Below are 72089 nucleotides of genomic sequence, written 5' to 3'. Positions count from 1 at the left end.
CGACATGATTCCTGAAAGGCGCTGCAGATATGCAAGTCCTTCTTTGCAAAAGTTCGATGCAATTTCAAAATATGCGAGCAATATCAGGGCTCCTCTGGGACCCCTCGTAAATTTCAATGAACAACTCCAAAGGGAAATCACAGCCCGAGACCAACGAGCCAACTGTTTGACAAACGTGAAGATAAGGTGTAACCATGATCAAAGCATTTTTTTGTGTGTCGCTATTCAGAACATAAGAACTTAAGAACTAGGAGCAGGAGTAGGCCATATGGCCCCTCGAGCCTGCTCCGCCATTTAATATGATCATGGCTGAACCGATCATGGACTCAAGTCCACATCCCTGCGTGTTCCCCATAAGCCTATTCCCTTATCTGTGAAGAAGCTATCTCTGTCTTAAATTTATTTAATGTCGTGGCTTTCTCAGCTCTCTGAGGCAGTGAGTTTGACAGATTTACAACCCTCTGAGAGAAGAAATTCCTCCTCATCACAGATTTAAATGGGCGGCCCCTTATTCTGAGATTATGCCCCCTAGTTCTCTTCTTCCCTATCAGTGGAACCATCCTCTCTGCATCCACCTTATCAAGCTCCATCATTACCTTATACGTTTCGATAAGATCACCTCTCATTCTTCTGAATTCCAATGAGTAGAGGCCCAACCTACTCAACCTTTTCTCATAAGTCGACCGCTCATCTCCAGAGTCAACCCAGTGAACCTTCTCTGAACTGCCTCCAAAGCAAGTATATCCTTTAGTAAATATTGTAAGTGTTTGTGATTCTCGCCCAATTGCCAGACGGACGGTTTGAATCGCCCCCACCTTACGAAAGTTCTAGATCTGGGAATTATTATTCAGAGTGTAAATTAAATGAGTCATGGAAAGGGATGCTTCAGTGATAAATCGTAGTATATTTATTTGGTCTAACATACACTGTCTAAAACATGCACTGCTAAACTAAATCACTGTCTCTGTGGAGAATAAAATCCCGGTTACAAACAACATACATACAGTACAGAAATGAACCTAGTAACACACAGTAATTCCCTGGTGGATTCTAACCCCACCCCTACCAATGAATTACCCTCCCCAGAATAGCCCTGAAAAGCTTCACTTCTGAGAAAACCCTGAGCCCTTACCCAGCTGGCCTGGGATATCTGGTTACTGGCTTGGGACACTCGCGACCATGTTCACCACCATACGCAGCCCGTTTTCTTGCTCAGCTCAGCTGTGGGAAGTCACTGCCTGGTCTACAGTCTCGGTGGCTTCTTCTGCAGTACTGCGGCCCCTTCCTCTGGTACATCGATCGGTGGAGCGAGAGCGAGAGGGAGAGGGGGCTCTCTCTAGACACAAGCTGCAAGCTGCAAGCTCCAAGCTTCACACCAAGCTCCAAGCTAAAAATAAAGTGGAAAGGACCCTGTCTTTCTGGGAGTCTTGCTACCCCTATCTTTCCCGCCAATCTTTAAAACCCCTTTGTTTCTAAGCACGGGTACTTAGTCAGTGATGGGCCATCCCACCCATGCATTGGGCTGATGGCCCTTAGTCTGGGCATCTCTCTGAGCCTTTGTGTTGGGAAAGCCCCAGCTCCTCCTTGGCTGGCCAGGCTGGTGGGTTCATTGTTCTGTGTCTCCTTCTGAGATGGAGGTGAGAAGTGCTTTTACAAATTAGAGTGGCTTTGTCAGTGGCCCCACTTCCTGGCTGACAGCTCATTTGTCAATGGATGACTGACAGCTCTTTTGTCCCAGCTAACTGCCATGCGGTCTCTGGAGTTTTAACAAAACCAGCTTTTTCACATATCTGCGCAGGGTGTCCCCAGCACAGGGAAAATAGTCTCAGAAAAATCAAATCCACAAAATATTCTCGACTGAGTCCATTCTTTAAACAGAAACTTTGTGATCTCTTCATTCTGCTCTGCTAATTATCGATCTTGCCACGTAAAAAGTGCGTTGGCATTGCAATGCATTAATGTAAAATTAATGAAAAGAAAATGCAACGTTTTGTCGAGTGCAAAACATGCAGTGCCTGCATTTCAAAAAGCATTGCTTTTATTCATTCTGCGGAATGCATATTGCACAGATAATCTCAGCACACATTGTGCAGGCAAAGGCAGCATTCGACAACAAAGTGATTTGTCCTCTGCTGATTTGTAGCAGATAACTGACGGTTGAGCACACAATTTGACAACTAGACTTGTAGATCAAGCATCAATGAAAAAGGCAACAAAACTGCCCACCAGCACCAGGTGTCTTTCACTTGTTTGTCCCAAATTTTCAGCAGTTGGGACAACAAGAATTTAGGTTACACTGAGATTTGAACTCAAATCACTAGATTTAAAGTCAAGAGGGCTCACCATTACACCATGGAACCAACTATTCCAAAACATTTGAAACATACTTCGTCACAGACAAGGCACTGGAAGGCTGGAAGGTAGATCACACCGGTTCTGGTAGAGCTGGTTGGTGGTGACATGGAAGTGTCTGCAGTGTGCGGGACCAGACTCTTCCACACATCCACAATGAATGTCCCACCCTTTATTTGGGAAAAGTACAACTGAGAGTGGATAAGTTCGATACCGGTCGGAGCAATCTGAAGCTTTAACTGACTGACACCCTGGTTTTGCATGTCTTTCAGTGTGTATCTGTGTTTCAATGGTTTAGCGCATTCGGCTGGAAACTGAAAGTTGGGTAATCCAAACCCATCTCCGGGCGAAGCCTTTTAATGTTTTTCCCCGAGGATTCGGTGCCGCACAGTTCCGAGTTGTCATTGTGCATTTTGGCTTCACGAATATATTCCGCAAACATTGCAAGCTTTGCTGTTATCCAGTGAGTTCCCACGCCAATACTTTTATGAACATTCAGCACAAGTAAAACGATAAAAAAAATTTACATGGATCATGTTCCTCCATCCAGTCCAATTAAAATAAATTGTGTTATTGGGTTTAAAGGAACTGGTGAAAATTGATTCTATTGATGCATATATCGAACTGGAACTTCGGTCTCAAGTGCTCCTCCTATCAAGAATAGACACACACACAATCAATGATTTTACAACTGAGTCATAAACACTTGCAATTTCTCATACAGCATGTAAATGAGATAGGGATAAAAATTCATCACATGTAAAGAGAAAATGAATGATTAAAGATACTACTGTCCCTCAGTAACTATATGATTATTTATTTCATCCTGAAAAAGGTTATCGTTTATTTAACGGTGATTAAATGAATTCTTATTTTTTCATATTAGCTGCATGTCGTCAATTTTATAAGGTTTTGAATTGAAAAAAGCTGTTACAGAAGTTACCGCCCTGACCTGGAATCGAAGCTGTTTTTCGGTGGCAGAAGGAGTGGTTTTACCTAATCATTTAATGGTGATTTCAAAGAATCACGTGACGTTAAATTCAGATCAAGGTTACGATGTGTTTCGGTGTGAAACAAGTGGATTGAAAAGGACAATAATGACACCAAGCATTACGATGCACCGATGCAGCAATGCAGCGTTCCCTGGTGGTCCAGTGATTAGGATTCGGCGCTCTCACCACCGCGGCCCTGGGTCGATTTCCGGCCAGGGAAATTGCATTTCCATCAAAATTAAAACCTTAGAAGTAACAGTTACATGCATCTCATGTGGAAAAAAATATTCATTGATTTAAACATCATTAATTAATCCATTGTAGAACTTCAATCATTTAATTTGCCCTGAGTATGTGAGGAACTTTTATCCCGACCTCATTGTATTTTAGGAGCATGGTCCAGCCCCGGTATCTCCACCTGTGAAAGTAGGAAACTGCTGGAAATACACAACAGGACGGGTAGCCTTTGACAAACAATTAAACCCAGGTTACAGACTCTCTTCTTTCCCGTGTCCTTTGCGGGACACTTGTTCCCCTTTAATTTTACAGACTGACTGAGTTCACTAACCGTGCGGAGAGAGTAGGTTCCTCCGCGGCCCCACTGTGCTAACATGGAAGATTACACGATGGGGATGTGGGATAGTGGGTGGGGATCAGTGACATGTTTGTGTAAAGGGCAGCGGAGGAGAAGGATTGACAGCTGTCAGTGAGGGACAGAAGTTGTTTAAGGTGAGCCAATACATTCCCGATCAGCACAGAAGGCATTCACTGGTCAGCTGCCCTCTGCTGTACATCTGGTCAGAGCGGTTTCCGCAGTGGAGCCGTTATCACGTTTGCTTTCCACGTGAAAGGATCCCGTGCAGGAAGATTATGTTTAAACTTGCTGTGGATGAACAGTCATGGGCGAGTTTATTCTCCTGTCAAAAGAGCTACAGTGGCTTCTCCCTTATTCTTTAATTGCTCTTTATTTCACTTCACTAAATAGATATATTTGAGTGAGAGAAATTGTTCCAGAGTGTCGCACACTTCATCTTTTGTTCCCTTTTAAACACATAAAATGAGGGCGGGGAATAAATACAGAAAACAAAGCAGAGGGATACAGACAAGAGGAAGAGAGAAGGGGAAATACTGTCCCCACCCAGAACTAATGCAGAAACTCCTCTGCTGCGCTCGGGGTGGCCACCCGCAGCCTGGATACACTCACGTCCCAACAGTTCATTGACTGTCGGAGTGGGACCGTTCGGCGCTTCAGAAGACAGGTCGAAAAAGCAAAGTCACTGATTCAGTCCCATGTGCTTCTCTGACTGACATCGGGGAAACGGTGAGACAGATTTTGGAGCATTGGTCTGGTTATTGTGAAACAGCAAAGAAAATATGAAGTCTGGAATTTAATTATTTAAGTTGTATCCTGCTCGTTTCGTGGTTAGGCATTCACAGAGGGAGCCCGAGTTCGGAAAGTAACTTTTTAATTCAAACTTTTTTCAAATAATTACATACAATTAATTAAACTCTGTGGGAGGTGGGGTGATTAAAACATCACCGATCGGAAAGGAATTGTCCGCAGGAAGCCTCCAACCGGAATTTGTGGGCTAATATTCCCACCCGGATTGTTTTGCAGACTTACAGTCAATACTTCAATAACTGAACTGTAATAATTTCAGGAGCTTTCATCATAGATTATATTTTACACCCTATCTGACTTAACACACTCTGAATTTTTGAAATAGGTTTAAAATGTTCATTGCTCAGAAGACAAGGAGCCTGGGGTACTTTTTTCAATTTATTTCACAGCAAATATATTCTAAAATGATGTTTCGGCCCGAGCTCAAACCGGGGCCGTTTCGTGCGTGAGACGAACGTGATAACCACTACACTACAGAAACCACTGCTGAACTTATTGCCCAGAGAGAAGTGTTAAGCCAGAAGGTGTAATTCTGAATCCCTTTCTGTGAAAAAATCTTTTCACAAACATTTCTCTGACCGAAGCTGCACAAGTCAAAAATGTTCCTTTCAAAGTCGTCAAACTCCCAAATTAACGCACCCCGCGAATCTTCTGGATCAGAAAGCTCGAGTTGTGCCGACTCAATCCATAAACTGACTTTACTCACCCTGTATTTTAGGAGATTGGTTTAAAAAGTGCATTGCTCATAAGACACGGAACCTGGGGCTACTTTTGTTCAATGTATTTCACAGCAAATATATTCTAAAATAAAGCACGCGCCCAGGCTCAAACCAGGGACATTTCATGTGGGAGGTAAACATCATAACGGCTATACTACGTAAACCTTTCCTTAACCCAGCCCCCGGTTCGTCATTTGTACCACAATTTAACCCAATGAGATCGGGATAAAAGTTCCTCACATGCTCATGGCAAAATAAATGGTAAAAGATTTACAAAATAAGTTATGTATTAATTAATGATGTTCAAGTCAATGATTCTTATTTTTTATACATGATTTGCATATAGATCTGTAAAATAAATGAACTCTTTTTTTTATAAGGTTTTGAATTAAAAGTACAACTTCCCAGGGTGGGAATTGAATCCAGGACACAACGTTGAGAGTATTGAATCCTTACCACTCGACAACCAGGGACCGACAGACCGTTTCACTGCTGCATCATTATAGTTCATGACATTATTGTCATTTTCAGTTCACTTGATTCACACCGAAAAAGATTGTAACTGTTGTGTATGCATGCCTGTTTACTGTGTGATGTCTGTAACACTGCTATGCAACACTGAATATACTCTTACACTCTACACACCTTACTGACACCAGAGGATGCTGCTGCTTGAGACTGAAAGGTTACCTGCAACCCAGTATATAAAGGAGCTCACAGCTTGGTGTCCTCACTCGAGGAGCTTCAAATAAATGACTACAGGTCTCCACAGTTTAAGTATCATACCCTGCCTCGTGGAGTCATTACTCAAGGTGCCTACATACACTACAGTAAACGCCACTTGAAATCACATTCAAATGATTCACTAAATCCACCCCTTGTACCACCGCAACACAGGTTCGATTCTTGGTCAGGGAGATAATATTTACAACACAGTTTTCAAACTAATAGCCCTATATAAATGTCAACATGCAGCTAATGTGAAAAAATTAATTCATTTAATCATGTTCAATGAACCGATAACTTTCTTTTGCAGAATTAAAGAAATGATAATATGGTTACTGAGGGATAGTGGTACATAAAAACATAAGAACATAAAAATTAGGAACAGGAGTCGGCCATCTCGCCCCTCGAGCCTGCTCCGCCATTCAACAAGATCATGGCTGATCTGGCCGTGGAATCAGCTCCACTTATCCGCCCGCTCCTCATAACCCTTAATTCTCTTATTGGTTCAAAATCTATCAATCTGTGACTTGAATACATTCAATGCGCGAGCCTCAACTGCTTCCTTGGGCAGAGAATTCCACAGATTCACAACCCTCTGCAAGAAGGAATTCCTTCTCAACTCGGTTTTAAATTGGCTCCCCCGTATTTTGAGGATGTGCCCCCTAGTTCTAGTCTCCCCGACCAGTGGAAACAACCTCTCTGCCTCTATCTTGTCTATCCCTTTCATTATTTTAAATGTTTCTATAAGATCAACCCTCATCCTTCTGAACTCCAACGAGTAAAGACCCAGTCTACTCAATCTATCATCATAAGGTAACCCCCTCATCTCCGGAATCAGCCTAGTGAATCGTCTCTGTACCCCCTCCAAAGTTAGTATATCCTTCCTGAAGTAAGGTGACCAAAATTGCATGCAGTACTCCAGGTGCGGCCTTACCAATACCCTCTACAGTTGCAGCAGGACCTCCCTGCTTTTGTACTCCATGCCTCTCGCAATGAAGGCCAACATTCCATTCGGCTTCCTGATTACCTGTTGCACCTGCAAACTAACTTTTTGGGATTCATGCACAAGGGCCCCCAGGTCCCTCTGCACCGCAGCATGTTGCAATTTCTCCCCATTCAAATAATATTCCCTTTTTCCTGTTTTTTTTCCCAAGGTGGATGACATCACACTTTCTGACATTGTATTCCATCTGCCAAACCTTAGCCCACTCATTTAACCTATCTAAATCTCTTTGCAGCCTCTCTGTGTCCTCTACACAACCTGCTTTCCCACTAATCTTTGTGTCATCTGCAAATTTTGTTGCACTACACTCTGTCCCCTCTTCCTAGGTCTTCAATGTATATTGTAAACAGTTGTGGTCCCAGCACCGATCCCAGTGGCACACCACTAACCACCGATTTCCAACCCGAAAAGGGCCCATTTATCCCGACTCTCTGCTTTCTGTTAGCCAGCCAATTCTCTATCCATGCCAATACATTTCCACTGACTTTGCGTACCTTTATCTTCTGCAGTAACCTTTTGTGTAATAACTTATCGAATGCCTTTTGAAAATCTAAATACACCACATCCATCGGTACACCTCTATCCACCATGCTCGTTATATCCTCAAAGAATTCCAGTAAATGAGTTAAACATGTTTTCCCCTTCATGAATCCATGCTGCGTCTGCTTGATTGCACTATTCCTACCTAGATGTCCCGCTATTTCTTCCTTCATGATAGTTTCAAGCATTTTCCCTACTACAGATGTTAAACTAACCAGCCTATAGTTACCTGCCTTTTGTCTGCCCCCTTTTTTAAACAGAGGCGTTACATTAGCTGCTTTCCAATCCGCTGGTACCTCCCCAGAGTCCAGAGAATTTTGGTAGATTATAACGAATGCATCTGCTATAACTTCCGCCATCTCTTTTAATACCCTGGCGTTTCATCAGGACCAGGGGACTTGTCTACCTTGAGACCCATTAGCCTGTCCAGCACTAACCCCCTAGTGATAGTGATTGTTTCAAGGTCCTCCCTTTCCACAATCCTGTGACCAGCAATTTCTGGCATGGTTTCTGTGTCTTCCATTGTGAAGACCGAAGCAAAATAATTGTTTAATATCTCAGCCATTTCCATATTTCCCATTATGAAAACCCCCTTTAGATCTTCTAAGGGACCAACATTTACTTTAGTCACTCTTTTCCGTTTTATATATCGGTAAAAGCTTTAACTATCCGTTTTTATGCTTTGCACAAGCTTCCCTTCGTAATCTATCTTTCCTTTCTTTATTGCTTTCTTAGTCATTCTTTGCTGTCGTTTAAAATTTTCCCACTCTTCTATTTTCCCACTAACCTTGGCCACCTTATACGCATTGGTTTTTAATTTGATATTCTCCTTTATTTCCTTGGTTATCCACGGCTGGTTATCCCTTCTCTTACCGCCCTTCTTTTTCACTGGAATATATTTTTAATGAGCACTATGAAAGAGCTCCTTAAAAGTCCTCCACTGTTCCTCAATTATGCCACCGTTTAGTATGTGTTTCCAGTCTACTTTAGCCAACTCTGCCCTCATCCCACTGTAGACCCCTTTGTTTAAGCATAGTATGCTCGTTTGAGACACTACTTGCTCACCCCCAATCTGTATTACAAATTCAACCATACTGTGATCACTTATTCCATGAGGATCTTTTACGAGCTTCAATCATTAATGTTAAGCGAGCAGGTGAACTGCTGAATCCCACTTTTAAGGAGTTGGTCGTGGTGCCGAACAAATGGGTTTTGCTTAATGACGATAATAAAGAAGTGGGACTCGAACCCACACTTCCAGAAAAAACTGCAAATTGAACACAGCACCTGAGACCGCTCGGCCATCCTGACTATTTAATGCTGTATGTGGCCACCTGCAGGTTGATTTTGAACTTTTGTATCCTGTCACATGAAATAAATGAGGGCAGCAGGCGGATCTCTGCCTGACACCGGGGAAACAGTGAGACAGACCTTGGAGCAAGGGTCTGGTTATTGTTAAACAGCAAAGAAAATATTAATTCTGGAACTATCCAAAAGCAATGTGACCCCGACGTAAAATAATCAGGGGCTCAGTTTTGCCAGTATTTTCACAACTTAATGTTGCTGTGTGAAACAATGCAGGAAATCAGTGGTGAAGATAAAATCCCACGGTGCTCATTTTCAAATTCAACACAGTACGATTTGAAATAAAGTGAAAGAATTTTACAGTGAAAAGATTTGGAAGTGTTACTTGTATTTGTGTCTTTAATTGAACTTTGTGGCGTCTGACTCCCGTTCATGCCTCTGCTGAATAAGAAAGGAGAGTTTGACGTTGACCAGACTGCACTGCCCCTGATATTTGTGAGCTCATCCTTTATATTCAGTGGTTTCTCGCCCTTTGATGGGCTGCAGTGTAGCGGATATCACCTTGGCCTCACACGCGAAAGGTCCCCGGTGGATCCGTTTTCTCTCACTGAAAGTTATCTATTTATTGAAGTGAAATAAAGAGCAATTAAGGAATAAGGGAGCCCTTTTGCCAGGAGAATAAATAGCAAATAAAAACAGCAAATGCTGGAAATCTCAGCAGGTCAGGCAGCATTTGCCAGGAGACTAAACTTGCCTCCGATTCTTCATCCACAGGAAGTTTAGGGAAATTCCAACGTCCTGGGCCCATACAAAGTTTCTACGGATTGCGGGATTTACGCATATCTTGCCCAGCAAATATCCTCAAAAACCTTGCAGCTAAAAAAGCAAGCGCATAGCGTAATATTGCAGGTGCAAGTGTTTAAAAACACTCATAACCACAATAAAATAAAATAAACACAAAAAAAAAACTCTGCCAACTAAGGTAAGTTTATTTTTATCCCGAATTACAAAGCTTAAAAAAAATTGGAACTATCTTGTTTTTTTCTAATGCGTTTATTAACTTTAATTTCAATTAATTTTAATTATGTGAGGTCTGTTTTTTATTATTTCTCAGTGTGTGTGTGTTTTTTGTTCTCATGAATAGCACTGAGAACCCGTAGGTACGCGAGTCTCATTGCTATTGATGGGAAAGCTGTGGAATACGTACCTGATTGGCTGAGCAGTCACACGTGGGATCCCTCCGGACGGGAGCGTGCTTCGCAGTGCGGGAAGAGAAGGCCTCCCCAGTGAAATCCACGGTGCCTCCAAGACCACCAGGTAGGTTCGTAAAACATCTCCGGTCGGAAGGGAATTGTCCGCGGGAAGCCTGCAACCGGAATTTTTGGGCCAATGTTCCCACCCGGATTGTTTTGCAGACTGACAGTCGAGACTTCAAAAACTGAACTGGAATAATTTCAGGAGCTTAAATCATAGATGACATTTTACACCCTATCTGACTTAACACACTCTGTATTTTATCAGATTGGTTTAAAATGTTCATTGCTCAAAAGACAAGGAACCTGGGGCACTTATGTTCAATTTATTTCACAGCAAATATATTCTAAAATGATATTTCTGCCTGGGCTTGAACTGGGGACCTTTTGTGTGTGAAAGACTAACATGATAACTGCTACACTACTGAAACCCCTGCTTAACTGCCTGCCCAGAGAGAAGTGTTAAACCAGAAGGTGTAATTCTGAATCCCTTTCTGTGAAAAAATCATGACACAAACATTTCTCTGACCGAAGCTGCACAAGTCAAAAATGTTCCTTTCAAAGTCGTTAAACTCCCAAATTTCCGTGCCCCCCGAATATTCTGAATCAGAAAGCTCTAGTTGTACCGACTCAATCCATAAATAACAAATAAAAACAGAATTGCTAGAAATCTCAGCTGGTCAGACAGCATCAGCGTTTTTACCAGGAGACTAAGCTCGCCTCCGATTGTTCATCCACAGCAAGTTTAAACATAATATAGAATCATGGAACGGTTACAGCACGGAAGTAGGCCGTTCGGCCTGTCGAGCCTGTGCCGACTCTCAGCTAGTCCCACTCCTCTGGCCTTTACCCGTACCCCTGAGATATTTTTCCTTCAGATACTTATCCAAATCCATTTTGAAAGATAAGATTAATTCTGCCTCTGCCACCCTTTCAGGCAGCACATTCCGGATCCTAACCACTCGCTGCCAAATGGCCTCCTCCTGTTCCTATGTTCCTGTGTATAAAGTCTGGGAAATACGAGATCAATTCCGGCCACTCTCACAGCCTTCCTAAATATAGCACCGTCATTCTATTCTCGTAAAACCAGCTCCTGAAGTATCGGCCAGCTGTGTTGGTTAGAGCTCTGGTTATGTTCCTAAGACAACATCTACCACCGTGTGTCTGTAGTGTAGCGGTTATCATGTTCCCCAAACACACCAAAGGTCCCCGGGTGAAATCACTTTGAAAACATTAAAATGGGCCGAATGGCCGACTCCTGTTCCTAATCCTTACGTTCTTATGATCTTATGTCCTTTAACTGGAGAACAATCTCTCCCCTGAACATTCATGAGGAGTAAGTTCCAACAAAATATTTCCACCCGGTGAGCTTTCCCGCGTGTGAGGCGAACGTGTTAAATGCTACATCTCTACTTGCAGCACCAGGTCAGACGGAAATGTTAAGCGAGCAGCTGAACTGCTGAATCCCACTGTTAAGGACTTTGTCGTGGTGTCAGAACAAATTCTGGGTGAGCCTCCATTTGCCGGCGAAGTTTGAACTTGCGGTTAGAACTTTTGCAAAGATGACTGCATTTTTACGTGGCCTTTCAACAACTCAGGATATCCCCAAGTGATTTAAAGTCAATGAAGTACCAATGGAGCCTTGTAATGTGGGGAAAGATGTGCACCAATCACCCCACACGCATCTGAACTCTTTCCGAAGCAGGAGAGTGTGTAACCTTGGGTCTATAACATAAAGTAATGGGCTCATCAACGATTAAAGCCCATTATTAATCCTCTCACACACTTCAATTATGTTTATGCAATGCATCGATGGAAACTTCAATTACTGAACTTTACTGAGTTAAGAAACTTTAATCATTGATGAAGTTTTATCCCCTATCTCATTTTACACACACTGTATTTTAGGATAGTGAGTTAAAATGCCCATCGCTCATGATACAAGGAACCTGGGGCGACTATTTAAAAGGTATCCCACAGAAAAATATTTGCTAAAATAATGTTTCTGTCTGTGCTCAAACCGAGGATATTTCACATGTGCGGCGAAGGTGATAACCGTTACACGACGGAAACCTCTGCTTGCACCTCGAAAAAAAGCATCCTGCAGCGCTGCCTCACTTCCCAGCAACAGATCAAAGCGACAAACAAACCCATCGATTATTCCCACTTCCCCACCTCCACAGATACTGCCCGACCTGCTGAGTGTTTCCAGCATTTTCTGTTTTTAATGAATACAGGTATTCGTTCAAAATCAAACTGGAGGTAGCCACACACTGATTGAACAGAGCCAGAGAGACAGACAGGATCGGGAAACACCGGGAAATGGGGCGAAACCAACAGGCGCCTGGCTGCAATCACCGACAAAGACATGTGATTTACATAATCCTGGCGAGCTCAGTCGATACAGCATGAGGCTCTTATTCTCAGGGTTGTGGGTTTGAGCCCCACGTTGGGTGAATCATTATCGTTAAATTTTATGTCGCTTTCTCGGGCAAACTTCATGAATTAACCGATCAGCTTCTTTTGCACAGTGAAAGTAATGTTAACTGAGGAGAGTCGATAATTGAACAATTGGTTCTGGGCGTTGCATGTTAACTGTTAAACCATATCCCATTTTACACGCTGTACTTGAGGCATCTGATTCAGAATGTTTATTGTAACATGAACGTGCCCCTGGGGAAACAGTGAGACAGGTTTTAGAGCAAGGGTCTGGTTATTGTGAAACAGCAAACACAATATCAATTCCGGAAGAACAACACTAAATTAACTGATTTGAACACGCAGCCTCCTGATCGGGAGTTAGACCCGTAACCGTTGCACCACGATTTCCAGATTCTACAACAGTCCCAGCGGATCGTAAGGTAGAAAATGTAACATCGCTATTCAAAAAAGGAGGGAGAGAGAAAACCGGGAACTACAGGACAGTTAGTCTGACATCAGTCATCGGGAAAATACTGTCATCCATTGTTAAGGAAGTGGTATCAGGGCACTTTGAAAATTACAACATGATTTGACAGAGTCAACATGTTTTATGTAAATGTCATGGGCAGGTACAGAAAATAATCAAATAAGACTAATGTTAAGCTGGCCTTCATATCTCGCGAACTCGATCACCAGCAAGTGAGCAGGTAGGCCAATGGAATCTTGGCCTTTAGTGCAAAGGGGATGGAGTATAAAAGCAGGGAAATCTTGCTCCAGTTATACAGGTATTGGTGAGGCAACACCTGGAATACTGCGTGCAGTTTTGTTTTCCATATTTACGAAAGGATATACTTGCTCTGGAGGCATTTCAGAGAAGGTTCACTGGTCGATTCCGGAGTTGAGGGGGTTGACTTATGAGGAAAGGTTGTTTCGATTGGGCCTCTACTCATTGGAATTCAGAAGAATGGGTGATGATCTTATCCAAATGTATAAGATTATGAGGGGGCTTGACAAGGTGGATGCAGAGAGGATGTTTCCACTGGTGGGGGAGACAAGAACGAGATCTTAGAATAAGGGGACGCCCATTTAAAACTGAGATGGGGAGAAATTTCTTCCCTCAGAGTGTTGTAAATCTGTGGAATTCGCTGCCTCAGAGAGCTGTGGAAGCTGGGATATTGAATATATTTATGTCAGAAATCGATAATTTCTTAAATGATAAGGGAATAAGGGGTTATGGGGAGCGGGCGGGGAAGTGGAGCTGAGTCAATGATCAGATCAGCCATGATCTTATTAAATGGTGGAGCAGGCTCGAGGGACGGTGTGGCCGACTCCTGCTCCTAATTCTTATGTTCGTATAACTGGAACACAAGGGGACAGATGTTGTGTGCAGCTATACAAAGTCCTGGTTAGACCTCACTTGGGGGACTGTGTTCAGTTCTGGTACCGCACAGGCAGCATCTGCTTTTTTGCCAGGAGACTAAACTCGCCTCCGATTGTTCATCCACAGCAAGTTTAAATATAATGTTCCCGCCTGGGAGAGAACCAGGAAATTTTCACATGGAAAGCAAACATGATAACCGCCACACGACAGAAACCTCTGTTACAGGAAGCACAACAGAGGGGAGCTGAACAGTGAGCTCCCTCGGTGCTGATCGGGACCGATGCTGATGTGGAAGCAAGTCATCCTCGACTCCGGGGGACTGCCTCAGAAGAAGAGAGGAGGATCAGAAATGTGTTGGCTCACCTTAAACAACTTCTGTCCCTCACTGAAAGCTCTCAATCCTTCTCCTCCGCTGCCCTTTACAGAAATGTCACGTAATTACCACCCACCATGTTCATTTCCACATCCTCACAGTGGGCCACAGAGATTCCTGCCGTCTCCCCGCAATCAGCGAACTCACCCAATTTGTAAAGTTACACCCGGAACAAGTGTCCCGCAAAGGGCAGGAGAAGCCAGAGAGTCTGTAAACTCAGTGTGTAACAGCATGTAACGGGGTTATTAACGGTGATTACAGCAATTCATCATCACCATAGGCAGTCCCTCGAAATCGAGGAAGACTTGCTTCCATTCAAAAAGTGAGTTCTCAGGTGACAGAAACGTCCAATACAGGAATTACAGTCTCTGTCACAGGTTGGACAGACCGTGGTTGAAGGAAATGTTGGGTGGGACTGGTTTGCCACACGCTACTTCCGCTGCCTGTGCATGTGTTATACATGCTCTCGACGATGAGACTCGAGGTGCTCAGCGCCCTCCAGATGCTCTTCCTCCACTGAGGGTGGTCTTTATCCAGGGACTCCCAGCTGTTGTTGGGGATGTTGCATTTTATGAAGTGGCTTTGAGGGTCCTTGAAACGTTTCCCCTGCTCACCTGGGGCTCGCTTGCCGTGTAGGAGTTCCGAGTAGAGCGCTTGCTTTTGGAGTCTTGTGTCAGGCATGCAAACAATGAGGCCCGACCAACGGAGCTGGTCGAGTGTGGTCAGTGCTTTGATGCTGGGGATGTTGGCCTGATCGAGGACGCTAACGTTGGTGCATCTGTTCTCCGAGGGGATTTGCTGGATTTTGCAGAAACATCATTGGTGGTATTTCTCCAGTGACTTGAGGTGCCCACTGTATAAGGTCCATGTCTCTGAACCATACAGGAGGACGGGTATCACTACAGCCCTGTAGACCATGAGCTGAGTGGCAGATTTGAGGGCCTGATCTTCGAACACTCTCTTCCTCAGGCGGCCGAAGGCTGCACTGGCGCACTGGAGGCAGTGTTGAACCTCGTCGTCGATGCCTGCCCTCGCTGATAATAGGCTCCCGAGGTATGCAATTATTCATCCTCTCACAGACCTCAATTATTTTCATGCGATAAACTGATTGAGAATAGAAAGAGGGTTAGTGCTCTGGGTCTTAACCACCCGACCACCAAGGAAAAATTACGATAATGGTATGTATTATATCTATATTAATAGAATCATAGAATCAGAAAGTTTCAGCACAGAGTGAGGCCATTTCAGCCCATCGTGTCCCCGCCGGCCGACCAAGAGCTATCCAGCCTAATCCCACTTTCCAGCTCTCGGTCCAGAGCTCTGTAGGATGTGGCAATTTAAGTGCACATCCATGTATCTTTTAAATGTAGTGAGGGTCCCGCCCTCTACCACCCTTTCAGGCATTGAGTTCCAGACCCCCACCACCCTCTGGGTGATGAAATGTCCCCTCATATCTCCTCTAAACCTCCCCAATTACTTTAATTCTTCGCCCCCTGGTTGTTGACCCCTCTGCCAAGGGAAACAGGATCTTCCGATCCATTCTATCCAGGCCCCTCAATTTTATACACCTCAATCAGGTCTCCGCTCAGATGCCTCTGTTACAAAGAAAACAGATTCAGCATCTCCAAACTATCCTCATTGACAAAATTCTCCAGACCAGGCAACATTCTGGTAAATCTCCTCTGCACCCTTTCCAGGGAAATCACATCTTTCCTGTAATGTGGTGACCAGAACTGCACGCAGTACTCCAGCTGTGGTGTAGCCAGTGTTTTGTAGAGTTCAAGCATAACCTCCTTGCTCTTGTATTCCATGCCTTGACTAACAAAGGCAAGTATTCCATATGCCTTCTTAACCACGTTAACTACCTGGCCTGCTACCTTCAGGGATCTGTGGACCTGCACTCCAAGGTCCCTTTGTTCCTCTAAATTTTTCATTGTCGTACCATTTAATGTATATTCCCTTGCCTTGTTAAACCTCCCCAAATGCATTACCTCACACTTATCCGGATTGAATTCCATTTGCCACAGTTCTGCCCAACTGACCAGTACATTGATCATCATCATCATAGGCGGTCCCTCGATCGAGGATGATTTGCTTCCATGAGTTCACAGGAGTTTCGATGAAGGACCCGATGTTCCAGTCCTGAATCCAATTGAGGGGATGGAAGATCCCTTTGTGTGGATTTTTTTAACGTGGGGTGACCGTTGCACACCTGCCACCGCATGGGCTTGACAGAGCTGGGTCTTGGTCCAGTGGAAAGGGTTAACCAAGACGACAGGAGACCAGCTCTGCTGCACCGACCCTGTGCCCACACATATCGCAGTGTGGGCTGGGCCCGTGCTGCCCCTGGGCCCTCGGCTCTTCTGGGCCCCGTCCCCTCATCTGGCGCACCTCCTCCACGATCTGTCGCCGCTCCTTCACCATATACATTCAACGCATCTCGCCACATACACTCACCGCTCATCCGTCCCGACCTTCCCACTCCTCTGTACCTGGGCCCTGCCGATGTTCCTGCTCACGCTCCAAAATGACGACGAGGGTTTTGATGATGTCACCCAGACGCCCATTTCAAAAACATCGGTATTTGTTTAAATACCTTAAAACTATTAATATATATGTAATAAAGCTTGAAGCACCTCCCGGAATTCCTTCTAAGATGTGATTATGGTTTGTTGATCCAGATTCCAGAATCCATGGAGAGATGTTACCCGTGGTATAAGGTGGTGTGGCTGGATTCCGATGGACTGCATGGATAGCTTACCAACTTCGCTTGTTGTTTTAGTATCATCGCGCTGGTCCCTCGGAGAACAGTGTGAAATGGTGGGAGGATCAATGTGGCCAGGATTCGTGTCCTGGTCAATATTTATCCCTCAATCAACATCACAAAGACAGATGATCTGGTCATCATCACACTGCTGCCTATAGGAGCCTGCCGTGTGCAAATTGGCGGCTGTGTCTCCCACACTACAAGAGTGACCGCACTTCAAAAAGTACTTCATTGGCTGCAAAGCGCCTTGAGACATCCATTGATATCTTCCTGTCGTCCGCCACTTTCTTCTTCATTATCAACCACTCAGCCTATTTTAGTGTCATCTTAAAACTTCTTACTCATACCCTCAACATTTCAGTCCAATTCATTGATGCATACCACAAAAAGCAAGGGACCCAGCACTGAGCCCTGCGGAACCCCACTGGATCACAAAATCAACCATTACGCTTTGATTCCTGCCTCTGAACAAATTTTGGACCCAACTTCCACTTTGCCCTTGAATCCCATGGGCTTTTACATTCGTAAGCAGTCTGCCAAGTGCGACCTTATCAAAAGCTTTGCTAAAGTGCATATACATTATATGATACCACTGCCCTCATCAACCCTCCTGGTTACCTCCTCGAAAAATGCAATGAACTTAGTCAGACACGACCTTTCCTTGACAAATTCATGTTGACTATTCTTGATTAATCCATTTCTTTCCAAATGAAGATTTATCCTGTCCCTCAGGATTTTTACAAATAATTGTAAAAGGTTCGGCTGGCCAGCCTGTATTTACTCAATCCCTTTCTCCCTTTTTAAACAAAGGTACAACGTTAGCAGTGCTCCAATCCTCTGGCCCCGCACCTGTAGCCAGTGAGGATTGGACAATGGTGGTCAGAGCCTCTGCTATTTCCTCTTTTGCTGCTCTTATCAGCCTGGGATACATTTCATCCGGGCCTGGGGATTTATCCACTTTCAAAGCTGCTAAGCCACCAATACTTCCTCTCTCACTATGTTTATTTCATCTAATATTTCACACTTCTCCACCCTCATTGCAAAGTCCACATTGCCCCTCTCTTTTGTGAAATCAGATGCAAAGTATTCATAAAGAATCCTACCCACGTCTTCCGCTTCCGCGTACAGATTCCCTTTATGGACTCTAATAGGCCCCACTCTTTATCTTGTTATCAGCGTACTCTTAATATATTTGTAAAACATCTTTGGGTTTTCCCAGATTTAATTGCCAACATTCTCTCATGCTCTCTCTTTGCTTTCCTGATATATTTTTAATTGCACCTCTGCACCTCTAGAGTTTCTGCAGTATTGAGTTATCCGTATCTGTCATAAGCTTTCCTTTTTTTCGTTAACTTTCCCTGTATGTCCCCTGACATCCCAGGAGCTCTAGATTTGTTAGTCCCACCTTTGTTTTAAGGGAACATACTTGCTCTCTACCCTCAGGATCTCCTCCTTGAATGCCTCCCACTGATCTGACACTGATTTACCAGCAAGTAGCGGTTCTCAGTCCACATTGGCCAAATTCCATCTCAGCTCAGCAAAATTGGCTTTACCCCAATTGAGAACTTTTATTCCTGGTCCCCTTTGTCCTTTTCTATAACTACCCTAAATCTTACTGAGTATGATCACTCGCACCAAAATGCTCTCCCACTGATACCCCTTCAACCTGCCCCTCTTCGATCACAAGACCCAGTCCAGAACCGCTCCTCCCTTGATGGGCTTGTTACATACTGGATAAAGAAGTTCTCCTGAATGCATTTTAGGAATTCTCCACCATCTGTACCATTCACACTATCATTTTCCCAGTTCATATTCGGGTAGTTAAAATCCTCCACTTTTACAGCTCGATAGGTTTTGCACTTCTCAACATTCTGCCCATATCCTTGTTCTTCTATCTCCCTCTAACTGCCTGGGGGTCTACAGTGCACTCCCAGTAGTGTGATCCCCCCATTTTTGTTCTTTAATGCAACCCACATGGCCTCGTTTGATGACCCCTCTCACACATCATTCCTTTTCACAGCTGCAGGATCCGTCAATAATCTCTCACAACTCAACTGAAAGCAGCTGGAATGTGCAGATTTGAGAGGGGCTTTCTGCACCGTCAGGGCTGGAAACTGTCGAGTTTGAATGTGTACCGAACTGCACAGAGTATTCAACAAATATAGCAGGACTGGGAGACATTGTGCTTTGTTAATACTGAACCAGAAATGCACATTATTCAATGCTTCTCATATTTAATTGAGCACGTTTTCAGCTGGTTTTGAAACAGGAACCTTTTGCGTGTTAAGCGAATGTGATGACCACGACACTACGGAACCCACACTTTCAAAGCAGACTGCAACCTGAAGCAGCAACTTAGACCGCTCGGCCATCCTGACTGCTCAATATTATGTGTGGCCACCTGCAGTTTGATTTTGAACTTTTGTGTCCTGTCACATGAAGTAAATGAGGACAGCAGGCGTATCTCTGCCTGACACCGGGGAAACGGTGAGACAGACCTTGGAGCAAGGGTCTGGTTATTGCGAAACAGCAAAGAAAATATTAATTCTGGAATTACCCAAAAGGACAGGGACCTCAACATGATTTAAACATGCAACTTTCTGATCAAGAGGCAGACACACCACCGCTGCACCACGAGGCCTAAACACTGAGTCTGAGATGTTCGTCAATATGAAAGTTCTGCAATAAAAGGTGCTTTAAAATCCCCTTTAAAATCCCCTGTCAGAAGCTGCGCTCACCTGCCAGTCACCATATGTTTATTTGTTAAACTTTTGTGTTGCTTTCACGGGATAGCATCATTAGTTAACCCATCACCTTCTTTTGCACAATGAAAGAAATGCTAACTGAGGGAGAGTTGATACTTTAATCAATAAATACAGCAAATGCTGGAAATCTCAGCAGGTCAGGCAGCATTTGCCAGGAGATTAACCTCGCCTCCCATTGTTCTTCCACAGCAAGTTTAAACATAATGCTCCCACTTGGGATCGAACCAGGGACCTTACACGTATAGAGCAAACGTGACAACCACTACACTACGGAAACCTCCGGCAACGCAGCCCCAACAGAGGGGAGCTGACCAGTGAGCTCCCTCTGTGCTGATCGGGAATGTGCTGGCTCACCTGAAACAACTTCTGTCCCACACTCAAAGCTCTCAATCCTTCTCCTCCGCTGCCTTCACAGAAATGTCATGGATCACCCAGCCGACGTGTTCACTTCCACATCCTCACAGTGGGGCCACAGAGGCTCCTACCGTCTCCCCGCGATTAGCGAACTCGCCCAGTTTGTAAAATTAAACCCGGAACACGTGCCCGGCAAAGGGTAGGAGAAGCGGGAGAGTGTGTAAGCTCGTTCTGTAACAGATAGTAGTGAGGTTATTAACGGCGATTACAGCAATCACTAATCCTCTCACACACCTTAATTATTTTTCTGCGATGAACTGATTGAGAATGGAAAGAAGTTTAACGCTCGAGATCTTAACCACTTGACCAGAGAACAGCTTCGATAATTTGTATAAATATAAAAATATATATTTATTTATGGACCTGAATATCAACGGCTCGCTGCCAAGACCTCATGGCGCGACGGTCGTGCATCTAACTTTGAGCGAGAGAAATTCTTCCACAGTGACACCCATTTCATCTTTTGTTCCCTTTTAAACACTAGAAACTGAGACAGGGAAATAAATAGAGAAACCAAAGCTCAACGATACAGACAAGAGGAAGAGAGAAGGGGAAATACTGTCCCCACCCAGAACTAATGCAGAAACCCCTCTGCTGCGCTCGGGGTGGCCACCCACAGACTGGATACACTAACGTCCCAACAGCTCATTTACTGTCGGAGTGGGACCGTGCGGCGCTTCAGAAGACAGGTCGAAAAAGCAAAGTCACTGAATCGATCTCATGTGCTCCTTCTGCCAAGAATAGCTACACACAAAAAATGCTTTTATAAAAGTTACACCTTATCTCCAAGTTTGTCAAAAAGTTAGCTTGTTGGTCAAGGGGTATGATTCTCGTTTCTGGCTTGTTAATTGAAATTTGCGAGAGATCCCGGCCGAACCCATTATTCTGCCGCGAATTTTGAAATTACATCGAACTTTTGCAAAGAAGGACTTGCATTTCTGCAACACCTTTCAGGAACTCATGATGCCTTAAAGCGCTTTACAGTCGTTGAGTTATGTTTGAAGTGTTGTAGTGTGGGGAAAGATGTGCCCAAATCACCCCACACGAACCTCAACTCTTTGCGAAGGAGTTCGGTGCAAATAATCAGGGACTTGGACTTTCTTTGAATGATTTCTGCTTGTACCTGTATTCAAGCTTGAAACAGCAACTGGGCTTCCATCTGACGGGAGCAGCGTGTCGCAGTTCGCGAGTAGGTGACGAGGTTTGGCGTTGATGTACGTCACTTTCAATCATTGAAATTTCATCAAGCAAAGAAATGATGAATCCAACTGTCCCTGAAATCCTTTTGTTCAGGTTTAATCACAGGAATATCTGCAGTCAGGAGGTGAAAAGTAATTAAAACCGACGACTGGCTTTGGGACAATCAGTATACTTTGTCACAGACAAGGCACCGGAAGGCTGGAAGGTAGATCACACCAGTTGTGGGAGAGCTGGTTGGTGGTGACATGGAAGTGTCTGCAGTATGCGGGACCAGACTGCTTCCATGCATCCACAATGAATGTCCCTCCCTTTATTTGGGAAAAGTACAACTCAGAGTAGACAAGTTCCATCCCGGTCGGAGCAATCTGAAGCTTTAACTGACTGACACCCTGGTTTGGGATGTCTTGCAGTTTACATTTAAGTTAGTCTCTGTGGCGCAATGGGTTAGCGCATTCAGCTGTTAACCGAACGGTTGGTGGTTTGAGCCCACCCAGGAACGAAGCTTTTAACTGTTTTGCCCGAGGATTCAGTGCCGCACAGTTCCAGGTTGTCATTGTGCGTTTTGGCTGCACGAATATATTCCGCAAACATTGCCAGCTGTGCTGTTATCCAGTGAGTTCCCACTCCAATACTTTTATGAACATTTAGTTAATGGAAAACGATAACAATTTTTTACATGGAGCATGGTCCTCCATCCAGTCCACGTGAAATAAATTACGTTACTGGGTTTAAAGGAACTGGTGGAAATTGTCTGACCGATCGTTATGGCTTTGCTCAGATTCTGAGAGTCAACAGTTTGCGAAGAATTATCTCATGCCCAATGCCTAGCATGAAAATGTCTCTCAGCATTTGTTCTAGGAATCCCTCAAATTCGCAATGTCCTGCGAGGCACCTTAATTTGGCGACATAGCTCGCCACTTCCTGGCCCTCCGACCGTTGGCACGTGTAGAACCGATACCTCGCCATCAGATCGCTTTCTTTAGGATTTAGATGCTCGCAGACCAGCGTACACAATTCTTCATAGGATTTAGTTGTTTTTGTCACCAGATCTAGAAGATTCTTCATGAGGCCATAGGTTGGTGCCCCACAGACGGTAAGGAGGATCGCCCTTCATTTGGCAGCGTTCTCGTCGCCTTCCAGCTCGTTGGCCACGAAGTATTGGTCGAGTATCTCCACAAAGGCTTCGCAATCGTCCACTTCTGAGAACTTCTCCAGGATACCAACTGTTCCTTGCATTTTTGCGTGGTTGTTCATTGTCTCGTCGCCAATTGATATGCTCATAATAAAGGATGAAACTTAGTATTGTGAACACTGAGTAAGTGTGACCTTTGCTCCTTTAATAAGACTGCAGAGTACAGGTACCTCATGGGTGGCCTGCTTACATACCGTGCTCCCAAGGGATACTGGGATCCCTTGGGACTCCGACAGGTAGGCCCTCTGGTGGTGGTGTGCACAGGTTGTCAAGGGTTAAATACATAACACAAGATGTGAACAGAAATCAACCATCAAAAGCTCTGTCATTAACCGCAAAGGGTTTCCTGCAATTTTCTGATCGCAAAGCGCTTTCAGTCCTTGTCCTTAAAATTGCAGACGTGGAAATTGGGGAGTTTAATGACTTTGAAAGGAGGACATTGTTGTTTGGTGCCGTTCTGGTCAGAGAAATGTTTGTGAAAGGAACTTTTTGCAGAGAGAGGGATTGAGCATTTCAGCTTGTTCCTGAACACTTCTCTCTGGGCACTGAGCAAAGCAGCAATTTCTGTCGTGTGGAGGTTATCACATTTCCTTCACACTTGAAAAGTTCCCGGTTCAAGCCTGTGCAGAAACATTATTTCTCAAACAAAAACTTGTCTGCAATAAAAACTGTTTTGGATACATTGTTGAATGAGCATAGCACATTTAAAACCAGTCTCCTCCAATACAGATTGTGTAAAATCAGATCGGGGATAAAACTTCATCAAGGATTAAAGTTTCATGAGTTATTAAAGTTCACTTTTTGAAGTTTTGACTGTCCCTGTCAGCATTTCATTCATTCTGTGAAACAATGCGATCGGTTTACACCAGCAGATCTAAGCTGCATAAGAAACCACAAACAACTCATTAATTATTCGCTTTTCCCTAGTTCCAGAGCTCAGAGGGTTATTGTCCATCCCTGGGATACAAGCTACCTCGGACCCAGGCCAAAGCTCCCCGTACACCGAGCACAGGCTCAGGAAAACCCCGGGGTAGAGGTTATCCCGGTCACTGGGCCTTCCAGCAGCCCTGAACAAGCGCCCGGTCTGAAACTTTCCATAGTAATAACTTGTATCTGGAACATCTAACAGTAAGGACGGCCGTGCGGTCTGAGCCGCTGCTTTCAATATTTGATTAAATTATCAATTCTCCCTCAGTTCGCATTTTTATCATTGTGCAAAAGAAGATCATGGGTTCATTAATGATATTTACCCACGAAAGCAACATAAAAGTTTAATGAAAAGTAATCGCCCAACGTGGTGCTCGAACCCACGACCCTGAGATTAAGAGTCTCATGCTCTACCGACTGAGCTAGCCGGGCTTCTCAACATTTACTTTGTCAATCCCCTTCAGAATATTGTCCGTTTCAATGAGATCACCTCTCATTCTTCGAAACTCCAGAGAGTATCGGCATATTCTACACAATCTCTCACCATAGGACAGTCCTCTCATCCCAGGAATCAATCTCTTTAACCTCCGTTGTACCATCTCCAAGGCAAGTGTATCCTTCCTCAGATAAGGAGACCAAAACTGTGCGCAGTACTCCAGGTGTGGTCTCACCAGGGCCCTGCACAATTGGAGCAAGATTTCCTTACTCTTGCACTGTGGGCGGAATATTAGGTGCTATGGTCCGAATATCCTGATTTTCTGCTGATTCTACGGTTGTATAAAAAGTTATTAAAATTCGACAGTCACTCGGCAAACATATTTGTATTTCCTTCAGTGTGCAACACTGATGGATGGATTAATGATGATTGAAACAATTATTCAGTATTTCACAGACTTGAATTATATTTGTCAGCTTGCTCTGTAAAAATGCTTTCCCTAACCAGGAATCAAAGCCAGACCATGGCAGTGAGAACACCAAATACTAACCACTAGACTACCAGGGAACACTGCTTGCAGCCTCTGCGATAGCTTTAAATATAGTCAGCTTACAATCACAGCTGAGAATTGTGCGGTGACACGGGGTGTAACTGGATTTGCTGGGAGCAGCGTGGAGGCCCCGACCTGCGTGAGAACACCAGCGGCAGGTCGGGGCCATAAAAGGAGCGGTGAGCGGCGGCCTGGGAGCAGCGTGGTGGTGTACCACGGCAAGGTACAGCGCGAGCTGGTGAATGAGGGCGACGGCAGCGAAGAGTGACGTCATCAAAGTCCAGGTCGGTGATTGGAGCGTTGGCAGGTACAGCAGGAGCAGCGAGAGACTGTGGAGGGATGTGATCGGGGCCCAGGGGTGGTGTGCGTTCAGGGCCAGGGGCCCAGGGGCAGCACGGGCCAGCCCACACTGCGATATGTGTGGGCACTGGGTCCGTGCAGCTGAGCTGGTCTCCAGTCGTCTTGGATAACCCTTGCCACTGGACCAAGACCTCGCTCTGTCAAGCCCGTGTGATGGCTGGGGTGCAACCGCCACCACACGTTAAAAAAATCCACGCACAGGCATCTTCCACCCTTCAACATGCAGTTCGGGACCTGGAATATTAGGTCCATCATTGAAACACCTGTGAACTCATCCTTTTTTGGCGTGGAAGCAAGTCATCCTCGCTTCGAGGGACTGCCGATGATGATGACGAACTGGATTTGCTGCAGTCCGCGGGCAGCAGGTGATGAAAACGGGCGTGAGAGGGTGAGTGACAGGTGGGCACTTCTTCTGATGCTGTCTGACCCACGGTGGGAGTGGCCGGGGATTTTAAAGCCCTTTCATTGCACCAATGCAGGGTAAATGAAACTGTGTTTCAGGAACCTTCATGTATGCAAACATGGGCACTCTGCACTGTAGACCTCGTGGTGTAACGGTCGTGTGTCTGACTCCAGATCAGAAGGCTGCGTGTTGATATCACGTCGGGGTCACTGTACTTTTCCATATTGTTCTTCCGGAATTGAGATTTTCTTTGCTGCATCACAATTTACTTTCCCACCCATCTTTGTACCATCAGCAAACTTGGCTCCATTACACTGGGTCCCTGTATCCCTGGGATAGGGGAGGGACGACACACCGGAGAAGTGTGAGCTTGTGGACCGGAGAAGTTGCAGCTGCTGGAGCTGTGCGTTTTATCGGGGAGGGACGGGGGGAGAGCCCGCCGAGCGACCGGAGAAGCTGAGAAGCTGCGGTGCTTTTCATCGGGTTTGACACTGTTTAAAAATGGCAGAGTGCCATGTTTTCTCTCCCTACTGCCCATGCGCGAAGGTGCCGGCAGTGTTTTCGGCGCAGGCATTTGGCTCCACCCCCCACTTCACCATCGACACCACGCCAGGACTCCGGGGACTGTACACAGCGGCCAGGATGGGGCGAGTTTTTCCCCCGCGCCATTTCCAGCGCGCAAAGTCGGTGCGCTTGAGGTCAGTGCGCCGACAATACTGCTTGGGGGAAATCTAGCTCTTAAAGAGTAAGGAGTGCACTGAAGGAAATACAAATATGTTTGCCAAGCAACTGTCAAATTTTAATAACTTTTTATACAACCATCGAATCAGCAAAAAACAGGGCACTTGCCCCATAGTACTTAATATATAGCCCACAGTACAAGAGTAAGGAAGTCTTGCTACAATTGTACAGGGCCCTGGTGAGATGAGGAGAAACTTCTTCACTCAGAGAGTGGTTAACCTGTGGAATTCTCTGTCGCAGAGTTGTTGATGCCAGTTTGTTAAATATATTCAAGAGGGAGTTGGATGTGGCCCTTATAGCTAAAGGGATCAAGGGGTATGGAGAGAAAGCAGGAAAGGGGTATTGAGCTGAATGATCATCCATGATCTTATTGAATGGTGATGCAGGCTCGAAGGGCCGAATGGCCTACTCCTGCATCTATTTTCTATGTTTCGATGTTTCTCTGTCCTGCTACTGCTTCTTTAATAATGGATTCCAACATTTGCCCAACCACAGATATTCGGCTAACTGGTCTATAGTTTCCTGCTTTTTGTCTGCCTCCTTTTTTAAATAGGGGCATTACATTTGCAGTTTTCCAATCTGCTGGGTCCTCCCTAGACTCCAGCGAGTGCATGTCCACAGATCCCTGAAAGTAGCAGGCCAGGTAGCTAAGGTGGTTGAGAAGAAATATGGAATGATTGCCTTTATTAACCGAGGTATCGAAGACAAGAGATGGGATCGGTGGGGCAGGTTAGGTCACAGCTGGAGTACTGCGTGCAGTTCTGGTCGCCATATTACAGGAAGGACATGATTGCAATGAAGATGGTGCAGAGGAGATTTACGAGGATGTTGCCGGGAGTGGAGAATCTTCGCCATGAGGACAGATTAGAAAGGCTGGATTTGTTTTCCATGGAACAGAGACTGAGGGGAGACCTCATTGAGGTGTATAAAATAATGAGGGTCCAAGATATAGTGGATAGAAAGGACCTATTTCACTTAGCAGAGGGGTCAACAACAAGGAGGCATAAATTTAAAGTAATTGGTCGAAAGTTTAGAGGGGATATTTCTTCACGCAGAGGGTGGTGGGGGTCTGGAACTCACTGCCTGAAAGGGTGGTAGAGGCAGAAACCCTCACCACATTTAAAAAGTGCTTGGATGTGCACCTGAAGTGCTGTAACCTGCAGGGTTATGGACCTAGAGCTGGAAAGTGGGATTAGGATGGAGAGCCTCAAGTTGGCCGGCGCAGACACGATGGACCGAAATGGCCTCCTTCTGTGCTGCAAACTTCTTTGATTCTGTGAACTCATTTGCAAAGAGTTGAGGTGCTTGTGAAGTGATTTGGGCACATCTTTCCTCACATGACAGCATTTCAAAGGTACTGAACGGCTGCACAGCGCTTTGAGGCGTCATGAGTTACTGACAGACGCTGCAGAAATCCAAGTCCTTCTTTGCAAAATTTCAATGCAATCTCAAGGCTGGTCTGGGATTTGAATCCAAGAATTTTCTGCAAATTTCAAGTAACAACCGCGAAGCAAGAATCATACCCCTAGACCAACAAACCACCTGCTTAGCAAATGTGGAGATAAGATGTAACCATTATTGAAGCATTTTTAGTGTGTGTTGCTGTTCTTGATCGGAGGAGCACATGAGACGGAATCAGTGACTTTGCCTTTTCGACATGTCTTCTGAAGCGCCGCACGGTCCCACTCCTGCAGTCAATGAGCTGTTGGGACGTTAATGTATCCATCATCATCATCATCATAGGCGGTCCCTCGAAACGAGGATGACTTGCTTCCACGCCGAAAAAGGATGAGTTCACAGGCGTTTCAATGAACGACCCGAACGACATCCCAAAGGGTGAAAGATGCCTGTGCGTGGATTTTTTAAACGTGTGGTGGCCGTTGCACCCCAGCCATCACACGGGCTTGACAGAGCGAGGTCTTGGTCCAGTGACAAGGGTTAAGGAAGACGACAGGCGACCAGCTCTGCTGCACGGACCTAGTGCACACATATCGCAGTGTGAGCTGGCCCGTGCTAACCCTGGGCCCCTGGATCCAAACTCATGCCTCCGCTGGTCCCCGATCACATCCCTCCACAGTCTCTCACCGCTCCTTCGCCCCGATCTCGCCGCTCCTGCTGTATCTGCCCACGCTCCAATCACCGACCTGGACCTTGATGACGTCACACTTCGCTGCCGCCACCCTCCTGCACCAGCTCGCGCTGCTCCCTGGAGCAGTCTCCCGGGACCTCCAAGCTGCTCTCAGGGCCGCTCGCCGTTCCTTTTATGGCCCCGACCTGCCGCTGGTGTTCTCCCGTTAGTGTATCCAGGCTGTGGGTGGCCACCCCGAGCGCAGTAGAGGGGTTTCTGCATTAGTTCTGGGTGGGGACAGTATCTTTCCCCTTCTCTCTTCCTCTTGTCTGTATCCCTGTGCTTTTATTTCTCTATTTATTCCCCCTGTCTCAGTTTCTAGTGTTTGAAAGGGAACAAAAGATGAAATGGTTGTCACTGTGGAACAATTTCTCTCACTCAAAGATAGACGCATTACCGTTGCGCCATGAGGTCTAGGCAGCTAGCCGTTGATATTCAGGTTCATATATAAATATATATAAATATATCTATATGTCTCATAACTGTTCCCTGGTGGTCGAGGGATTAAGATCCGGCGCACTAAACTGGTTTCAATTCTCGATCAATTCATCGCATAAAAATAATTGAGGTCTGTGAGACGATTAATGATTGCTGTAATCACCATGAATACCAATATTTTCTGCGATAGACCGAGCTTACAGACTATCTGGCTTCTCCTGCCCTTTGCTGGGCACGTGTTCGGGGTTTAATTTAGTAAACTGGGCGAGTTCGCTGATCGCGGGGAGACGGTAGGAGCCTCTGTGACCCCACTGTGAGGATGTGGAAGTGAACACGGTGGCTGGGTGATCCGTGACATTTCTGTAAAGGGCAGCGGAGGAGAAGGATTGAGAACTTTCAGTGTGGGACAGAAGTTGTTTAAGGTGAGCCAACACATTCCCGATCAGCACAGAGGGATCTCACTGGTCAGCTCCCCACTGTTGGGGCTGTTGTGCCAGAGGTTTCTGTAGTGTAGTGGTTATCACATTTGCTTTATACGTGAAAAGTACCCGGTTTGAATCTGGGTAGAAACATTATGTTTAAACTTGCGACAAGGGAACAATCGGAGGAGAGTTTAGTCTCCTGGAAAATGCTGCCTGACCTGCTGAGATTTCCCGCATTTGCTGTTTTTATTTGCTATTTATTCTCCTGGTAGAAAGGCTCCCTTATTCCTGAATTGCTCTTTATTTAACCAATAAATAGATAACTTTCAGTGAGAGAAAACGGATCCACCGGGGACTTTTCGTGGGTGAGGCCAACGTGATATCCGCCACACTGCAGCCCATCAAAGGGCGAGAAACCACTGAATATAAAGGATGAGCTCACAAATATCAGGGGCAGTGCAGTCTGGTCAACGTCAAACCCTCCTTTCTTATTCAGCAGAGGCATGAACGGGACTCAGACGCCACAAAGTTTAATTAAAGACACAAATACAAGTAACACTTCCAAATCTTTTCACTGTAAAATTCTTTCACTTTATTTGAAATCCTACTGCGTTGAATCTGAAAATGATCACCATGGGATTTTATCTTCGCTGCTGATTCTAATTTCTCTGCATGGAAGGAATAACCGGTGCTGTTAAATTTGAAAAAGTTGCCACAAATTCCTGGTGACATCGGCAATACAGTGTGTAAAATGGGTTAACATGCTGAAGAACAGAAGAACAAAACAAATAGGAGCAGGTGTCGATTATACGCCCCTCGAGCCTGCTCCGCCATTTAATACGATCATGGCCGACGTGATCATGGACTCAGGTCCACTTCCCTGTCCGCTCCGCAAAGCACAGGACAAATGATTGAAGTATCGACTGTCCCTCAGTTAGCATTTCTTTCATTGTGCAAAAGAAGGTGACGTGTTAATTAATGATGCTTTTCCATGAACGCAACACAAAAGTTGAAGAAAAAAACATACGGTGACTGGCAGGTGAGCGTTGCTTCTGACACCCGGTGGGAATGGGCGGGGATTTTAAAGCCCCTTGTGTTGTGAAAGCTTCATATAGAGGAACATCGCACAATCATTGTGTAGGCCTCGTGGCACAACGGCAGCGCGTCTGACTCCAGATCAGAAGGTTGCGTGTTCAAATCACGTCGTGGTCACTGTTCTTTCAGAATTAATATTTTCTTTGCTGTTTGGCAATAACCAGACCCTTGTTCCAAGGTCTGTCTCATTGTTTCCCCAGTGTCAGGCAGAGATACGCCTGCTGCCCTCATTTAATTCATGTGCCAGGACACAAAAGTTCAAAATCAACTTGCAGGTGGCCACACACACCACCGAGCGGTCTCAGGTGCTGTGATTAGATCGCAGTTTTCTCTGGAGGTGTGGGTTTGAATTCAACTTCTGACATTTCTTGTTTTTAATCATAAAGCGAAACTCATTGTTTGACAGCACGACCAACTCCTTAAAACTGGGATTCAGCAGTTCACCTGCTCGCTTAACATTCCCGTCTGACCTGGTGCTGAAAGAGGAGATGTTTCCGCAGTGTCGCGGTTAAGACGTTCGCCTCACATGCGAAAGCTCACCAGGCGGGAATATTTTCTGTAGCTTTCTCCTCATGCATGCTCAGGGGCGACTTTGTTCTCCTGTGAAAAGTTCATAAGATGATAAGCATGTAAGAATTAGGGGCCGGAATAGGCCATTCGGCCCCTCGAGCCTGGTCCACCATTCAAGAAGATCCTGGCAGTTCCTCGACAGCAAGTTTAAACATCTGGGGCGGAGCCAACAGGCGACTGTCTGCAATCAGTGAGAGAACGGTATGTTTGGCAGAAGCCTGGCGAGCTCAGTCAGTGAAATATAAGACTTTTAATCTCAGGGTCGTGGTTTCGACACCAACATTGGACATTTAGATTTTTCATCGAATTATAGAATGATAGAAGTTTGCAGCACATAAGGAGGGCATTTTGGCCCATCACTTCCACCCCGGCCAACAAGAGGCAATCCAGCTTCATCCCACTTTCCAGCTCTGGGTCCATAACCCTGCAGGTTACGGCACTTCAGGTGCACATCCAAATACTTTTTACATGTGGTATCTGCCTCCGCCATTCTTTCAGGCAGCGAGTTCCTGACCGTCACAAACCTCTGCATGAAGAATTTTACCTTCAAATCCTATTTAAACCTTCTCCCAATTACTTTAAATATATGCCCCCTGGTTGTTGACCCCTCTGCTATCCACTATATCTCGGCCCCTCATAATTTTATACATCTCAATGTTGTCTCCCCTCAGCCTCCTCTGTTCCAATGAAAACAAACCCAGCCGATCCAAACTGTCCTCATAGCTAAAATTCTCCACGCCTGGCAACATCCTCGTAAATCTCCTCTGTACCCTCTCGTACAATCACATAATTCCTGTAATACAGTGACCAGAACTACATGCAATACTCCAGCTGTGGCCGAACCAGTGTTTTAAACATTTCAAGCATAACCAACCTGCTCTTCTACCCCATGCCTCAGCCAATAAAGGTAAGCATTCCGTGTGCCTTCTTACCCACCTTATCCAACTGGCCTGCTACCTTCAGGGATCTGTGGACATGCACTCCAAGGTCCCTTTGTTCTTCCACACTTCTCAATGTCCAACTATTTAATGTGTGTTTCTTTCCTTGTTTTCCCTCCCCAAATGCACAGCCTCACACTTCTCTGGATTAAATTAGTATCACCTGAAAACGTTTTAATCATACCTCCTATATTTAAGTTTAGATCATTGATGTTGCCACTAAAAGACAGGGACCGAGCACTGAGCCCTGTGGAACCCCACTGGAAACATCCTTCCAGTCCCAAACACTCCCTTCAAACATTACTCTTTGCTTCCTGCCTCTGAGCCAATTTTGGATCCAACTTGCCACTTTGCCCTGGATCCCATGGGCTTTTACTTTCGTGACCAGTCTTCCATGTGGGAACTTGGCGAAAGCTTTGCTAAAATCCTTATACACTACATCAAACGCACTGCCCTCTTCGATCCTGTTGGTTACCTCCTCAAAAAATTCAATCAAGTGAGTCAGACAAGAGATTCCCTGTACAAACCCATGCTGACTATCCGTGATTAACCCATGTCTTTCTAAATGCAGAAATTAAATCATTGATAAATTTTATCCTGCTTTCACGGGAAAGCACCATTAATTAACTGATGATCTTTGTTGTGTATGTATAAAATAAGTGTACATCCTGTACACTCAATGTACAGTTACATAAGACCACTGGATGTATCTTCACACTGTACACACACTGTGCTTGTACCACCAGAGGGTGCAACTGGTGGAGACCTCGGGGTCACCTGTACACAACAGGTAACCAGGTATAAAAGGGAGCTCACAGTACTGTACCCTCACTCAGGAGCTGCAATAAGTGGACGAAGGTCACCACAGTTCAAGTACAATACCTTACCTCGTGGAGTCATTACTAGATGCTTACAAACACAATAACTGGTGAGGAGAATACGAATTTCCATGTGACAATGGCTAACCTTGGCACGCTTGAACAATTCGCCGATGGGGAAGATTGGGAGGCCTTTGTGGAAAGGCTCGAACACTTCTTTATTGCGAATGACGTGGGGGGAGACGACCCGACATCGCTGGCTGATAAGTGCTGAGCTATCCTGCTCAGCAGTTGTGGGCCCACCGTCTATGGCCTTGTCAGGGACCTGCTAGTCCCAGAGAAGACAATAACATATGTGGAGCTCGTAACGCTGATACAGGAACAGCTCAAACCTATAGAGAGCATCCTCACAGCCAGACACCGGTTCTCTCCCCACCGGTGGATCCGAAGGCCAGGAAATCGCAAAATATGCTGCAGACCTGAGACGATTGGCTGCACCATGTGATTTTAGCGATCACCTCACCGAAGTACTAAGGGACATCTTTGTTACTGGAATCGGTCACGAGGGCCTTCTCCACAGACTGCGCTGTGCGGACACCACGGTCACCCTGCAGAAGGCAATTAACGTGAGCCAGGCGTTCATGATCTCGGCCTGCGATTCCAAGTGGATGTCTCACCCCCAGGACTCTAACCCAGCAAGTACTGTGAACCGAAAGGTGCCTTTTAGAGGCAGGGCTGCTGCTAGCAGTCTCTCTCAGGGAAGAGAGAACAGAACACCGAGTCCCACAATCCTGAGTCCGCCACATGGGGCCAACCGGCCAACCCCATGCTGGCGCTGTGGAGGAAATCACAGGGCCCACCAGTGCCACTATAAAGACTATACTTGCAAAGGCTGTAACATGAAGGGCCACCTCCAGCGAATATGCAAGAGAAATCGTACTCACTGAGTCGATGAAGAGTTGGCCGATCATCCGGACGATGAGGTGTACGGAGTGTTTACCTGCACCACCGAGAGTTCCCCGTTGAAAATGGAAGTTAAAATCAATGATGTTCCAGTCACGATGGAGGTGGTCATAGGGGCGAGCCTGTGACTGATGAATCAGGCGGCCTTTGAGAAACTCTGGGACAATCCAATCGAACGACCTAAAATGATCCCGATCGAAGTGAAACTGCTCACCTACACAAACGATACATCCCAGTCGTTGGCAGCGTGGATGTCCAGGTGTCCAATGGCGGCGAGATGCACAGGTTACCTTTGTGGATCATTGCTGGTGATGGTCCAAAGCTATTAGGAAGAAGGTGGATGAAAAAGATCAATTGGAGCTGGGAAAAGCTCCAACCTCCAGCGATCGACATCCCTCATGGCCCCGAAGTTGGATCCAGCACAACACCTGAAAAACCAACCGCCCAACTCGACTGTGAGGCGACGACACAGACCGCTCAACCCAACGGCGAGATGATCCAGCCCAAACGACTCGACCTCACCTTCCAGGCTCCGGTGGCAGGAGTCCAGAGGAAGAAAATTCACGCAGAAGATAACTTCCCGGCTTCCGTGGCAGAACCTGGGGAGAAAAGGATCACCGCAGCCTACCTCATGGAGAGAAAGAAGATTGCGTCCGAACCACGAGGTGAAGGGCCTGAAGTCAAGATGGCGGCAGCCAGACCACAAGGGAGCAACACGTGATGCCGAGCAGCGAACAGGATTGGGGTAAAGATTGCAAGACCCTCTTAAAGGAGACCGGCAACCCATCACAATTAAAGGGACAGTTCCACTCTTTATACAGCGATGATGGTGATACATATGTAAAAGATGTAACTGACAATTTCAAGTTTCTAAATGTAACTAATCATGATAAGTCAGGCGATTGCGGTCAGAACCAAAGTATTGTGAGAGTCAACGAAGTGATGACGTGCGATGCTGGGATTTACAAGCATGCCGACAAAACCAAGGGCAACCTCCCGTCAGCACCCAGGTCCAGCGATCATGTAGCCTGCCCCTTCGGGACCAATGTGATACCCCAGGGAGTGTGGCCACACACAGAGGGAGCATACCAGCTGCAGGGCCAGTGATCAGCGGACGGCAAAGGCACCACGACCAGTACTCTGCCCCCGATCGGCTCTAACACTCTGGCCATCAGGGCCTGTACTGGGAGCGAGCGGATAGCACCCTCCTGCCCTCCCAACGGGACCTGGGATGACCAGGCTCCCACTATCGCTGAAGAGCAGCAGGGAGACACTGCAGCCTTCAAAGGAGGACAGGGAGGCCACACACTCCTGTGGCTCTGCCCATCACGAGGCAACGGCAAAGGCTCTGAGACTCAGCCAGGTAAGCGATCTGAGCCCACCCAGCTGGCAGGGGACACAGCTCCGTAATCAGACAACCTGGACACATTCTGGTTACTCTGGAACTAGTATCCTCACCCACCTGCACCTACACAACCCAGGGGCAAGGCTGTGATACCACGTATGTACCTTACCTGTAAAATGTACTTGTTCCACTACTGTAGAACCCAAACAGTGATGCAACTAATCCGATGTTTTTTTATTCTTTCTGTCTGTACAGGTCTGCACTTGCAGGTGTTGAACCACACACATGGTCTATGTATGGGGGGGCTGAATGGATGTATGTAGCCATGGACACACATGGATCACACCCAGAACCCACTCAACCCCCACTGCAACCTCCAACCATCCACTGCTGAACATTTCCCAATGTCGTGGCAATAAGGATTTGGGGGTCCACAGGGAGAGAACCAAGCCAAATCATAGACAAGGTGCAAGGGCTTTGGGTCTCGGGCCAGAGCACACAATGCAAAGGCCAGTGGCACAAGACTAAGGGGAGAGTGATGTTGTGTATATATAATATAAGTCTACTCCCTGTACACTCAATGTACAGTTACATAAGACTGCTGGATGTACCTTCACACTGTATACACTATGCCTGTACCATCAGAGAGTGCAACTGGTGGAGACCTAGGGGTCACCTGTACACGGCAGGTAACCAGTTATAAAACGGAGCTCACCATACTGTACCCTCACTCAGGAACTACAATAAATGGACTAAGGTCACCACAGTTCAAGTACAATACCTTGCCTCATGGAGTCATTACTGGAGTGCTTACAGACACAACAGAAAGAGATTGAACATTAAATGGTAGGACATTGAGAATTGTAGACGAACAAAGCGACCTGGGAGTGCATGTCCACAGATCCCTTAAGGTTGCAGGCAAGGTGGATTAGCTGGTTAAGAAGACATACAGAATGCTGGCCTTTTTTAGCCGAGGCCTAGAATAAGAGAGCAGGTGGATTATGCTTGAATATAAAACACTGGTTAGGCCACAGCTGGAGTACTGCGTGCAGTTCTCGTCACTACTTTACAGGAAGAAGACTGTGATTGCACTGGAGACTTACCGAGGAGATTTCGAGGATGTTATCGGGAGTGGAGAATCTTAGCTATGAGGACAGATTGGATAGGCTGGAGTTGTTTTTCTTGGAACAAAGTGGGTTGAGGGGAGACATCATTGAAGTGTATACAATTATGAGGGGCTTTGATATAATGGATAGAATGGGCCCATTTCCCTTAGCAGAGAGGTCAACAACCGTGGGGCATAAATTTTAAGTCATTGGTAGAAAGTGTAGGGGGGATTTGAGGGAAAATTTCTTCACGCAGAGGGTTGTGTGGGTCTGGAACTCACTGCCTGAAAGGGTGGGAGAGGCAGAAATGCTCACCACATTTAAAAAGTGCATGGATGTGCACCTGAAGTGCCGTAACCTGCAGGGTTATGCACCGAGAGCTGGAAAGTGGGATTAGGCTGGAGAGCCTGTTATTGGCCGGCACGGTCACGATCGGCCGAAATGGCCTCCTTCCGTGCTGTAAACTTCTGATTATATAATTCTATGAAAAATAATCACCAAACGTGGGGCTCGCACCTCTGACCCTGAGATTTAGAATCTCATGATCTACTGACTGAGTTAGCTGGGCTTCTGCAAAATGCACCTTTTTGTCGTTGATTACAGCCAGGTGCCTGTTGGCTCCGCCCCAGATGTTTAAACTTGCTGTCGAGAACTGCCAGGATCTTCTTGAATGGTGGACCTGGCTCGAGGGGCCGAATGGCGTACTCCGGCCCCTAATCCTGACATGCTTATGATCTTATGACATTTCACAGGAGAAAAAACTCGCCCCTGAGCATGCATGAGGAGAAAGCTCCAGAAAATAATCCCGCCTGGTGAGCTTTCGCGTGTGAGGCGAACGTGTTCACCGCTACACTGCGGAAACATCTCCACTTTCAGCACCAGGTCAGACGGAAGTGTTAAGCGAGCAGGTGGACTGCAAAATCCCACTTTTTAGGCGTTGGTCGTGGTGTCAAACAATGAGTTTCACTTCATGATTAAAAACAGGAAGTGTCAGAAGTGTGAGGTGAACCCACACCTCCAGAGGATACTGCGACCTAAACACAGAACCTTGGACCGCTCTGCCATCCTGACTATTTAATGCTGTATGTGGCCAACTGCAGGTTTATTTTGAACTTTTGTGTCCTTTCACATGAAATAAATGAGGGCAGCAGGAGTATCTCTGCCTGACACCGGGGAAACAGTGAGACAGACCTTGGAGCAAGGGTCTGGTTATTGCCAAACAGCAAAGAAAATATTAATTCCCGAATTATCCTGAAGAACAGTGACCTCGACGTGATCTGGGGTCAGACGCGCTACCGTTGCGCCACGAGGTCGATATAGCACATCGGAAATGTTTGACTATATGAAGGTTTCACAATACAAGGGGCCTTAAAATCCCCGCCCATTCCCACCGGGTGTCAGAAGCTGCGCTCACCTGCAAGTCACCGTATGTTTTTTTGTTCAGCTTTTGTGTTGCTTTCACGGGGTTGCATCATTAATTAACCCGTCACCTTCTTTTGCACAATGAAAGAAATGCTAACTGAGGCAGAGATGATACTTCAACCATTTTTTTTCTGGGCTTTGCATAGAAACATAGAAACATAAAAACATAGAAAACAGGTGCAGGAGTAGGCCATTCGGCGCTTCGAGCCTGCACCACCATTCAATATGATCATGACTGATCATTCACCTCAGTACACCTTTCCTGCTTTCTCTCCATACCCTTGATACCTTTAGCCGTAATGACCACATTTAACTCTCTTTTGAATATATCAAACGAATTGGACTCAACAAATTTCTGTGCTCGAGAATTCCGCAGGTTCAGAATTCTCTGAGTGAAGAAGTTTCTCCTCATCTCGGTCCTAAATGGCTTACCCCTTTTCCTTAGACTGTGACCTCTGGTTCTCGACTTCCCCAACATCGGGAACATACTTCCTGCCTCTAACCTATCCAATCCCATCAGACCTGTATATGTTCTATGCGATCCCTTCTCATTCTTCTAAATTCCAGTGAAGAAAAGTCTAGTTGATCCAGTCTTTATTTACATGTCAGTCCTGCCCTCCCGGGAATCAGTCTGGTGAACCTTCGCTGCACTCCCTCAATAGCAAGAATGTCCTTCTTCAGATTAGGAGACCAAAACTGTACACAATATTCCAGGTGTGGCATCACCAAGGCCTGCGTCCGCGCACATACAGAGGCTGAATTCCAGGACATAGTCGACGTATTTACTGAGGCGTATGAAAGCATGGGCCTTACGCTAAACTTCCGTAAGACAAAGGTCCTCCACCAGCCTGTCCTCACCGCACAGCACTAGCCCCCAGTCATCAAGATCCACGGCGCGGCCCTGGACACCATGGACCACTTCCCATATCTCGGGAGCCTCCTATCAACAAGAGCAGGCATCTATGACGAGATTCAACACGGCCTCCATGCGCCAGTGCAGCCTTTGGCCGCCTGAGGAAAAGAGTGTTTGAAGACCAGGCCCTCAAAACTGACACCAGGCTCATGGTCTACAGAGCTCTAGTAATACCTGCCCTCCTGTAAGGCTCAGAGACATGGACCATGTACAGTCGACACCTCAAGTTGCTGAAGAAATATCACCAACGATGTCTCCACAAGATCCTACAAATCCCCTGGGAGGACAGACGCACCAACATCAACAGCCTTATTCAGGCTAAAATCCCCAGCTTTGAAGCACTGACCACACTCGATCAGCTCTTCTGGGCAGGCCACATAGTCCGCATGCCAGACACGAGACTCCCAAAGCAAGTAAACTACTCGGAGCTCCTTCATGGCAAACGAGCCAAAGTGGGCAGCAGAAACTCTACAAGGACACACTCAAAGCCTCCCTGATAAAGTGCAACATCCCCACTGACACCAAGGAGTCCCTGACTCAAGACCACCCGAAGTGGAGAATGTGCATCCGAGAGGGTGCTGAGCACCTCGAGTCTCAACGCCGAGTGCATGCAGAAATCAAGTTTAGACAGCAGAAAGAGCGGTCGGCAAACCTGTCCCACCCATCCCTTCCCTCAACAACTATCTGTCCCACCTGTGATAGGGTCTGTGGCTCTAGTATTGGACTGTTCAGCCACCAAAGAACTCACTTTAGGAGTGGAAGCAAGTCTTGCTCGATTCCGAGGGACTGCCAATGTCGATTCCAAAATTCATAGAAACCCCCCAGTGTTTGGACTCACTGAAAAGGAAATTCGATTTAGCACTATTAAACATAAAGTTTGGGATTCTAAAAAGCATATGGAAGAAATCTACAATTCTTAACCAAGTTTGGGATTTTAAAAGGCATGTTTGGGCCTGTGGGGAAAAGCTGCAGTGACAGAGGGGTGGGATTTAGAGTTTGGATATTGTAGCTCATCAGTTTGTCTGGGGGAGCTGTTTAACCATAGTCAGGCTCCCAGAAAACATTAGCATTTAAACAATCGACCACGGAAGAAACATTATCCACCCCACCCACAGGACCCAAATATCACATCCATATTCCAACACCTTTTCAACATGTATAGAAATATCTGGCTCAGCTCAGACTTCCCGAAGCCAAAGCAGTGCTATTACAATGGACAAGAGTTCATCAGTTCATAAAGAAGGAGTGTCGCCGTCCCAAAGTCTATCAACACCAGATTAAAACATTTAATCAAGTCTCAGTTAGCTAGTCCGCCAAAACTTATACAAAGAAGACCACTTAAATCAATGGGCAGCAAAACTTAAACAAAAGAAACGTTAGATTTGGCACGAAGATTAAGCAGCCTCTCAGAGTATAACTGGGGGCCTATCGTACCAAGAGCAACATATTTTTCTGACCATTACATTGGAACAACAAGATCAAGATCGAGAGCAAACGGCGAGATAACACAGGAAGAGACATCACGACATCGGAGAAAGGAACTTCAAAAAACCAATCAGTGGAACATCAATACCAACTGACTTGGTAACAGGCATCAACCGGACCACCGCGAACGACGGACCCAACCAGAAAAATCAACCACTAGAAAACCGGGATCCACGCAAGTTTTCCACTCTACAATTTGTGCCTCGACTGTCCAGCAGGTAAAAATTACCGAAACAACTTAAAACCCTATTGATGACAAAGGATACCGGCTTCGGGACAATCAGAATACTTCGTCACAGACAAGGCACCGGAAGGCTGGAAGGTCGATCACACCGGTTGTGGGAGAGCTGGTTGGCGGTGACATGGAAGTGTCTGCAGTGTGCGGGACCAGACTGCTTCCACACATCCACAATGAATGTCCCACCCTTTATTTGGGAAGAGTACAATTGAGAGTGGACAAGTTCCATCCCGGTCAGAGCAATCTGAAGCTTTAACTGACTGACACCCGAGTTTGGGATTGGAATGTCTGTCAGCATGTAATGCTTGTAGCTCCACACTGTGGATGTGGACGTATTGTGTACTGCAACTGTACAGTTAATCATCAAACAGAACAGGCTCTTTCCGGAGAGTTCCGAGAGAGCAGCCTGCATGTCAGGAAGCTGTGTGTGCTGTGCTCTGTGAAGATGTCACAGGGATGCCTTGCATCTATCAGTCTCTGTGGTGCAATGGATTAGTGCGTTCAGCTATTAACTGCAAGATTGGTGGATCGTAGCCCATTCAGGGACGAAGCCTTTAATTGTTTTTCCCCGAAGATTCGGTGCCGTGCAGTTCCAGGTTGTCATTGTGCATTTTGGCTGCACGAATATATTCCGCAAACATTGCCAGCTGTGCTGTGTTCAAGTTATACCAACTGTTACTTGCATTTTCACGTGGTTGTTCGTTGTCTCGTCGCCAATTGATACGCTCATAATAAAGAATGAACTGAGTACTGTGAACAATCAGTAAGTATGACATTAGCTCCTTTAATAAGACTCCACAGTGCTTCTATACCGTGCTGCCAAGGGATGCTAGAATCCCTTGGGATTTCAACAGGTCGGCCCTCAGGTGGTGGTATGATACAGATCGCCAAGGGTTAAATACATGACAAAGGTGTGTACGGAAATCAATCATCAAAAGCCCTGTCATTAATCACAGGGGTTTCCGGCAATTTTCTGATCGCAAAGCGCTTTCAGTCCTTGTCCTTAAAATTGCAGACCTGGAAATTTGGGAGTTTAATGACTTTGAAAAGAGAACATTGTTGTTTGGTGCAGTTCAGGTCAGAGAAATGTTGGTGAAAGGAACTTTATGCAGAAAGAGGGTTTGAGCATTTCAGCTTGTTGCTGAACACTTCTCTCTGGGCTTGAAATAAGAAGCAGTTTCTGTCGTGTCGTGGTTACCACATTTCCCTCACACGTGAAAAGTTCCCGGTTCAAGCCTGGGCAGAAACATTATTTCTCATGCAAAAATTTGACTGCAATAAAATTGAAGAAAAGTTGTTGTGTTGCATGAGCAATGAACATTTAAAACCAGTCTCCTCAAATACAGAGTGTGTAAAATCAGATAGGGGATAAAACTTCTTTAAGGAGCAAATTTTCAGGAATTTTTGAAGTTCAGTTATTGAAGTTTCAACTGTCTCTATTCGCATTTCATTCATTCTGTGAAACAACACGATCGGTTTACACCAGCAGATCTAAGCTGCATTTGAAACCCGCAATACAAACTCATTAATTATTCGCTCTTCCCCAGTTCCAGAGCTCAGAGGGTTATTATCCATCCCTGGGATACAAGCTACCTCGGATCCGGGCAAAAGCTACCCGTGCACCGAGCACAGGCTCAGGAAAACCCCGGGGGAGAGGATATCCCGGTCACTGGGCCTTCCAGTAACAGTGAATAAGTGCCCGGTCTGAAATATTCCAGAGTATTAACTTGCAACTTCAGCATCCAACAGTAAGGATGGCCGAGCGATCTCAGGCACTGCTTTCATTATTTGATTAAATTATCAACTCTCCGTCAGTTCGCATTTTTTTCATTGTGCCAAAGAAGATCATGGGTTCATTAATGATGTTTTCCTTTGAAAGCAACATAAAAGTTTAAGGAAAAGTAATCGCCCAAAGTTGGGGCTCTATCCCACGACCCTGCAAGTAAGAGTCTCATGCTCTACCGACTGAGCTAGCCGGGATTTGCAACATTTACCCTGTCAATCCCCTTTAGAATATTGTCCGTTTCAATGAGGTCACCTCTCATTCTTCTAAACTCCGGAGAGTATCGCCATATTCTACACAATCTCTCATCATTGGAAAGTCCACTCAGCCCAGGAATCAATCTGGTGAACCTCTGTTGTACCACCTCCAAGGCAAGTGTATCCTTCCTGAGATAAGGAGACCAAAACTGTGCGCAGTACTCCAGGTGTGGTCTCACCAGGGCCCTGTACAATTGTAGCAAGACTTCCTTACTCTTATACTGTGAGCTATATATTAGGTACGATGGGCCGAATATCCTGTTTTCCTGCTGATTCTCCGGTTGTATAAAAAGTTATTAAAATTCAACAGTCGCTCAGCAAACATATTTGTATTTCCTTCAGTGTGCTGCACATGTGGGAGCATTATTGATGATTGAAACAATTATTCAGTCTCTCACAGACTTGAATTATTTTTGTCACCTTGCTCTGTAAAAATGCTTTCCCTGACCAGGAATCAAACCCAGACCACGGCAGTGAGAGCACCGAATCCTAGCCACTAGACTACCAGGGAACACTGCTTGCAGCCTCTGTGATAGCTTTAAATATAGTCAGCTTACAATCACAGCTGAGAATTGTGCGGTGACACGGCGTGTAACTGGATTTGCTGGGAGCTGCGTGGAGGCCCCGACCTGCGTGAGAACACCAGCGGCAGGTCGGGGCCATAAAAGGAGCGGTGAGCGGTGGCCTGGGAGCAGAGTGATGGTGTACCACGGCAAGGTACAGCGCGAGCTGGTGCAGGAGGGCGACGGCAGCGAAGAGTGATGTCATCAAAGTCCAGGTCGGTGATTGGAGCGTGGGCAGGTACAGCAGGAGCAGCGAGAGACTGTGGAGGGATGTGATCGGGGCCCAGGGGCGGTGTGAGTTCAGGGCCAGGGGTCCAGGGGCAGCACGGGCCAGCCCACACTGCGATATGTGTGTGCACTGGGTCCGTGCAGCAGAGCTGGTCTCCAGTCGTCTTGGTTAACCCTTGTCACTGGACCAAGACCTCGCTCTGTCAAGTCCGTGTGATGGCTGGGGTGCAACGGCCATCACACGTGAAAAAAATCCACGCACAGTCATCTTCCACCCTTCAACATGCAGTTCGGGACCTGGAATATTAGGTCCATCATTAAAACACCTGTGAACTCATCCTTTTTTGGCGAGGAAGCAAGTCATCCTCGCTTCGAGGGACTGCCTATGATGATGATGAACTGGATTTGCTGCAGTCCGCGGGCAGCTGGTGATGAAAGCGGGCGTGAGAGGGTGAGTGACAGGTGGGCACTGCTTCTGATGCTGTCTGACCCACGGTAGGAGTGGCCGGGGATTTTAAAGCCCTTTCATTGCACCAATGCAGGGTAAATGAAACTGTGTTTCAGGAACCTTCATGTTTTCAAACATGGGCACTCTGCACTGTAGACCTCGTGGTGCAACGGTAGTGTGTCTGACTCCAGATCAGAAGGCTGCGTGTTTATATCACGTTGGGGTCACTGTACATTTCCATATTGTTCATCCGGAATTGAGATTTTCTTTGCTGTGTCACAATTTACTTTCCCTCCCATCTTTGTACCATCAGCAAACTTGGCTCCATTACACTGGGTCCCTGTATCCCTGGGATAGGGGAGGGAAGACACATCGGAGAAGTGTGAGCTTGTGTACCGGAGTAGTTGCAGCTGCTGGAGCTGTGCGTTTTATCGGGGAGGGACGGGGGGAGAGCCCGCCGAGCGACCGGAGAAGCTGAGAAGCTGCTGTGCTTTTCATCGGGTTTGACACTGTTTAAAAATGGCAGAGTGCCAAGTTTTCTCTCCCGACTGCCCATGCGCGAAGGTGCCGGCAGTGTTTTCGGCGCAGGTATTTGGCTCCGCCCCCCACTTCACCATCGACACCACGCCAGGACTCCGGGGACTGTACACAGCGGCCAGGATGGGGCGAGTTTTTCCCCGAGCCGTTTCCAGCGCGCAAAGTCGGTGCGCTTGAGGTCAGTGCGCCGACAAACCTGCTTGGGGAAAATCTACCCCTTGAAGAGTAAGGAGTACACTAAAGGAAATACAAATATGTTTGCCGAGCAACTGTCAAATTTTAATAACTTTTTATACAACCATCGAATAAGCAAAAAAACAGGGCACTCGGCCCATAGTACCTAATATATAGCCCACAGTACAAGAGTAAGGAAGTCTTGCTACAATTGTACAGGGCCCTGGTGAGACAACACCTGGAGTACTGCGCACTGTTTTGGTCTCCTTATCTGAGGAAGGATATACTTGCCTCGGAGGTGGTACAACAGACGTTCACCAGATTGATTCCTGGGATGAGAGGACTGTCTTAAGTTGAGAGATTGTGTAGAATGGGCCGATACTCTCCGAGTTAAGAAGAATGAGAGGTGATCTCATTGAAACACACAATATTCTGAAGGGGATTGATGGGGTCGATGCTGAGAGGTTGTTTCCCCTGGGCTGGAGTGTCTAGAACCAGGGGGCACAATCTCAGGTTAAGGGGTCGGCCATTTAAGACAGAGATGAGGAGGGATTTCTTCACTCAGAGGGATATGAATCTTTGGAATTCTCTGCCCCACAGGCCTGTGGATGCTGAGTCTCTGAATATATTCAAGGCTGCGTTCGATAGATTTTTGGAGTCTCGGGGAATCAAGGGATCGAGAGATCACTGGAGTTTAGAAGAATGAGAGGGGATCTCATGGAAACATATAAAATTCTGACGGGACTGGACAGGTCCCGATGTTGGGGAAGTCCAGAACCAGGGGTCAGAGTCGAAGGGATAAGGGGTAGGCCATTTAGGACTGAGATGAGGAGAAACTTCTTCACTCAGAAGTTGTTAAACTGTGGAATTCTCTGCCGCAGAGAGTTGTTGATGCCAGTTCGTTAGATATATTCAAGAGGGAGTTAGATGTGGCCCTTATGGCTAAAGCGATCAAGGGGTATGGAGAGAAAGCAGGAAAGGGGTACTGAGCTGAATGATCAGCCATGATCTTATTGAATGGTGGTGTGGCTCGAAGGGCCAAATGGCCTACACCTGCACCTATTTTGTATGTTTCTATGTTTCTGTGTCCTGCTACTGCTTCTTTAATAATGGATTCCAACATTTTCCCAACCCCAGATGTAAGGCTAACTGGTCAGTAGTTTCCTGCTTTTTGTTGCCTCCTTTTTAAAATAGGGGCATTCCATTTGCAGTTTTCCAATCTGCTGGGTCCTCCCCAGAATCCAGCGAGTGCTGGTCCACAGATCCCTGAAAGTAGCAGGCCAGGTAGCTAAGGTGGTTAAGAAGGAATATGGAATGCTTGCCTTTATTAGCGGAGGCATAGAATACAAGAGATGTGGTCGGTGGGGCAGGTTAGGTCACAGCTGGAGTACTGCGTGCAGTTCTGGTCGCCATGTTACAGGAAGGACATGATTGCACTGAAGAGGGTACAGAGGAGATTTACGAGGATGTTGCCGGGAGTGGAGAATCTTAGCCATGAGACAGATTAGATAGGCTGGATTTGTTTTCCATGGAACAGAGCCTGAGGGGAGATCTCATCGAGGTGTATAAAATTATGAGGGGTCGAGATATAGTGGATAGAAAGGGCCTATTTCCCTTTGCAGAGGGGTCAACAACAAGGAGGCATAAAGTTAAAGTAATTGGTCGAAAGTTTAGAGGAGAAATTTCTTCACGCAGAGGGTTGTGGTGGTCTGGAACTCACTGCCTGAAAGGGTGGTAGAGGCAGAAACCCTCACCACATTTGAAAAGTGCTTGGATGTGCACCTGAAGTGCCATAACCTGCAGGGTTATGGACCTAGAGCTGGAAAGTGAGATTAGGCTGGATAGTCTCTTGTTAGCCAGCGCGGACACGATGGGCCGAAAGGGCTCCTTCTGTGCTGTAAACTTCTATGATTCTATGAACTCCTTTGGAAAGAGTTGAGTTGCGTGTGAGGTGATTTGGGCAAATCTTTCCTCACATGACAACACTTCAAAGGCAACTCAACGGCTGTGAAGTGATTTGGGGCGTCATGAGTTCCTCACAGAAGCTGCAGAAATACAAGTCCTTCTTTACAAAAGTTTGATGCAAATTCAAAGTTGGTCTGGGATTTGAAACCAGGATCTCTCGCAAATTTCAAGGAACAAATCCAAAGCAATAATCATACCCCTAGACCAATGAGCTGAGCAAATGTGAAGGTAAGATTTAATCAGTATTTAAGCATTTTCAGTGTTTGTTGCAATTCTTGATCGGAGGAGCACATGAGACGGAATCAATGAGTTTGCCTTTTCGACATGTCTTCTGAAGCGCCGCACGGTTCCACTCCTGTAGTCAATGAGCTGTTGGGACGTTAATGTATCCATCATCATCATCATCATAGGCGGTCCCTCGAAACGAGGATGACTTGCTTCCACGCCAAAAAAGGATGAGTTCACAGGTGTTTCAATGAAGGACCCGAACTACATCCCAAAGGGTGGAAGATGCCTGTGCGTGGATTTTTTTAACGTGTGGTGGCCGTTGCACCCCAGCCATCACACGGGCTTGACAGAGCGAGGTCTTGATCCAGTGGCAAGGGTTATCCAAGATAACTGGAGACCAGCTCTGTTGCACGGACCCAGTGTACACACATATCGCAGTGTGGGCTGGTCCGTGCTGCCCCTGGGCCCCTGGCCCCCGAACTCATGCCGCTCCTTCGCCCCGATCTCGCCGCTCCTGCTGTATCTGCCCACGCTCCAATCACAGATTTGGACCTTGATGACGTCACACTTCGCTGCCGCCGCCCTCCTGCACCAGCTCGCGCTGCTCCCTGGAGTAGTCTCCCGGGACCTCCAAGCAGCTCCCAGGGCCGCTCGCCGTTCCTTTTATGGCACCGACCTGCCGCTGCTGTTCTCCCGTTAGTGTATTCCGGCTGCGGGTGGCCACCCCGAGCGCAGCAGAGGGGTTTCTGCATTAGTTCTGCGTGGGGATAGTATCTTTCCCCTTCTCTCTTCCTCTTCTCTATATCCCTGTGCTTTTATTTCTCTATTTATTCCCCCTGTCTCAGTTTCTAGTGTTTAAAAGGGAACAAAAGATGAAATGGTGTCACTGTGGAACAATTTCTCTCACTCAAAGTTAGATGCACTGCTGTTCGTCATAAGGTCTAGGTAGCTAGCCATTGATATTAAGGTTTATATTTAAATATGTATAAATATATCTACATGTATCATAACTGTTTCCTGGTGGTCGAGGGGTTAAGATCCGGCGCACTAACCTGCTTTCAATTCTCGATCAATTCATCGCATAAAAATAATTGAGGTCTGTGAGACGATTAATAATTGCTGTAATCACCATGAATACCAATACTTTCTGTGATAGACCGAGCTTACAGACTATCTGGCTTCTCCTGCCCTTTGCCAGACACGTGTTCCGGGTTTAATTTTCTAAACTGGGCGAATTTGCTGATCGCTGGGAGACGGAAGAAGCCTCTGTGGCCCCACTGTGAGGATGTGGAAGTGAACACGGTGGCTGGGTGATCCGTGACTTTTCTGTAAAGGGCAGCGGAGGAGAAGGATTGAGAACTTCCAGTGTGGGACAGAAGTTGTTGAAGGTGAGACAACACAGAGGGAGCTCACTGGTCAGCTCCCCTTTGTTGGGGCTGCTGTTCCAGAGGTTTGTGCAGTGCAGTGGTTGTCATGTTGTCTTTACATGTGACAGGTCCCTGGTTAAATTACTGATCAGCACAGAGGAAGCTCACTGGTCAGCTCCCCTTTGTTGTGCCAGCTTTGCCAGAGGTTTCTGTAGTGTTGTGGTTTTCATGTTTGTTTTACATGCAAAAAGTGGCCAGTTCAATCCCGGGCAGGAACATTATATTTAAATTTGCTATGGAGGAACAATCAGAAGCGAGTTTAGTCTCCTGGCAAATGCTTCCTGACCTGCTGAGATTTCCAGCATTTGCTGTTTTTATTTGCTATTTATTCTCCAGGCAAAAGGGCTTCCTTATTCCTTCATTGCTCCTTTTCACTTCAATAAATAGATAACGGATCCACCGGGGACCTTTCGTGTGTGAGGCCAACGTGATATCCGCCACACTGCAGCCCATCAAAGGGCGAGAAACCACTGAATATAAAGGATGAGCTCACAAATATCAGGGGCAGTGCAGTCTGGTCAACGTCAGACCCTCCTTTCTTATTCAGCAGAGGCATGAAGGGGAGTCAGTCGCCACAAAGTTTAATTAAAGACACAAATACAAGTAACGCTTCCAAATCTTTTCATTGTAAAATTCTTTCACTTTATTTGAAATCCTGCTGCATTGAATCTGAAAATGAGCACCATGGGATTTTATCTTCACTACTGATTCTATTTTCTGTGCACGGAAGGAATAACCGGTGCTGTTAAATTTGACAAAAGTTGTCCCAGATTCCTGGTGTCATCGGCAATGAAGATTTTGAACCAGACTCCTAAAATACAATGTGTAAAATGGGTTAACATGCAGACGAACATGAGAACATAAGAAATAGGATCAGGAGATGGCCATACGCCCCTCGAGCCTGCTCCGCCATTTAATACGATCATGGTCGATGCGATCATGGACTCAGGTCCACTTCCCTGCCCGCTCCCCAAAGCACAGGACAAATGATTGAAGTATCGACTGTCCCTCAGTTAGCATTTCTTTCATTGTGCAAAAGAAGGTGAGGGGTTAATTAATGATGCTTTCCCGTGAAAGCAACACAAAAGTTCAAGAAAAAAACACACAGTGACTGGCAGGTGAGCGCTGCTTCTGACACCTGGTGGGAATGGGTGGGGATATTAAAGCCCCTTGTATTTTGAAACCTTCAAATAGACGAACATCTGAGACTCGCTGCGTCGAGCTCGTGGTGCAATCGTGCGTCTGACTCCAGATCAGAAGGTTGTGTGTTCAAATCATGTTGGTGTCACTGTATTCTTGGATATTGTTCTTCGAGAATTAATATATTCTTTGCTGTTGGGCAAATACGAGACCCTTGCTCCAAGGTCTGTCTCACTGTTTCCCCGGTGTCAGGCAGAGATACGCCTGCTGCACTCATCTATTTCATGTGACAGGACACAAAAGTTCAAAATCAACCTGCAGGTGGCCACATCGAGCACTAAATAGTCAGGATGGCCGAGCAGTCTAAGGTGTTGTGTTCAGGTTACAGTCTGCTTTGAATCCTGGCTTCTCTAAGGACAGCTCTCATGTCCTGTAACTGTACCCCTCCTCGCTCATACCAGGAAACCCTAAAGCCCCTTAAGGTCGTGTTCCCTTCACGAGCTCCACAGGGAGTAGAGGAATCATGATCCTGCTCTGGCCTTGTCCGCTCGAGCGTGCTTCCCCCACTCTCCACATTATCGGAAGGTCGTGTGTAATGTTGTGGGGTTTTAAGCTTCTGAGTAACCGAAGAGGCATTTAACTGCTCCGCCTCCGTACCTAACGTTGCCACATGAAGCACACGGGTTCGAGGCTCCGAAGTAAGAGAAGGCAAAGGAGCTGCGGATGGGAACGGTGGGCATTCTCCCTGTCCCTTAATCCACTTTTCAACTCTCAGACCCGGGGAATCCTCCGAATACCACCCGGCTTTATCAATTGCTGTCTCCGTGGGCAACCGAATACCACCATCTGCTGCAGCTTAGATATTCCTTTCTCTAGATCTTGATTGAGTGCCTGAAATCACCAATTCTCTACTTCTTTACTCACTGCTGTTAGCTGCTCTCTGAGTTCTGAGACTTCCCTATCTCGAGCCTCAGCCTCTTCTCCTAACGTTTGAATCCCCAGCATGAGACACTGCAACACTCACGCTTTTCTCTTTTTATCACTTTTTAACACAAACACTTTAATCTTTTTTAACTGGACACCCTCCACTAAGGACTGCCGTGTCTCTCTCCATCCTCCTGTCATTGTTTCCTGTCTTATCCCATAAGTTCCCCCTTTCGACTCAATCTACTCATTAAGAAATGACTGGAGATCAACTGGAATATCCCCAGACCCTCCCATTACTAACTGAAGATCCCTTTAATCACGACAACTAAGAGAATGCTCACCTCTCGAACTGATGTGTGGGAAACACTTCTTCCAACAACTCAGCCAACTTTCTGCTTCACGTCGGGGACTTCGAATAAGCCAACGAACTTTTGAAAATCACGTCGGGGTCACCAAAATTTTGCAAACAGCTGTCTTGCTCTTTTTGCTTCGTTGCTTTTAATATCGAATTACCCGCACACACTCCGTTGTAGTAAAGGCAGGATTGGGTCTTTTATTTAAACATTCATACTAAAGAAACCAAGTATGAAAGTTACTGAGAACACTTCACAAAGGCAGCTTGCTTCGATTTCCGTGGCTGCTTGAGACACACACCTTCCGAATGTCCAGTGTCTCTGCTGTCTATGTCTCTACAGTCCATAAAAGTCTCATCTTTACACTGAAAAAGCCTTTGAACTCTTATTCTTTGCATTTAGACACTCCTGACTAACTGCTTTCTGAATCGTTTAACAGACAGACTTAATATTGCTTGTTTAACCTACAGATGTCATTAAATAGTAACAAGGTGACACTCAATTACTGAACATACAGACATTATCAAATCGTTTAGTCATGAGTTTTCATTATTCCCACCATAACAAGGTACTCAAATATTTAACATCCAGACAATGACCAGTTACTCATCTCACTGGCTAAAGCACCACATTGTCTCACAGTCTCTTTACCATCCAAACTTCAATCTTCCTGTTATTTAATCCAAACTTCAGACTGCGTACTGAAGCAAAGAGTTCAGCAATGCGGGACTGTGCATTGTAGATCAAGCGTCAATGACAAAGGCAACAAAACTGCCCACCAGCACCAGGTGTCTCTCACTTGTTTGTCCCAAATTTTTAGCAGCTGAGACAGCAAGCATTCAGTTTCCACCGAATTTTAAACTCAGATCGCTAGATTCATGTCCAGAGTGCTCACCATTACACCATGGAACCAACGATGCCAAATTCTTTGAAATATTTCTCAAAAACAAGATCATCTCCAACATTACACTTTGGCTCGGCCTTTTCTCATCCACACCGTCAGTTTCCCCACTTTACGCTCTGCTAATTATCGATGCAGAGCAATTCACACAGATACCTTCGAGGCTATGGGTTCTCAAGTAGCTGTTTCTGTTTCACACTGTTTATCACAGCATTCAGTCTTGCCAGGTAAAAAGTGCGTTGGCATTGCAATGAATTAATGTAAAATGCTTGCAATGAAAAGAAAATGCAACGTTTTGTTGAGTGCAAAACATGCAGTGCCTGCATTTCAAAAAGTGTTGCTTTTATTCATCCTGCTGATTGCATATTGCACAGATAATCTCAGCACACATTGTGCAGGTAAATGCAGTAAGAAACTAGTTTCTCCTCCGCTGATTTGTAACAGGTAACTGACGGTTGAGCACACGATTTGATAACTAGACTTGTAGATCAAGCATCAATGACAAAGGCAACAAAATTGCCCACCAGCACCAGGTGTCTTTCACTTGTTTGTCCCAAATTATTAAATTATTGACCCTCATTCAGTTAGCATTTCTTTAATTATGCAAATGAAGATCATCGGTTAATTAATGATCCGTTGAATGCAGGATCACCTTGAACAAAAAGCCCCAACGTGGGGCTCGAACCAGTGACCCTAAGATTAATAGTTTCATGCTCTCCCAATTGATCGAGCGGGGCTTATGCCAAATGCGGGTTTTTGTCGCTGATTGCAGCCAGGCGCCTGTTGGCTCCGCCCCAGATGTTTAAACTTGCTGTCGAGGAACTGCCAGGATCTTCTTGAATGGTGGACCAGGCTCGAGGGGCCAAATGGCCGACTCGGGCTCTGAATCCTTACATTTTTATCATCTCATGATTTTTCACAGGAGAACAAACTTGCCCCTGAGCATGCATGAGGAGAAAGCTACAGAAAATATTCCCGCCCGGTGAGCTTTCGCATGTGAGGCGAACGTGTTAACCGCTACACTGCAGAAACATCTCCACTTTCAGCACCCGGTTAGACGGAAATGTTAAGCGAGCAGGTGAACTGCAGAATGCCACTTTTAAAGAGTTGGTCGAGCTGTCAAACAATGAGTTTCGCTTTATGATTGAAAGCAGAAAGTGTCATACATTGCATTTGAACCCACTCCTCCACATGCAATTGCAATCCAAACACAGCACCTTCGACCGCTCAGCCATCCTGACTCGGTGCTGCTGTATCTGGCCCCCTGCAGGTTGATTTTGAACTGTTGTGTCCTGTCACATGAAATAAATGAGGGCAGCAGGCGTATCTCTGCCTGACACCGGGGAAACAGTGAGGCAGACCTTGGAGCAAGGGTCTGGTTATTAAGACACAGTAAAGAAAATATTGATTCCGGAATTATCCCAAAGGTCAGGAACCCTGACATGATTTCGATAGCAGTGTCCTCATCTCGAGTGAGATGTGTTACCGTTGCACCACTAGCTGTACACGACGAATATGAGATGTTTATCGATATGAACGCTCCTTAAAATAAGGACTTTAAAATCCCTGCCCATTCCCACTCGGAGTCAGAAGCAGCGCTCACTTGCCAGTCACCGTCCGTTTTTTTGTTGAACTTTTGTTTTTATTTCACGGGAAAGCATCATTACTTAACCCAATGCCATCTTTTGCACAATGAAAGAAATGCTTACTGATAGACAGTCGATACTTCAATCATTTCTTCTGTGTTTTGCATGTTAACTGTTAAACCAGATCCCATTTTACACAATTTTTTCGGGGATTGTTTCAAAATCTTCATTGCTGATGACACCAGGAATCTGGGGCAACTTTTGTCAAATTTAACAGCATCGGTTAATCCGACCATGCACAGAAAATAGAATCAGTCGTGAAGATAAAATCCCACGGTGATCATTTTCAGATTCAACATCGTAGGATTTCAAATAAAGTGCAAGAATTTTACAGTGAAAAGATTTGGAAGTGTTACTTGTATTTGTGTCTTTAATTAAACTTTGTGGCGTCTGACTCCCGTTCATGCCTCTGCTGAATAAGAAAAGAGGGTTTGACGTTGACCAGACTGCACTGCCCCTGATATTTGTGAGCTCATCCTTTATATTCAGTGGTTTCTCGCCCTTTGATGGGCTGCAGTGTAGCGGATATCACGTTGGCCTCACACGCGAAAGGTCCCCGGTGGATCCGTTTTCTCTCACTGAAAGTTATCTATTTATTGAAGTGAAATAAAGAGCAATTCAGGAATAAGGGAGCCCTTTTGCCGGGAGAATAAATAGCAAATAAAAACAGCAATTGCTGGAAATCTCAGCTGGTCAGGCAGCATTTGTCAGGAAACTAAACTCGCTTCGGATTGTTCCACTATAGCAACTTTAAACATAATGTTTACGCCCGGGATTGAACCAGGGATCTTTCACGCGTAAAGCAAACATGATAACCACTACACTACAGAAACCACTGGTACAACAACCCCAACAGAGGGGAGCTGACCAGTGAGCTCCCTCTGTGCTGATCGGGAATGTGTTGGCTCACCTGAAACAACTTCTGTCCCACACTGAAAGTTCTCAATCCTTCTCCTCCACTGCCCTTTACAGAAATGTCACGGATGACCCAGCCACCGTGTTCACCTCCACATCCTCACAGTGGGGCCACAGAGGCTCCGACCGTCTCCCCGCGATCAGCGAACTCAAAATTAAACCCGGAACACGTGTCCAGCAACGGGCAGGAGAAACAAGAGAATCTGTAAGTTCGGTCCATAACAGAAAGTAATGGGGTTATTCATGGTGATTACAGCAATTACTAATCGTCTCACAGACCTCATTTATATTTATTTGACGAATTGATCGAGTATCGTTCCCAGGTTAGTGCGCCGGATCTTAACCCCTCGACCACCAGGGAACAGCTACGATACATGTAGATATATTTATATATATTTATATATGACCGTGAATATCAACGACAAGCTGCCGAGACCTCAGGGCGCAACGGTAGCACGTCTAAATTTAAGTGAGAGAAATTATTTTCTACAGTGAAACCCATTTCATCGTTTGTTCCCTTTTAAACACTAGAAACTGAGACGAGGAATAAATAGAGAAATCAAAGCACAACGTTATAGACAAGAGGAAGAGAGAAGGGGAAAGATACTGTCCCCACCCAGAACGAATGCAGAAACCCCTCTGCTGCGCTCGGGGTGGCCACCCACAGCCTGGATACACTAACGTCCCAACAGCTCATTGACTGTCGGAGTGGGACCGTGCGGCGCTTCAGAAGACAGGTCGAAAAAGCAAAGTCACTGATTCGGTCTCATGTGCTCCGGCTACAAAGAATAGATACACACAATAACATGCTTTTATAATGGTTACACTTTATCGCCATTCTTGTCAAGCAGTCGTTTCGTTGGTCCGGGGTATGATTCTCACTTCAAGGTTGTTAATGGCAATTTGCGAGAGATTCCACGTTTAAATACCGAATGAGCCCTTTCAATTTGCATGGAACTTATGCAAACAAGTGTTATGTATGTCAACCTGTAAATACCTTGTTTAAGCACCAGAGGGCTCATCCCCTGGAGTCCCAAGAGATCCCACAATCCCTTGGGAGCACTTGTACTTAAGGAGGCCTCACAGGCTGGAGAAGCACTCTGGAGACCTGCAAGAAAAGACTACGGTCACAAATTAGTTTGAGCTCACAGTATCTGGTCAGACTCTTTATTCATGCACTACAACTGGCGATGAGATACAGATGACGAACCCCACCGCAACGATGCAGAGACCAATGGGCATCCTGGAGAAATTTTCGGAGGGAGATGATTGGGAAACCTTAGTGGAGCGACTCGACCAATACTTCGTGGCCAGCGAGCTGGAAGGAGAAGCGAATGCTGCCAAAGGAAGGGCGATTCACCTCACTGTTTGCGGGGCACCATCTTATGGCCTCATACAAAAGCTGCTTGCTCCAGCGAAACGCACAGAGAAATCGTATGTTGATTTGTGCAGACTGGTCCGGGAGCATCTTAACCTGAAGGAAAGCGTTCTGATGGCGAGGTTCCGGTTCGACATGTGCAAAAGGTCTGAAGGCCGGGAAGTGGCGAGCTATGTCATCGAGCAAAGACACCTTGCAGGCATTTGGAATTTGAAGGACATTTGGAGCACATGCTCAGGGACTTCTTTGTACTTGGCATTGGCCATGAAGAAATACTTCGTAAACTAATTTTGACAGTCCAGACCCCAACCTTGAGTAAAGCCATAGCGATAGCCCAAGCGTTCATCGCCACCAGTGACAATACCAAAAAATCTCTCAGCACACGAGTGCTGTACAAGTACTGTGAACAAAGTAATGTTGTTTTCAAATCGTTACGTACAGGGCAGGCCTCACATGCCTGCAGCTGTACGTCTGCAGATGTCTCAGAGTCCACCATCAAGGGCGATGAATGCTACGCCATTAACACCTTTTTGCCGCTGCGGGGGTGATCATCGTTTCCATTCATGCCGCTTCAAAGGATACGTTTGCAAGGGCTGTGGAACAATGGGACACCTGCAACGAATGTGCAGGCAAGCTGCAAACCCTGCTAATCCTGCAAACCACCATGTTGCAGAGGAGGGCAGATCCACGGCAGATCACAGCGAACCAGAGCATCAGACCGAGGAGGTAGAGGTATATGGGGTGCATACATTTTCCACAAAGTGCCCCCGATAATGCTGAAGGTTGAGCTAAATGGACTCCCGGTTTCAATGGAGCGAGACATGGGCGCGAGACGGTCCATTATGAGCAGAAAGACTTTCGATAAATTGTGGTGCAGCAAGGCCTCAAGGCCAGTCCTGACTCCCATTCGCAATAAACTGAGAACTTACACAAATGAACTGATTCCCTTAATCGGCAGTGCTACTGTAAAGGTCTCCTACGATGGAGCGATACACAAGTTACCACTCTGGGTGGTACCGGGCGATGGCCCCACGCTGCTCGGCAGGAGCTGGCTGGGGAATATACGCTGGAACTGGAACGACATCCGAGTGAATTCGCCCGTCGACAACATTTCGTCTGCTCAGGTCTTAAACAAATTCCCCTCGTTGTTCGAACCAGGCATCGTGAAGTTCCAAAGAGCAAAAGTGCAGATCCACCTAATTCCCCGGGGCGCGACCTATCCATCACAAAGCGAGAGCAGTACGGTACATGATGAGAGAGAGGGTGGAGATCGAGCTGGACAGGCTGCAACGAGAGGGCATCATTTTGCCGATCGAATTCAACGAGCGGACCAGTCCGATTGTTCCAGTCCTCAAGGGTGAAGGCACAGTCAGATTCTGTGGTGATTACAAAGTAACTATCAAATGTTTCTCCCTTCAGGATCAATACCCACTACCAAATGCAGACAACCTTTTTGCGACGCTGGTGGAGGAAAGACGTTCACGAAGCTGGACTTGACCTCAGCCTACGTGACGCAGCAGCTGGAGGAATCATCGAAGGGCCTCACCTGCATCAACACGCACAAAGGTCTCTTCATTCACAACAGATGCCCATTTGGGATTCGATCAGCTGCGGCGATATTCCAGAGAAACATGGAAAGCTTACTGAATTCGTTCCCGCGCACCATGGTCTTCCAGGACAACATCTTGTTTACAGGTCGGAGCACAGATGAGCATCTGCAGAACCTGGAGGAGGTTCTTAGTCGATTTAATCGCGTGGGGCAAAGGTTAAAATGCTCGAAGTGCGTTGTCCTGGCGCCTGAAGTGGAGTTCCTGGGGAGAAGAATTGCAGCGGACAGCATCAGGCCCACCGATTCGTAAATGGAGGCAATCGACAACACACCAAGGCCACAGAACGTGACGGAGCTGCGGTCATTTCCAGGACTCCTGAACGACTTTCCTAACTTCTTACCGGGTCTCAGAACACTGTTAGAACCACTGCACGCTTTACTGCATAAAGAAAACGAATGGGTATGGGGTAAAAGCCAAGAAAATGCCGCTGTAAAAGCTAGAAAACTGTTATACTCAACCAAATTGCTTGTGCTGTATGATGCATGTAAGCGTTTGGTGCTAGCATGTGATGCGTCGTCATACGATGTTGAGTGTGTATTGCATCAAGCTCATGAATCTGGGAAATTGCAACTGGTTACTTATACATCCAGGAGTCTGTCTATGGCTGAGATGGCCTACAGCATGATCGAAAAAGAAGTGTGAACATGTGTTTATGGAGTAAAAAAAATGCATCAATATCTGTTTGGGCTCAAATTTGATTTGGAAACTGACCATAAGCCACTTATATCCCTCTTTTCTGAAAGCAAGGGGATAAATACAGATGCATCGGCCCGCATCCAGAGATGGGCGCCCACATTGTCCGCATACAACTACGCCATCCGCCACAGACCAGGCATAGAAAACTGTGCCGATGCTCTCAGTAGGCTGCCATTGCCCACCACAGGGGTGGAGATGGCACAGCCCCCAGATTTAGTTATGGTAATGGAAGCATTCGAGAGTGAGCAATCACCTTTTACCGCCCGACAGATTAGAACCGAGATGAGCCAGGATCCCTCATTGTCCTTAGTAAAAAAACTGTGTGCTCCACGGGAGTTGGTCTGGTGTTCCGTTCGAGATGCAGGAAGAAATAAAGCCGTACCAGCGGCGCAGAGATAAAATGTCCATACAGGCAGACTGTATCAAGTAGTGGTGCCAATAAAGGGCAGGGACACTTTCATTAGTGATCTCCACAGTACCTACCCAGGCATTGTAATGACGAAAGCGATAGCCAGATCCCACATGTGGTGGCCCGGTATCGATGCGGACTTAGAGTCCTGCGTTCACAGATGTAATACATGCTCGCAGTTAAGCAATGTACCCAGGGAGGCGCTGCTAAGTTTTTGGTCTTGGCCCTCCAAACCGTGGTCTAGGGTACACGTCGACTATGCAGGCCCGTTCTTGGGTAAAATGTTCCTTGTGGTTGTAGATGCGTACTCCAAGTGGATTGAATGTGAGATGATGTCCGCTGCCACCATTGAAAGCTTGCGGATCATGTTTGCCATGCACGGCCTGCCTAACGTTCTTGTCAGTGACAATGGGCTGTGCTTCACCAGTGCTGAGTTCAAAGAGTTCATGACACGCAATGGGATCAAACATGTCACATCTGCCCCGTTTAAACCAACATCCAATGGTCAGACAGAGAGAGCAGTGCAGCAATCAAGCAGAGCTTGAAGAGGGTAACTGAGGGCTCACTGCAGAGTCACCTATCCCGAGTCCTGCTTAGTTACCGCACAAGACCCCACTCGCTCACTTGGGTTCCCTCCGACGAACTGCTCATGAAAAGGGCACTTAAGACAAGGCTCTCGTTAGTCCACCCTGATCTACACAAACAGGTAGAGAGCAGGCGGCTTCAAGAGAATACATATCATGATCAAGCAAATGTGTCACGTGAAATCGAGATTAATGATCCTGTATTTCTGTTGAACTATAGACAAGGTCCCAAGTGGCTTCCCAGCACTGTCGTGGCCAAAGAGGGGAGTAGGGTGTTCCTGGTCAAACTTTCATATGGACTCACTTGCAGGAAACACTTGGACCAAACCAGACTCAGATTCACGGACTATCCAGAACAACCCACAATAGACTCTACCTTTTTCGCTCCTCCAACACACACACAAGTGGCAATCAACCCAGCTGTTGACCACGACGCAGAACCCATCACCCGCAGCAGCCCAGCAGGACTCACCACGCCCAGCAGGCCAGCGAGGGCCCAACAGATGACTCACCAAAACCAGCATTTTCACTGAGACGTTCAACCAGGGAAAGGAAGGCCACAGATTGACTCAAATTGTAAATAGTTACACTGCTGACTTTGGGGAGGCTGGGGGGAGCGGTGCGGGGGGAGTGTTGTTACATATATAAACCTGTAAATACCTTGTTTAACCATCAGAGGGCTCATCCACTGGAGTCCCAAGGGATCCCACAATCCCTTGGAAGCACCTGTACATCAGGAGGCCTCACAGGTTGGAGAGGCACACTGGAGACTTGTAATAAAGGACGACGGTCACACCTTACTTTCATGTTGCAGTATCTGGTCAGATTCTTTATTCAAGACATAACACTCTGTATTTAGGAGACTGATTTAAAATGTTTATTGCTCATGTGACAAGGAATCTGGGGCGACTTTTGTTCAATTTATTTCACAGCAAAAATAGTCTCAAAAATCACGTTCCGCCCGGGATCCTTTCGCGTGTGAAGCGAACGTGATAACAACGACGCTACGGAAACACTGCGGTTCAAATGATGTTAGGAACATAACCAGATGTTTAAACTTGTTGTCGAGGAACTGCCAGGATCTTCTTCAATAGTGGACCAGGCTTGTGGGGCCGAATGGCCTACTCCGGCCCCTAATCCTTCCATGCTTATGATCTTATGACCTTTCACAGGAGAACGAACTCTCCCCTGAGCATGCATGAGGAGAAAGCTACAGAAAACATTCCCGCCAGTGAGCTTTCACTTGTGAGGCAAACATGTGAACCGCGACACTGTGGAAACATCTCCACTTTCAGCACCAGGTCAGACGGAAATGTGAAGCGAGCAGGTGAACTGCTGAATCCCAGTTTTTCGGAGTTAGTCGTGGTGTCAAACAATGAGTTTCACTTAATGATTAAAAGTAAGAAATGTCAGATTCAAATCCACACCTCCAGAGGAGACTGCGAACAGCACCTTAGACCGCTCGGCCATCCTGACTATTAAGTGCGAGGTGTGGCCACCGGCAGGTTGATTTTGAACTGTTGTGTCCTGTCACATGAAATAAATGTGGCAGCAGGCGTATCTCTGCCTGACACCAGGGAAACAGTGAGACAGACCTTGGAGCAAGGGTCTGGTTATTGCCAAACAGCGAAGAAAATATTAATTCTGGAAGAACAATTTCCAAAAATACAGTGACTCCGACATGATTTGAACACGCATCCTTCTGATTTGGAGTCAGACACGCTACCATTGCGCCACGAGGTCTACACAGAAAGTGTGGGATGTTCGTCTATATGAAGGTTTCACAATACATGTGGCTTTAAAATCCCCGCCCATTCCCACCAGGTGTCAGAAGCAACACTCACCTGCCAGTCACTGTATGTTTTTTTCTGAAACATTTGTGTTGCTTTCACGGGAAAGCATCATTAATTAACCCCTCACCTTCTTTTGCACAATGAAAGAAATGCTAACTGAGGGACAGTCAGATACTTCAATCATTTGTCCTGTGCCTTGGGGAGCGGGCAGACAAGTGGACCTGAGTCCATGATCGCATCGGCCATGGTCGTATTAAATGGCGGAGCAGGCTCGAGGGGCGTATGGCCGACTCCTGCTCCTATTTCTTATGTTCTTATGTTCTTCTGCATATTAACCCATTTTACACACTGTATTTTAGGATTCTGGTTCAAAGCCTTCATTGCCGATAACACCAGGAATCTGGGGCAACTTATGTCAAATTTAACAGCACCGGTTAATCCTACCGTGCACAGAAAATAGAATCAGTAGTGAGAATAAAATCCCACGGTGCTCATTTTCAGATTCAATGCAGTAGGATTTCAAATAAAGTGAAATAATTTTACAGTGAAAATATTTGGAAGTGTTACTTGTATTTATGTCTTTAATTTAACTTTGTGGCATCTGACTCCCGTTCATGCCTCTGCTGAATAAGAAAGGAGGGTCTGACGTTGACCAGACTGCACAGCCCCTGATATTTGTGAGCTCATCCTTTATATTCAGTGGTTTCTCACTCTTTGATTGGTTGCAGTGCAGCGGATATCACGTTGGCCTCACACACGAAAGGTCCCCGGTGGATCCGTTTTCTCTCACTGAAAGTTATCTATTTATTGAAGTGAAATAAAGAGCAATAAAGAAATAAGGGAGCCCTTTTGCCAGGAGAATAAATAGCAAATAAAAACAGCAAATGCTGGAAATCTCAGCAGATCAGGCAGCATTTGCCAGGAGATGAAACTCGCCTCTGATTGTTCCTCTATAGCAAGTTTAAACATAAAGTTCGTGGCCAGGATTGAACCAGGGTCCTGTCTCATGTAAAGAAAACGTGATAACCGCTGTACTACAGAAATCTCTGGCACAGCAACCGCAACAAAGGGGAGCTGACCAGTGAGATCCCTTTGTGCTGATCAGGAATGTGTTGGCTCACCTGATTCAACTTCTGTCCCACACTGAAAGCTCTCAATCCTTCTCCTCCGCTGCCCTTTACAGAAATGTCACGGATCACCCAGCCACCGTGTTCACTTCCACATCCTCACAGTTGGGCCACAGAGGCTCCTACTGTCTCCCCACGATCAGCCAACTCACCCAGTTTGTAAAATTAAACCCGGAACACGTGCCCGGCAAAGGGCAGGAGAAGCCAGATAGTCTGTAAGCTCGGTCTATCACAGAATGTAGAGGTATTCATGGTGATTACAGCAATTATTAATTCTTTGAGGATGTAATGAACAGGGTGGATAAAGGGAACTCGTGGATGTGATGTATTTTAACTTCGAGAAAGCATTTGACAAGGTGCCACATAAAAGGCTACTGCACAAGATTAAATTTCACGGGGTTGGGGGTAATATATTAGCATGGATGGAGGATTGGCTAACTAACAGAATACAGAGAGTCGGGATAAATGGTTTATTCTCGGTTTCGCAATCAGTAATTAGTTGGATGCCGCAGTGATCGATGCTGGGGCCCCAACTATTTACAATCTATATTAATGACTTGGGAAAAGGGATCGAGTGTAACATTGCCAAGTATGCTGATGATACAAAGATGGGAGGAAAAGCAATGTGTGACGAGGATACAAAAAATCTTCAAAAGGACATAAACAGGCTAAGTCAGTGAGCAAACATTTGGCAGATGGAGTACAATGTTGGAAAGTGTGAGGTTATGAACATTGGCAGAAAAAAAATCAAAGAGCAAGATATTATTTAAGTGGAGAAAGATTGCAAAGTGCTGCAGCACAGTGGGACCTGTGGTAATTTTGCATGAAACACAAAAGGTTAGTATGCAGGTACAGCAAGTGATAAGAACATAACATAAGAAATAGGAACAGGAGTAGGAGATACGGCCCCTCGAGCCTGCTCCTCCATTTAATACGATCATGACTGATCCGAACATGGGCTCAGGTCCACTTCTCTGCCTGCTCCCCATAACCCCTTATTTCCTTATCAGTTAAGAAACTGTCTAGCTCTGTCTTAAATTAAATTTATGATCAGGAAAGCCAATGGAATCTTGGCCTTTATTGCAAAGGAGATGGAGTATAAAAGCAATGGAAGTCTTGCTGTAGTTATACAGGGTATTGGTGAGGCCACACCTGGAATACTGCGTGCAGTTTTGGTTTCCATATTTACGAAAGGATATACTTGCTTTGGAGGCAGTTCAGAGAAGGTTCACTAGGTTGATTCCGGAGATGAGGGGGTTGACTTATGAGGAAAGGTTGAGTAGGTTGGGCCTCTACTCATTGGAATTCAGAAGAATGAGAGGTGACCTTATCGAAACGTATAAAATTATGAGGGTGCTTGACAAGATGGATGCAGAGAGGATGTTTCCACTGATTGGGGAGACTAGAACTAGGAGGCATAATCTTAGAATAAGGGGCCGCCCATTGAAAACTGAGATGAGGAGAAATTTCTTCTCTCAGAGGGTTGTAAATCTGTGGAATTCGCTGCCCCAGAGAGCTATGGAAGCTGGGTCGTTGAATAAATTTGAGACAGATGTAGACAATTTCTTAAACGATAAGGGAATAAGGGGTTACGTGGAGCGGGCAGGTAAGTGGACCCAGTCCATGATCGGAGCAGCCATGATCATATTAAATGGTGGAGCAGGCTCGAGGGGCCGTATGGCCTACTCCTGCTCCTATTTCTTATGTTCTTGTGTTCTTATGTCCCTTTGTTCCTCTGCACTTCTCAGTGTCCTACCATTTAATGTATATTCCCTTTCCTTGTTAGCCCTCCCAAAATGCATGACCTCACACTTCTGCGGATTAAATTCCATTTGCCACTGTTCTGCCCACCTGACCAGTTGATTGATTTCCTCCTGCATTCCGCAGCTTTCTTCTTCATTATCAACCACACCGCAGATTTTAGTATCATCTGCAAACTTCTGAATCATAACCCCTATATTCAAGTGTAGATCATTGATGTAAATCACAAAAAGCAACGGTCCGAGTACTGAGCCCTGCGGAACCCCACTGGAAACATCTTTCTAGTCTCAAAACACCCATCAACCATTACCCTTTGCTTCCTGCCTCCGAGCCAGTTTTGGATCCAACTTGCCACTTTGCCCTGGATTCCATGGGCTTTTACTTTTGTGACCAGTCTGCCATGTGGGACCTTATCAAAAGCTTTGCTACAATCATACACACTACATCATATGCTTTGCCTTTATCGACCCTCCTGGTTACCACCCCAAAAAATTCAATCAAGTTAGTCAGACACGACCTTCCCTTAACAAATCTGTACTGACTGTCGTTGATGAATCCGTGTCTTTCTAAGTGAAGATTTATCCTGTCCTTTAGGTTTTTTCCAATAATTTACCCACCACCGAGGTTAGGCTGACTGGCCTGTAATAACTCGGTCTATCCCTTTCTTCCTTCTTAAACAAAGGTACAACGTTAGCTGCCCTCCAATCCTCTGGCACCACACCTGAAACTAGAGAGGATTGGAAAACGATGGTCAAAGCCTCTGCTATTTCCTCTTTTGCTTCACTTAACAGCCTGGGATGCATTTCATCCAGGCCTGGGGATATCCACTTTCAGAGCTGCTAAACCCCTTAACACCTCATCTCTCACTATGTTTATTTCATCTAATATTTCACCTTTCTTCTCCTCGATAGTAGTGTCTGCATCGCCCCTCTCTTTTGTGAAAACAGACGCAAAGTATTCATTGAGAACCATCTCCACATCTTCCGCCTCCACACACCGATTACCCTCATGGTATCTAATAGGCCCCACCCTTACTTTAGTTATCCTCTTGCTCTTAATATATTTATAAAACATCGTGCATATGCTGGAGAAATAAAGAGCTGATGTTGAATTGAGACCTACTCGACTCGACTCATTGGAAGAACCAGAGGTAGTCTCGGTAGAAAAGCAACTGAGACAGTGCGGGCACATTTCACCCGGACAAGGTCCGGTCTTTGAAGTGCTACATCAACAGCCCCTCTCTTTTGTGAAAAAGAGGCAAAGTATCGATTAAGAATCATAGCCACGTCTTCTGCCTCCACACACAGATTTCCTTTGTGGTCTCTAATAGGCTCAACACTTTCTCGCATTATCCTCTTACACTTAATGTCTTTGTGTTTGTGTTTTTCCTGATTTTACTTGTCAACATTCTTTCATGCTCTCTCTTTGCTTTCCTGATATATTTTTGAATTGCACCCCTGCACTTCTTATATTCCTTTCGAGCTTCTGCACTTGGCGGTCTCACAATTGTACAGTTGTAGCAGGATTTCCCTGCTTTTATACTCCATCCCCCTTGTAATTAAGACTAACATTCCATTGGCCTTCCTAATTACTTGCTTTACCTGAATACTAACCTTTTGTGTTTCATGTACAAGGACCCCCAGGTCCCTCTGCACCGCAGCATTTCGTAATCTCGCCCCCTTTAAATAATTATTTGATTTTTTATTATTTTTTTTGCTACCACAGTGGATAACCTCATATTTCCCACATTATACTCCATCTGACAAATTTCTGCCCACCCACTGAGCCTATCAATATCGCTTTGCAGATTGTTTGTGTCCTCATCACAACTTGCTTTCCCACCTATCTTTGTATCATCAGCAAACTTGGCGACATTACAAACATGCAGAGCACAGAACAAATTATTGATGGATTGACATTCTCTCAGTTAGCATTTCTTTCATTGTGCAAAAGAAGATTATCGATTCATTAATTATGTTATCTCATGAAAGCAAAATAAAAGTATAACGAAAATAATTCGCACATTTGAAAGGAGCATTTTTGTTTTGTGCAGTTTCGGTCAGAGAAATGTTTGTGAAAGGAATTTTTTGCAGAAACAGATTCAGCATTTCATCTTGTCGCTGTTCACTTCTCTCTGGGTACTGCACTAAGCAGCAGTTTCTTTAGTGAAGCGGTTATCATATTCGCCTCACACCTTGGTTTGAGCCCAAATGAAAATGTTATTTCTGTAACAAAAACTGTTTTTCAAAGTCCATTGCTCATGCGACAATGGCCTCCTTCCGTCCTGTAAACTTCTCTGATTCCATGATGAACAATGAACATTTAAAACCAGTCTCCTAAAATACAGAGTGTGTAAAATCAGAAAGGGAATAAAACTTCCTCAATGATTAAAGTTTCACAAATTATTAAAATGAAGTTGTTGAAGTTTCGACTGACCCTCAGTGATCATGTTAGCATTTCTTTCATTCTGCTCAACAATGCTATCGGTTAATACCAGCAGATCGAAGCCGCATTTCAAACACGGAAATAGCTAATTAATTATTCACCCTTCCCAGCTCCAGTGCACAGAGGATTATTTATACTCCATCCCAGAAACTCAAGTCCAACTTCTGACATTCCTTATTTCTAATTATCAACGCATTTGTTTTGACACCAGTCTGAAGTGCTTTGAGTCATCTGTGTAATTTAATTAAATTACTTCACTTAGTGGTAGCAAAATTACTTCCCTAACTGGGAATCGAACCCTGATAACTGAAGTGATTGGAAAGGTTTTGTGAAGCATTTAAATATGCACTGCAAAACTCTCGCACTGCTAATTTAAAAACACGGTTACAATTTGTTTCAGTGCGAAAGAAGTGGATTGAAAATGACAACAAAAACACCAGGCAGCAAGTGCATTAAGACAAATTCAAACTTTTCACAAAGTTGGTACTACGAAGCAACGGCTGAGCTAAAGTGGGCACTGACCAATAGTTAAGAAACATCTCATTGTAAACGATGAGCCACAAATATCAGGAACAGTGCAGTCTGGTCAATGTCAAACCCCTCCTTCCTTATTCAACAGAGACATGAATGGCAGACAGATGCCACAAAGTTTAATTAAAGAGCGAAATACAAGTCAAATTTAATTTCCAAATCCTTTCACTGTGAAATTCTTTCACTTTATTTCAAATCTTACTACGTTGATTCTGATAATGAGCACCATGTGATTTTATCTTTAATACTGATTCTATTTTCTGTGCACGGTAGTAATTACCGCTCCAGTTTTGAGCCCAATTTGACAAAAGTTGCCCCAGATTCCTGGTGTCGTCAGCAAACAATATTTAGACCCAGATTCCTAAAATAGTGTTTTATTATATTAGTTCACAGGATCTGGGTGTCACTGGCAAGGCCAGAATTTATTGCCCAACCCTAATTGCCCTTGAGAAGGTGGTGGTGAGCCACCATCTTGAACCGCTGCAGTCCGTGTGGAGAAGGTGCTCCCACAGAGCTGTTCGGGAGGGAGTTCGAGACTTTTAACCCATTGACGATGAAGGAACGACCAATATATTTCCAAGTCAGGATGGTGTGTGACTAAATCTAACAATGGTTGGTGTCACAGGCACCAAACATTTTAAAGCAATGTCAAAAATGCAGTGTGTAAAATGAGACAAGATAATAATTCATAGAAACATAGAAACATAGAAAATAGGTGCAGGAGTAGGCCATTCGGCCCTTTGAGCCTGCACCGCCATTCAATGAGTTCATGACTGAACATACAACTTCAGAACCCCATTTCTGCTTTCTCGCCATACCCCTTGATCCCCCGAGTAGTATGGACTACATCTAACTCGTTTCTGAATATATTTAGTGAATTGGCCTCAACAACTTTCTGTGGTAGAGAATTCAACAGGTTCACCACTGTCTGGGTGAAGAAGTTTCTCCTCATCTCGGTCCTAAATGGCTTACCCCTTATCCTTAGACTGTGACCCCTGGTTCTGGACTTCCTCAACATTGGGAACATTCTTCCTGCATCTAACCTGTCTAACCCCGTCAGAATTTTAAACGTTTCTATGAGATCCCCTCTCATTCTTCTGAACTCCAGTGAATACAAGCCCAGTTGATCCAGTCTTTCTTGATATGTCAGTCCCGCCATCCCGGGAATCAGTCTGGTGAACCTTCACTGCACTCCCTCAATAGCAAGAATGTCCTTCCTCAAGTTAGGAGACCAAAACCGTACACAATACTCCAGGCTCGGCCTCACCAATGCCCTGTACAACTGTAGGAACAGTTCCTTGCCCCTGTACTCAAATCCCCTCGCTCTGAAGGCCAACATGCCATTTGCTTTCTTAATTGCCTGCTGTACCTGCATGCAAACCTTCAATGACTGATGTACCATGACACCCAGGTCTCGTTGCACCTCCCCTTTTCCTAATCTGTCACCATTCAGATAATAGTCTGTCTCTCTGTTTTTACCACCAAAGTGGATAACTTCACATTTATCCACATTATACTTCATCTGCCATACATTTGCCCACGCATGACATGCAAAGCAGGGAAAGTACTATCTAACATGGGGCTGTATAAAATTAATGTGAATATTTTTCTGCCTGACAGGGTTTTGGAAGCAGATTTAATATTAACTTTCCAAAGGGAAATATAGTTGAAAAAGAAACATTTGCAGGGTGCTGGGGAATGGGACTAATTGGAACCTTCTTTCACAGAGCCAGCACAGGTAACAACATAAGAAATCGGAGCAGTAGTAGGCCATACGGCCCCTCAAGCCTGCTCCACCATTCAATGTGATCATGACTGATCGTCGATCTCAACTCCACTTTCCCGCTCGATCTCCCGATCCCTTGATTCCCTGAGACTCCAAAAATCTATCTAACGCAGCCTTGAATATATTCAGAGACTCAGCATCCACAGGCCTGTGGAGCAGAGAATTCCACAGATTCATAACCCACTGAGTGAAGAAATTCCTCCTCATCTCTGTCTTAAATGGCCGACCCCTTAACCTGAGACTGTGCCCCCTGGTTCTAGGCACTCCAGACCGGAGGATAAAACCTCTCAGCATCTACCCTGTCAATCCCCTTCAAAATATTGTGTGTTTCAATGAGATCACCTCTCATTCTTCTAAACTACCAGAGAGTATAGTCCCATTCTACACAATCTCTCAACTTAATACAATCCTCTCATCCCAGGGATCAATCTGGTGAACCTCTGTTGTACCACCTCCCAGGCAAGTGTATCCTTCCACAGATAAGGAGACCAAAACTGTGTGCAGTACTCCAGGTGTGGTCTCACCAGGGCCCTGTACAATTGTAGCAAGACTTCCTCACTCTTGTACTGTGGGCTATATATTCGGTACTATGGGGCAACTGCAAACAGTGCTCCCTGGTAGTCTAGTGGTTAGGGTTTGGTGCTCTCATTGCTGTGGTCAGCCAGGGTTTGATTTTCGGTCAGGGAAAGCATTGTTACAGAGCAAGTTGATTAAAAATAATTCAAGTCGGTGAAATACTGAATAATTGTTTCAATCAACATTAATGCACCTACATTTATTGCACACTGAAGGAAATACAAATATATTTGCCCAGCGACTGTTGAATTTAATAACTTTTTATACAACCGTAGAATCAGCAGAAAAACAGGATATTCGCCCATAGTACTTATCTAAGGAAGGATATACTTGCCTTGGAGATTGTGCAACAGAGGTTCAACAGATTGATTCCTGGGATGAGAGGGCTGTCCTATGATGAGAGATTGTGTCGAATATGCCGATTCTCTCTGGAGTTTCGAAGAATTGGAGGTGATCTCGTTGAAACGGACAATATTCTGAAGGGGATTGACAGGGTCGATGTTGACAAGCCTGTTTAGCTCAGTCGGTAAAGCATGAGACTCTTAATCTCAAGGTCGTGGGTTTGAGCCCCATGTTCGTCGATTACTGTTCCTTAAAATTTATGTTGCTTTCACGGGAAAACATCATTAATGAACCCATAATCTTCTATTATTTAGAGATATTTAGAGGGCACCTTTCAATGCTTCACAAAACCATTCCTTTCGCCACAGCCACCCGGGATCATTTCCTGGTTTGGGAAGTAACTTTGATATCACCGTTTATAATTGAAATGGAGTAATTTTATGAAGTTAGATGGATGTCCCAAAGCACTTCAGAGTGGTGTCAAAACAAATGAGTTTGTAATTAAAAACACTGAATGTCAGAAGTGGGATTCGAACCCACGCCTCCAGACCTGAACGCAGCGCCTTTGACCGCTCGGCAATCCTGACTGTTGGGTCCTTCGATTACACGTTATTACTCAGGAAAGTTTCAGACCGGGCGCTTGTTCAGGGCTGCTGGAAGGCCCAGTGATTGGGATATCCTCTCCGCCAGGGTTTTCATGAGCCTGTGATCGGTGCACGGGGAGCTTTGGCCCGGTTCCGAGGTAGCTTGCATCCCAGGGATGGACAATAACCCTCTGAGCTCTGGAACTGGGGAAGAGCGAATAATTAATGAGTTGTTTGTGGGTTTCAAATGCAACTTAGATCTGATGGTATAAACCGATAGTGTTGTTTCACAGAATGAAAGAAATGCGAACAGGGACAATCGAAATTTCAAAAACTGAACTTTAATAATTAGTGAAACTTTAACCCTTGATGAAGTTTTATCCCCGATCTGATTTTACACACTCTGTATTTGAGTATACTAGTTTTAAAATGTTCATTTCTCATGCGACAATGTATCCCGGACAGCTTTTGTTCAATTTTATTGCAGTCACGTTTTTGCTTCACAAATAATGTTTCCGCACAGGCTCGAAACAGAGACCTTTCGCGTGTGAGGCAAACATGATAACCGCTACACTACAGAAACTGCTGCTTAGCTCAGTGCCCAGAGAGAAGTGTTCAGCAACAAGCTGAAATGCTCAATCCCTCTCTCTGCAAAAAGTTCCTTTCACAAACATTTCTCTGAACGGAACTGCACCAAACAACAATGTTCTCCTTTCAAAGTCAGAAAATTGCAGGAAACCCCTGTGGTTAATGACAGGGCTTTTGATGGTTGATTTCTGTACACACCTTGTGTTATGGTTTTAACCCTTGGCAACCTGTATCACACCACCACCAGAGGGCCTACCTGTTGGAGTCCCAAGGGATCCCAGCATCCTGGTATATAAGCAGGCCACCCAGGAGGTACCTGCATCTGGAGTCTTATCAAAGGAGCTAAGGTCACACTTACTCATTGTTCACAATACTAAGTTCCATCCTTTATTATGAACATATCAATTGGCGACGAGACAATGAACAACCACGCAAAAATGCAAGGAACAGTTGGTATCCTGGAGAAGTTCTCAGAAGTGGACGATTGCGAAGCCTTTGTGGAGATACTCGACCAATACTTCGTGGCCAACGAGCTGGAAGGGCACGTGAACACTGCCAAATGAAGGGCGATCCTCCTTACCGTCTGTGGGGCAACAACCTATGGCCTCATGAAGAATCTTCTAGCTCTGGTGAAATCAACAACTAAATCATGTGAAGAATTGTGTACGCTGGTCCGCGAGCATCGAAATCCTAAAGAAAGCGTTCTGATGGCGAGGTATCGGTTCTACACGTGCCAACGGTCGGAGGGCCAGGAAGTGGCGAGCTATGTCGCCGAATTAAGGCGCCTTGCAGGACATTGCAAATTTGACGGATTCCAAAACGAATGCTGAGAGACTTTTTGTGCTTGGCATTGGCCATGAGGTAATCCTTCGCAAAATGTTGACTGTTGAAACTCAGAATCTGAGCAAAGCCATAACGATAGGTCTGACAATTTCCACCAGTTCCTTTAAACCCAATAACGTAATTTATTTCTAGTGGACTGAATGGAGGAACATGATCCATGTAAAAAATTGTTATCATTTTACATGAACTGAATGTTCATAAAAGTATTGGAGTGGGAACCCACTGGATAACAGCACAGCTGGCAATGTTTGCGGAATATATTCGTGCAGCCAAAACGCACAATGACAACCTGGAACTGTGCGGCACCGACACCACACGAAGAACCTATACCAAAGAAATGGTACCAGTCCTCGGCAGCGCCATGCTCTCTGTCACACACAAAGGGACAGTGAACCGACTTCCCCTGTGGATTGTCCCCGGAGACCCCCCAGCACTGCTGGGGAGAAGCTGGCTGACAAAACTAAACTGGAAATGGGATGATGTCCATGCCATGTCATTAGAGGAACGGACCTCCTGCTCAACAGTTATAAAGTGATTTGAACATCTCTTTCAGCCAGGTGTGGGCACTTTCAAAGGAGCCAAAGTCAAAATCTATATCATACAGGATGCTAGACCGGTCCATCACAAGGCCAGAGTTGTACCTTATGTGATGAGGGAAAAGATTGAACACGGACTCGACAGGCTTCTGCGCGAAGGCATTATATCACCTGTGGAATTTATCGACTGGGCAAGTCCCATCGTCCCAGTCATGAAGCCTGATGGATCCGTACGAATCTGTGGGGACTACAAATCGACCATAAACAGAGTCTCCCTACAGGACCAGTACCCGCTGCCCAGAGCGGAGGACTTATTTGCCAAAATGGCTGGAGGTAAACTTTTCTCAAAACTAGACCTCACACATGCTTATATGATGCAAGAATTAACCGAGGAATCCAAGCTACTCACCAGCATCAACACACATCGAGGCCTTTTCATGTACAATCGATGCCCATTCGGCATCAGGTTGGCAGCTGCCATTTTCCAGCACAACATGGATAGTCTGCTCAAGTCTATCCCGGGGACAGTTGTATTTCAAGACGACATACTTATCATGGACAGGGACACTGACTCCTATCTCCGTAATTTGGAGGAAGTACTAAAGCGGTTGGATCGGGTAGGCCTACGAGTCAAAAAATCCAAGAGCCTGTTTCTCACACCCGAGGTTGAATTTTTGGGCAGAAGGATTGCCGCTGATGGAATCTGCCCAACAGAGTCCAAAACAGAAGCAATTCACCTGGCACCCAGGCCCCGGAATGTCTCAGAACTGCGCGCCTTTCTTGGGCTACTCAATTACTTTGGGAACTTTATGCAGAACTTAAGCACGCTGCTGGAGCCTCTCCACGTGCTACTCAGAAAGGGGTGCGATTGGTTTTGGGGGGACGCCCAGGAACGTGCCTTCAAT

The 72089-nt window shown here is 45.8% G+C and overlaps 4 non-coding genes across 4 annotated transcripts; 2 read left to right on the top strand and 2 right to left on the bottom strand.

Annotated features, from left to right (window-relative positions):
• Positions 1–24091: 24091 nt before the first annotated feature.
• Positions 24092–24164, bottom strand: trnak-cuu (transfer RNA lysine (anticodon CUU)). Its single transcript has one exon. It is a non-coding gene; the product is annotated as a tRNA-Lys (tRNA).
• A 6186-nt stretch (positions 24165–30350) lies between these two features.
• Positions 30351–30422, top strand: trnaw-cca (transfer RNA tryptophan (anticodon CCA)). The gene has a single exon. It is a non-coding gene; the product is annotated as a tRNA-Trp (tRNA).
• A 29521-nt stretch (positions 30423–59943) lies between these two features.
• trnaw-cca (transfer RNA tryptophan (anticodon CCA)) lies at positions 59944–60015 on the bottom strand. The gene has a single exon. It is a non-coding gene; the product is annotated as a tRNA-Trp (tRNA).
• An 8779-nt stretch (positions 60016–68794) lies between these two features.
• On the top strand, positions 68795–68872 carry trnak-cuu (transfer RNA lysine (anticodon CUU)). Its single transcript has one exon. It is a non-coding gene; the product is annotated as a tRNA-Lys (tRNA).
• Positions 68873–72089: the final 3217 nt, after the last annotated feature.

This window comes from Pristiophorus japonicus, unplaced genomic scaffold, assembly GCF_044704955.1.
Source record: "Pristiophorus japonicus isolate sPriJap1 unplaced genomic scaffold, sPriJap1.hap1 HAP1_SCAFFOLD_233, whole genome shotgun sequence".
Classification (NCBI taxonomy): domain Eukaryota; kingdom Metazoa; phylum Chordata; class Chondrichthyes; family Pristiophoridae; genus Pristiophorus; species Pristiophorus japonicus.
The sequence above is the reverse complement of the archived record's forward strand: the minus strand, read 5'-3'. Positions and strand labels throughout refer to the sequence as shown.